At 43.7% G+C, this 72,089-nt stretch overlaps 1 protein-coding gene across 1 annotated transcript; it reads right to left on the reverse strand.

Moving 5' to 3' along the window:
* Nucleotides 1–22,354: 22,354 nt before the first annotated feature.
* On the reverse strand, nt 22,355–53,362 carry LOC144674196 (tissue factor pathway inhibitor 2-like). The gene is made up of 7 exons (XM_078535666.1): nt 53,093–53,362; nt 42,887–43,066; nt 40,818–40,997; nt 40,535–40,708; nt 39,162–39,341; nt 38,874–39,047; nt 22,355–22,502 (listed from the first exon to the last, which is right to left on the reverse strand). Exons 1-7 carry the CDS (start codon nt 53,163–53,165, stop codon nt 22,393–22,395), a joined length of 1,071 nt encoding a protein of 356 aa, XP_078391792.1. The 5' UTR covers nt 53,166–53,362; the 3' UTR covers nt 22,355–22,392.
* Between the last annotated feature and the right edge of the window lie 18,727 nt (nt 53,363–72,089).

Here is a 72,089-nt window from a genome sequence, read left to right on the forward strand (position 1 = left end):
ACTTCCCTTGTCAGCCATGGTTGCCTCGTCCTCCCTTTAGTATGCTTCTTCTTCCTAGGGATGAATTTTTGCTGTGTCTCCCAAATTACTCCCAGAAACTCCTGCCATTGCTGTTCCACTGTCTTTCCTGCTAGGATTTTGGGGATCCAGGCAAATTCATAACCGTACATTTGGCTTCTCTCTCACAACAATGGAATTTACCCAATCTGTAGGTTCTGTGATCAGGCAATCACCTTCTTTTCTCCCAGCTCTTCGAGCTTTCTTCCAAGCTTTCAAGTTCCATTGGCACTTTACATGAAGGATGTATCACTGATTTCTTCTCTGGGTCAATAATGGTGTGATACTCAAAATCTTCAAAGCATCAAGCCTCCCCATTAAAACACTCTTGATACATTTAGACCAGACCTCCCTTGCTTCTGATTGACTTTTTCATGGGCGTACTATCTATCTTCAACTCTTAATAATACCTCCTTCATCTCATGGGGCAGAATTTTACATCCAACCTGAATGGACGTGAAATGGCCTGAGATGACATCGGGTGCGCGTCCCGATGTCATCCCGCATGCAAGCGACATTCAGGTCGGTGGGTGCACGCAGGCATCAGAGCCGCACCCGCCAACGATCAAAAGGCCACCTAAGGCCATTAAAAGGTCAATTGTTCGCGATTTTACATTGCCTGTGCAATTTTGCACTCGTCACACAGGCAGGTGGGCAGCCCACCTTTAACAAAACCTCATCCAAGATGGGATAAAAAGGTCAGCAGCATTGCCATTGTGAGTTGTGAGGAGTTTAGGAGATAGTTTGCTGGTTGCTTATTTGAACTTGGCAGCTTTATCTCTGTTCTGAGCTTCAGTTTTAGCATTTCTAGGCTTCATTTCAGGACTCATTGGTATCTCCAAGGCCCCCAGAGAATTTTGACCGTGTGGAACCTTCCAGGTATCAGACAGCCTTCCATAACCCTGGTAATGGGGATTGTGGTCTCTGCTGGAGGCACTTTCTCTGAGGAGGAAGAGAGGGGTAGAAGGGAGAAGAGGCCAGGTGTCCCAATGCAGCGTCCAGGGGAGTAACCTGTGGGAGGAGAGGTGCAGGCACAGGGTGCACAGGGCCAGCAGGTAGTCCAAGGTGGAAGGGGCCTCAGAAGGGGCCACTATCCTGCTGCCAGGGTTTAAAGTCTGCGATGCAGATACCTCAATATGTCCGAGGTGCAATGCCGAAGGAGGCTCCGCCTCTCCAGGGAGGCCGTGACCTCCATTTGTCAAATGATTGGGCCTGAGATCAGCTCCGACTGTGTGGGTGGACACCCCATGCCAATGGCCCTGAAGGTCACAGTGGCCCTCAACTTCTATGCTTCTGGCTCTTTCCAGGGCTCAGTGGGGGTCTGTGCGAAGTCTCCCAATCAACTATCCACAGTTACATCAAGCTGGTGACTGAAGCTCTGTTCAGACGGGTAATGACATTTATTCGTTTCCGAATGGATGAGGCCAGCCAGGTTGAATGAGCCAGAGGCTTTGCAGCGATTGCTGGATTCCCCCATGCCCAGGCTACCATCAACTGCACACATGTGGCCATCAAGGCGCCAGCAGGTCGTCGGGTGCCTTCGTCAACAGGAAGCGATTCCGCTCCATGAACACCCAGATAGTGTGTGACCACAGGATGCAGATTCTGCAGGTTTGTGCAAGGTACCCTGGCAGCTCCCATGATGCTTACATCCTCAGACATGCCCAGGTGCCAAGGCTGTTCACTGCTCCAGCCCGACTGGATGGTTGGCTGCTGGGTGACAAGGGCTATCTGTTGAAAAGGTGGCTTATGATGCACCTCCACCACCCAAGGACAGAAGGAGAGCAGCATTATAATTGGAGTCATGCCTCCACAAGGGTGGTGATAGAGAGGACCATAGGTCTTCTGAAGATGTTTTTCCAGGTGCCATATTTAAAGGGCACTCAGAGAAGCATTCATTTCCTGCAAGCCAGGAGCATCACTCTGGCTGTTATTCTGCAGGCAGTGACACTTTTTCACCCCCTTGGAAAACCACTGCTGCTACATCATCAATCATCTCAGAGTAGACCAAGGGTGGCCCCAAGGTTCAGCGATGCCTCACTGCAGGTTCTCCTCCAGGCCGTCTAGGAATGGCAGAAATTCCTCTTTCCGAAGGATTGCAGCAGGGGACCCTCCGGACTGACCAAGGCAGCCTGGGTGGAGGTCACAGTGGAGGTTAGCAGCCCTGGGATTCACAAGCAAAACTGGGTCCAGTGCAGGAAAAGGATGAACAATCTCCTGTACTCCGCAAGGGCAAGTGGCACCGTGTAGTCACTGCAAAGTGGTACTCATACAGGCATCAAGAAATGCAAATGTGCAAATGGAGATGGATGTCGGACAGGAGTTTGAGTTGCAGGCCTCAGCATCAGATGGAACATGTGAAGTGAATCTGTAGCAGTCACTTCTTGCTCTGAAAGTTGTACCAGCTGTGGGACAGTGTGTGTGTGGAACACTTACTAGGGAGGGCGAAGAAGCTGACACAGGCATGCGTGCTCATAAAGTGGTTATGCAACCATTGGGATGACACTTTATCCTTCTGTCTGCCCACAGGAGAAAAGACCTCACAAATTGAAGGAGTGCTCAAAGACTGGTGGAGGTGTCCCAATATTTAAACTCTGACCCCTGCCGAAGAGGAAGCTTCAGAACTGGCTGCAGTGGAACAGGAAGATCATGCATAGACGGAGAGGCTGGAGTTTCAATGTATCTGTGAGGATACCACCAATCAGGTGTTGACAAATGAACAAATAGAAGTAATGCCTGAAACATAAGTGAGAAAAGTGATTGTACATAACTCTGAGCTAATTCTTTGTGGTCTCCACTGCAGGCCCTTGCAGCAAGAGCAAGAGGAAGAGGCAACCTTTCCCCAACTATATCCCCACCTTCACCTCTGAGGATGATGACTGTCATGTCATTCTTCTGCACTCTCCACCAGTCATCAGTGCAGAGACAGTCACCTCAATGTGTTCACATTCTAGATAAGGCTCAGAGTCACAATTTGGTGAGCACATCACAGACATATCACAGTAGCTGATGGAAGATGTGATAGCTGAGGTCCCTGACAGTCAGAGGACAGCTGGAGACTAAGCACATGCTGATTACCTGCCTCTGGAATCGGTCATAAGAGATGCAGAGACAGGCAGGGGAACATCAAGCAGAGATATCCAAGGCCATGTGCTGACTTGAGCAAGAGATGGAGGAGTCTGTTCAAGCCCTGAATGCTGTCATGGCCCCGGCATACAAACACTTGTCTTCCTCCATGGAAATGTCTGCGACTGCTGTGGAGAACCAGGTCCAGCAGAAGACTCAGTGGCTGCAGGATTTACACTCAGACCTGAATCCCATTGCCCCAGCCAGTAATGGCTGGGCTATAATCAGATAAAGCACCTGGAACTCCCTCCAGGAGCCCTTTCCTCTCATAGAGACAGGAAGGTGCGTTCAAACACTGAGATGGAAGAGGAGCACCTGCCAGTCACCCCGGGGCCTTTGTCTCAGGACATCCCCAGGGTTAGTGGCATCTCCTCAACTGCTCCACCGAGGTATATTCTGCTGCACCTGTGCAGAAGACCCCCAGTGGTCTGGAGCCCTCAAGGCCTTGGGCTTCCAGAGGGCACCCACAATCGTCATTCAAGGCAAGGGGCCATTATAATGAGCAGACTATCTCCACTTTAGTTGCTAATGTTATGGTTGCTCCCAGACATAGTGGAAGAAAAATAGAACTTTAAAAGGTATGAGCACAAAGGTAGCACAGGTGATTCCTCCATCTGTTTTGTACTTCTAAACATATACCACAAGATAATGTAATTTATGTACTCATGTGTACTTATTGATAAATCTGTATCTCATAGTATGAGAGCAAATGGTCATGGCATACCTCATATTTAGCACACTTTGCTGGTTCAAGACAAGATAGGGACATGAGATGTGTTGCGTTATCTTGCAGTCTTTATCGAATGTTCATGTGAATGGTCACTTTAGTAATGATCATTCTGTGGAACATGGCTTAAAATGTAGACACAACACGGCTCCCCTTCTCTACACTTCTAAAGAAGATTGGTCCAGGTTCCTGTCAACTGGTATAACTTAGGTGCAATTGCAATCAATGCACTTTAAATATGGTGATAGATCAGAATAACTGGGCAAGGTAGTCCCTTACATGTATGTGCAAATGTTCCAAAGATATTCTTGGTACCACCACTCACTAGCGAGTGTGTGCAACAAAGCTCAACTGTCTGTTCTATTCAACGTGGTAGAAGACACAGGTTTATAGGTAACCCCGCATTGGAGGATGGCAGAGCTAGGTCTAAACACCAGGAAAGCGATGGAGCTCTGCTGATGGGACATTGGTCATGCAAGATGGTTTATTATTTGGTGAAACTTGTCTGGACCAGATTGCCCCTGGCATCCTTTGCATGCCTCTCCGTGGTCCTGGCATCTGTCAGGAAGAGATATTAATGTATATAATGTTATTGGATTTTTGTTTAAATAGTGGTTTAGTCTGTGTGTTTGTTAATTGGATTAAAGCCAGCTAGTCTGGGTGCTTTGACGTATAATAGTATTGAGATGAAAACAGTAAGGTAGAGTGTACATTTGCATTTTGTTGATTAGAGCATTCAAGAGTGGGAGTGAAATCTTGTACCTAGCTAGGACACACCAAGCAATGTTTATATTACTAATAAAATTGGTACTATGAAAGGGGTTCAAAGGACCTGGTGATACAATGAGAATTTACATTCAAAGGGGAAGTCTGGGTATAACAGAAAGGAGTTGTGTGTGCTGGTCAGAGGCATGTAAGATCTAAGCCTGTGAGCCTACCACTGTCTGCAATGGAAGCAAATTGAAAGGAACTTCATTTTGAATTTGTAAGGTGAAAACTGCTTTGCCTGGTGTCTGTTTAAGCCTATTGGTTATTGTTGCCTTAGTGAAGATTAATTTGGGAAATTGTTAAAAGTTATGATAATAGTAATTTGTAGCCATGTGTATGTGTTTACTTTGTTTGTAAATTAATAAATGTTTCATTTAGTTTGATATAAAAACCTCTCGAGAACTGTTGGTATTATTCCCGAATTTAGAGCTGCAACTGAAAACATACCAATTGAAATTATAGGTTCTAACAGTTGTTTAAAATTTCCCTCTGGGATTTTAAATAATTCAGCCTTTATCAACTGCTGTGTCATAACAGCATCCATTAAAGCCTCACTCGCATTGATGGCTCCTCCTCATGCTGCAATAAATCCTCATCATCTGAGGAGGGCTGATGTTGCTTGTGCTCTTCCCATTGCAACATGTCCTCATTGCAGAGCAGACCACTACTATTCATGACAGCCTCTAGGGTACATATTGTAGAAACCCCACTCCCTCCACTCCGCCCAGACCAGTCAAAGCAGCGGAAGTCCATTTTAAGCAAGCTGATGGTGTGCTCTATGATGGCTATGGTGGGGGCATTAGATTGATTGCAGTGCTCCTCTGCATTGCTCTGGGGATTCCTCACTGGATTCATAAGCCATGTACACTAGGGATAGCCCTTGTCACTGAGCAGCCATGCACCAACCTGGGCTGGGTCTGCAAAAATCCCTGGGAGCTGTGAGTTACACAAGTTATAGGTGTTGTCACATCTCCATGGGAAACGAGAGCAGACCTTCTCCTGTGGTCCCACACCAGTTGAATGTTCAAACAGTGAAAGCCTTTGCAATTCACAAAAGCAGCTGGCTCCTCCCAGGGAGCTCCAATGGCACAAGTGCAGTCAATGACACCTTGCATTCGAGGAAACCAAGCACCGAATGCAGCTAATGTTGGCACCTGGCTGTCTTCTTCGGTGGGCAAGTGGATAAAGTCATTGGCATGGCAGAAGAGGGCATCAGTCACTTCCTATATACAAGGATGTGTGGCAGCCTGTGAGATGCCACATATATCACCCGTTGTGCTTTGGAAACCACCGCTGATGCAGAAATTAAGCTTTGCTGTAACCACTGGCATGAGGTTTCCACCAAGTCCACATGGCTACAGGTCTTGATGAACAATCCAAAATATCTCAGTGGCCATTTCCCCGGCACCCTCAGTCGTCTCTGGCATCTGGAGGTAACTAGTTCTTGCCATGAGGATGTGTTGACATGCCAATATCGATCTTTGGTAATGCCTTCAGGATTGGTTGCATCTTGACCAGTCTCCCCTTCTGCTGTTGGTGTTCTGGCCCCTTTTCTTGGCCAGCTGGAACTAACTCTCCATTGCATTGTCTCCTTGTGTTCCCAAGGTTGCAGGAATATTGGGTGAATGAGACCCGTGGGTATTGTATCTGTCTTAAGAGATTATACACGGAGATGAGAATTTGCTTGTCCATGGTTCCTACCCAATGAACTAATGAGCAGTGAGCACCTTAAATTCTCACATTGTGCACACCCAAAACTCCACCAATCCAAAACAGGCCACCTCCCACCTCAAACTGCGATCATTGCAACCAAACCTGAATTTTCAGTGACTGCGTGCTACATTCAAAACCTGATCCTGGATCTTCCACCCTCCCTCCTGTCACCCTCACACTTGCCCCCATCACCCTTGACCTACCCAACATAATCCTTCATCTTCTCTCTGTTACCCTTGAACATTCCCCCATTACCCTGGACTCTTATCTTTCCCTGGATATTCCATCTCTCTTCCCTGTGCCGACATCCAAGACCATCCAAATACTCACTCTGACCATGAACCCTCCAGTTATTCTCCTCCTTGCTTTTGTTTGCTCCTGTGTCCCACCCCATGAGACCTTCAAATACCCGACTCCAACTCTGAGCTTCCCCCCCAACAAATTCAACTCCCCCCTCTGACTGTGACTGTTCCCTCCACCACTCACTGCCCTCAGTTCAACTCACGGGACCCCAACATTGTCAGCATCAGCCCCACCCTTTAGGTCCATCATTCACCCACCACCCCTGCCTGGAAATGTCTTTCCAACCCTGCCCCCCCACCAACAGGTGCACCACACCCAGGGCGCCAGGCCCTCCCCTCCTCCGTACCTTCCTGCACCCTCCCTCTATCATCCTTGATTCTCTGTCTATTACCCTCGACTCTTTGAACTTCACCATTGACCTTCCTGTATAACACCATTGATCTCCCCACAATGATACTTTACCTGCCAACTTTCAACATTGATTTTGTCTGCATAGTCCAGCTTGCTCCCTCTGTCACCCAAAACACTTTGTGGGGCTGCCACCTCCCTCCCTTCCTCGGTCAGCCATGCCCCATTCCTTTTTGACTGCCACCACCCGATCTCAATGCCTCATCTCCAGTCATTGAACAAAGCCCCCCTTGCAAGAAAAAGCAGCTGAATGCTAGTGCTTTGGGTAGTCAGCGTCTTCATCTGCCTACTTGTAGCTTCATCTATCCACTTGTAGCTCTGGCATGTCAACAGTCTGTGATAGTGTGAGCTTGTTCTTTCCAATCTCACCTTTCCGCATATCAATGATGAACAGAGCCCAAAATGAGGTGATCTATCAGCATTTTATCTGTTTCTCTGAATTTATACTTGTGGACTCGATTACTGAGTCTCATTAAGAAATTAACAATATGCCCACCTAATTCCCAGGCTTTGAAATTCATATTATTTTTAATGGGATGTGGGTGTCGCTGACTAGGCCAACATTTATTGCCCACTGGGGCCAGGCTGGCAGAGATCTGCCTCAGGGAGCTGAAGACTTGAAAACAATTAAATAAAGTTTGTAAAATCAGGAAAGAAAATGCCCAAGCATGACAATCAGTCACCTGAACATATACGTGATAAAAATGCTATCCATAGATTTTTTTTTAAATTTAATAACGGAAACCTCATCCCACCCTTGGATGAGGTTTCATGAAAAATACAAAGTCCGCCTGGCCAATTTGCCTGTCTGCCAACCATAAAGTTGGGCAGACCACAAAAAATCGGAGACAATTGCAACTTTAATTGCGCTGATTGGTCTCTGAATAGTCAGCAGGTGCACTTCCAACTTTTGTGCGACCCTGCCGACCGAAATATCACGCGAGTGCAGGATGACTTTGGACGCTTGCCCGACGTCATCTTGCACAATTTTGCATCCGATCAGGTCGGGCGCGCACTCGCACACCGACTTAAACGTTCTGCCCCATGTCTCTGGAACATTGGGCACGATTTTTCCGTCGGCGTGTGGGGGCAGGCCCGACACGCTGATGTGTAAAATGGTAATTAGGGATGAGCAATCCTAGCCAGCAACGCCCACATCCCGTGATTGAATTTAAAAGAATGTATTTTGTCAGCTCTCGTTCAGTGGTAACATTCTCACCACTGAGTCAGATGCTTGTGGGTTCAGAATGTCCTTCCACGTACTTGAGCACATAATCCAAACTGACACTCCAAGACAGTACTGAGGGAATGCTGCACTGTTGGAGATACTGTCTTTTGAACGATAAGTCAGATCAAGGCCCCCTCTGTTCTTAGAGTGCATGTAAAAGATCCTGTGGGACTACTTCAAAATATCAGTATATCAGAATATTTGGTTATTTATCACATTGCTGTTTGTCAGTCTTCACAGTGCTCAAACCTGGGTTGTCACATCTCTTATGTTAAAACAGTGACTAGACTTCTAAAGTACTTTACTAGGGGAAATTTTAAGCAGAGAAGGAAGCCTCTTCCTGTGACTTAAAAGTTGGGGACAAGCCCGCCTTCACTTGTTTGGGTTGCCTCACAGCAAATTAACGTCTGTAGGCCTGTTAATTGGCTCGAGGCAGAACATCAGCCCCCATTGATGAGAAAGTCCCACATCTGAGAGTTGCTGGCCAGTCAAATGGCAGCACAACCAAGAGCAATGGCCACAGCTGGATCTACAGGCAGTCTCCAGCACAGAGAAACCATGGAATTAGATATGGAGGCAAATACAGGATTTCACCAGGGCCAGGCTGGCAGGATCCTGCGAGATGGTGTTCTGCATGTGGGGAACGCTGGCAGCCTCATCTCTTGGCCTGGGCACCCACCAGAAAAACACCGGATTTAGTGGGAAGAGACCATTAAATGGCCTTTGATTGGCCATTTAAAGACCTCAATTGGCCCAGGGGTGAACAGGCCACCCAACCTTTCCGCTGCCACTGATAAAACACCAGCAGCAGCAATTAGGTGTCAGACCTGGTGCTCTAACTCTGGCAGCAGGTTTTATGCCCTCCCACCTACCAGCCTGCTCCTGGGGTGGCATAAAATCCTACCCATTATGTGCTGTGGGACATCCTGAGGTAGTGAAAGATGCTATAGAAATGCAATCTTTCTCCCTCCTCTTAAAGGGCTGCAGTTTGGCCTTTAATTGCCTCTCTCCCATTATTACTTTGAAACTTCCAGACATGCAATCTTTATTTGCCTGAAGCACAGAAACACCTTGCAAATTTATTGAAATCCGTTGAACATTTTCAGAAGTATGAAGTGTTACATTTTCAGGAGATTCAGTTTACAATTTTAAAAGGACACAGGAACAGAGAGGCCTGGAGAAGTATACACAAATCTTTGGAGATGGCAGGACAAGTTGAGGACATGAAACTATTAAAACATCATAAGTGATCTTTGGCTTTATTAACAAAGGATTAACAAGTACAGAAGCAAGGAAATTATGCTAAACCTTTATAAAATGTTGGCTAGGCCACATTGTATTCAATTCTGGACATCAGACTTTAGAAAGGTGTCAAGACATTGGAGGGGGTGCACAAGAGATTTGCAAAAGTGGTACCAGGAATGAAGTGCTTCAATTCTGTGGAATGACTGGGGAAGCTGGGGATTGTTGTCCTTAGAGGAGATTAAGAGGAGATTTGATAGAGACTTTCAAGGTAGTGAATGGGTTTGATGAATAAATAATAAGAAACTGTTTCCAGCGGCAGATACCAATGTCCAGATGACAGAGATTTATGGTGATTTTAAGTCCTTGATCGAGTTGTCATTTCCCAAATATGTACACATCTTTCCTGGAATTCCATGTTTGAATCCATCCAATCAGTTTTCTTCCCTGCCACATTACCAAAATGGATCATCTCGAAGTCACAAATGAAATCCTATGTGATTATGACAAATGTAAGCTATCCCTCCTCATCCTCTTGACCTGACTGCAGCTTTTGACATGGTTGACCATGTCATCCTCCTCCAAAGTCTCTCCACTGCCATTCAGTTGGTTAGAACTGCTCTCACTTTGTTCCATTTTTATCTATCAAGTCATAGCCAGGGTTTCATTTCAAAGGCTTCTCTTCCTGTTCCTGCACTGTTACCTATGGTGTTCCCCAAGGATCTATCCTTGCCCTCTTCTATTTCTCACATACCTGCTGCTCCTTGGTGACATTATCCAAAAGCACAGCAATACAATTCAAATGTATGCCGACGACACCCAGCTCTATGTCATCACCACCTCTCTCATCTCCTCCACTGTTGATTAGTTGTCAGATTGCTTATTCAACATCCTGTATTGATTGAGTAAAACCTTTCTCCTATTGAACAAGACTAAAGCCATTGTTTTCAGTCCCCATTCCTAAATCCGTTCCCTGGTTACCCGCTTGTTATGGACTTGATTTTCCAGACAGGTTTCCCATAAGAAATAGTGACCTTTATTTACAGGGCTTCAACAGCAGTTACATGCTTCCATCAAGAACCACAACTAGACACAAACTCCACCCCTAAGGTTCCCCACACTTGGGGCCGATACATTCACACTCTCACATGATACTACACATTCTGAAAGTTACAGTTACTACATTCCTTAAAGCTACAGTCACTACATTCCTTAAAGCTACAGCTATTACATTCCTTAAAGCTACAGTCACTACATTCCTTAAAGCTACAGCTACTACATTCCTTAAAGCTACAGTTACTAAATTCGTTAAAGCTACAGCTACTACATTCCTTAAAGCTACTGTTACTAAATTCCTTAAAGCTACAGCTACTACATTCCTTAAAGCTACAGTTACTACATTCCTTAAAGCTGCAGTTACTACATTCCTTAAAGCTACAGTTACTACATTCATTAAAGCTACAGCTACGACATTCCACCCCCTTTAATTTTTTCTTTTACAATTTGCATTTAAAAGAACAACTACATTCATGACATTACAAATATATACACGGTTATGAAATTATAAGTACAGTTTCCTGATCCGGGTGGAACATCGTAGCTCCACGACTTTGGAATCTCTTAGTGAATCTTCATTTTCTGGAACTGCAGCAACATCATGTACCTCCTTAGGCACAGGCAGTTCAGTGTTATCTACTCTGACAGATACATCTGGTATGTCTATCCTTAGTTGATCAATCACAACCTGGACCACAGGTTCTACAATGGTTACAGATGGAACCTTGGTTTGTTGGGGTATCTCCCTTCTCAAAGATCCACATGTTTTCAGATGATCTGGCCCTCCAGTTCTATGTGGTATGACAACCCTCACAGAAACTATTACACCAGGTAACTAACTCAATCCATCACCAAAGCTTCGTACAAATATTCTTTCACCGAAGTGAATTCTCGCTCTTGACTATGCAAATCATGAGTCACTTTTTGATTCCCTTGACTGTTCTCTACCTTTCCCTCCAAACTGGGAAGTACCAGGCTTAATCTCATATGACGGTGCTGCTTCAGAAGTAACTCTGAAGGTGTTGAACCTGTAGTAGTGTTGGGGGTCGTTCCATAGTGAAACAGGAAACGTGAAAGTTTAGTCTCCAATGATTCTCCTGGTAATTTTTTATCCCAACTTGAAAAGTTTGTGCTGCTCTCTCGGCCAATCCGTTAGACGATGGATGGTACAGTGCTGTCTTTACTTGTTTGATACCATTTAGGCTCATGAATCTTTGAAATCATTGCCTGCGACAATGCCTTCTGGCAATCCATTTATAGAAAAACTTTGGGCTAACCTTTCTATCATCTCACCTGACGTCAGCAACCTAACTTTGGACGGGTCTAACCATGTGGAATATGCATTAATTATTAGTAGAAACATGGTGCCTAGAAATGGATCTACATAATCTATATGCAGTCTCGCCAAGGGTCGACGAGGCCATTCCCACAGGTGCAGTGGGGCTGCAACAGGCAACTTCCGTAGTTGCTGGCACTGGTGATAGTGTTTAACCATTTTTTTTATATCACTATCTACACCTAGCCACCCGATATAGCTCCTTGCAAGCATTTTCATTTTGGAAATTCCAGGATGCACACTATGCAACTCAGTTAGGAGCGGTTCCCTTCCTTGTGAAGGAATGACGGCTCATGCACCCCATAATATGATGCCATCCTGACTACTGAATTCATTCCTTTGAGTGAAGGATGGCTTCAATCCTTCGGAGACTGCTTCCTGGGACCATCCTTTCAATACTCGGTCTCGTACTCTTGACACTCTAGATCATGGTTCATCCAGTTTCTTATTAGTCTTGTGCAGACTGGTGAATAATCCAGGAAATTCATCACTAATACGATCGCTTGGGGAGTTGGAGCATGTTCAATGCTCTCCCGCAAGGGAAGGTGACTTAGGGCATCTGCATTGGCTATATGCATCCTTGGTCTGTGCACAAAAATATATTCATATGCTGATAAAATCAAAGCCCATCTTTGAATTCTTGTAGAAGCTTTGAGAGGGATAGCTTTTTCTTTGCTAAACAGACCCAAGAGCAGTTTGTGATCAGATATAGTAAAGTGTTGGCCACTGATGGGATTTTTTAACACCAAAATTAATTGCTAATTCTTCATTCTCGATTTGTGGATAACCCTTCTCGGGCTTAGGGAGTGTTCCGGATGCAGAGCCTATTGGCCTTTCTGAACCATTGTCCATCTTGTGAGAAGGTACCGCTCCCACGCCATGGGGGATACGGCGCAGGTTAGCACCAATTCTTTTTTCGGGTTGTAGCTTAATAACAAGTTCGAAGAGTGCAAGAGCTCTTTAACTTTCATGAATGCTTCTTCTTGAGGTGACTTCCAAGACCAATTTTGGTTTTTCTTTAAATATGAGTGTAGAGGGCTAGTGCCACTGATAAGTTGGGTCTGAATTAACCATATTAATTTACCATACCACAAATGACTTGAGTTCTGAGAAATTTGTAGGCAAATGTGCTCCTTAATAGCTTTAGCTTTTTCTTCTATCGGGTGTAACCCTTGGGCATCCACCCGGTGGCCCAAGTAAAAGGCTTCAATTACCTGAAAGGTGCGCTTTTCCTTTTCAAGCACGCCCCTGTTTCCAAAAATTGTTTTAAGACTTCTTCCAAGTTAGCCAAGTGTTCCAATTCTGTTAACTCTGTTATCAGGATGTCATCCAGGTAGACCATGATGTGAGGTAGTCCTTGCAGCAAGCCCTCCATCGTCTTCTGGAAAATTATGCAGGCCGAAGAAACACCAAAAGGCAGGCTTGTGTATTGATACAACTCTTTGTGTGTGTTTATGGTTGCAAATCCTCTGGATGTATCATCCAATTCCAGTTGCTGATATGCATGATTTATATCTAATCTAGTGTAAGTCCTTCCTCCTGCTAATTTGCCATACAGACCCTCGATCCTGGGGATAGGATACTTGTCCAACTTGACAGCCTTGTTTACTGTTAACTTATAATCCCCACAGATATGAATGGCCTGATCTGGTTTCAAGACAGGAGCTATGGGTGTTGCCCACTCCGAAAATTGAACCGGCTGAATAATACCCAGCTTCTCTAAATGGTTTAATTTGGTGTCAACCTTCTCTCTCAGGGCATAAGGCACAGGCCTGGCTTTAAAAAAAATGAGGAGTTGTTTCACAGTCAACATAGATCTTAGCCTGCAGGCCCTTAACTTTCCCCAGTTCCTCTCGAAAGACCTTGTCATATTTCTTTAGCAGCTCCAGCAGTCCTCCAGCTCTCAGCTGGAATATTTCAGGCCAATTTAGTTTAATTTTTTTTAACCAATCATGACCTAGAAGGCTTGATCCTTCACCTTCCACTGCAATTACAGGGAGCTGTGCTGTCTGGGACTTGTAATAAACAGCTACAGTGGTAATACCTTTCACTTGTATGGCTTCACCAGTATACGTCTTCAATTTGGCTAAAGTCTGCTCCATATTCAATTGCTGAGTACCCTTATTTAAATAGTTAAATGTGTGCAACAGTATCCACTTCCACAAATAAAGGTTTTCCATTGACCTGCTGAGTAACAGTGATTTGCTCTGTTTTCAATACTTTCACATTAAATAGAGAATAAACATCAGAATTAGTGGTTTCTAGTTCTTCCACATTATGTGCTTTGATCAGTTTTGTTTGCTGCCTGGGAGTTTGTCTCAATCTTGCTTAACATTGCTTCAGTATGTGCCCTCTTTTATGACAATAATGGAAACTCATGCAGGCCGAAGAAACACCAAAAGGCAGGCTTGCGTATTGATACAACCCTTTGTGTGTGTTTATGGTTGCAAATACTCAGGATGTATCATCCAATTCCAGTTGCTGATATGCATGACTTATATCTAATCTAGTGTAACTTCTTCCTCCTGCTAATTTGCCATACAGACCCTCGATCCTGGGGATAGGGTACTTGTCCAACTTGGCAACCTTTTTTACTGTTAATTTATAATCCCCACAGATATGAATGGTCTGTTCTGGTTTCAAGACAGGAACATGGATGCATAGATACTATACAAAGTTAAGTCACTGTATTCACAAAACAGATTATGAACATTTTTCTTTTCATTTCATTTGGCGCACTCACTTTCATTGTGTGGATATGGGAGCCTAGGCTCTGGTTTCAGGTTATAATGGATATGGTGACAAATTGTCTTAGAGGAATGTTCTCTATTGATTATTGGGCTGCATTATATATACTTTGTTATTCATATTTATTTACAGGGCTGAGAAAAATAATTTATTATTAATAGAAACATGTGAATCTGAATTGCACTTTAGTATGATAAGACATGTTTTTATTCAGCTTGACAAACTATGTGCTCTGTTCCTGTGGTTTAGATTTTCTGGATGTTCTGAATATTATTCTCTTAATAGCTGCTAGTTAACAACAGTCAGTGTTTAAGGAGCTTTCTGTTGCTACTTACTATCTTTGCTTTCACAATATGCATCAGCCTGTTAGGTCTAGCAGCTCGTAATTATTATATTTTTCAGTTAGTTAGTATAATACTAGTCTAGTACCTTTGAGTCATTGCCAATGACACACTCCAGTTTTAAATGTGGGTAAGGCTTATTGATGTCTCACAATGTTCTCCGTTCTCACTTATGCCTCCAGGTAGCTGGTAATGCACACCAGCAGACATACCCTGGTACCTCACCTCAGCTGTCAAACTAAACTAAGTGAGGGGATCACCAGCTTTGTCTGGTGTAGATAAGAGACATCATCCCTTTAAGTGCATAAAGTCTGGAATGATGGAAAAGGCAGATGATCCTAGCAAGAGGACAATGGCTCTGAAGCTGGACACCATCATGTTGTGTGACACATCCAGGGCACCCCCTTGATGAAGCGGATATGTGGTCAGTCACCTCGGAAAAGATCGGGACCTTACCGTGTATCATCCCATAGTTTGCAATGAAATCTGGTCACAAAAATGCTATTGCTTATAGCAGAAGCGACTGGCAGAAGCCCCTTGGCAAGAGGAGGAAACATGAAGAAAAAGAATAACATGATGGAAACATGGATTAAGACTTAGGTTTCCAACCAGGAGTTACTGCAATGTATGGTCTGGCTTTACAGTCTTAAACCACATTTAATTAAAAACAGTTTGATCAACAGCATAAGCAAATGCAGCACAGCTAAAATTGTTAGTTAACCCTCAGCTCACCTCAGATAGCAAAGTCTGCAGAGCAATAACAATTTGCACTTAAATAACGCCTTTAATGTAACAGAATGCCTCAAAGTGCTCCACAAGGTGGGAGTTGGTCCTGAGTAGGAGATAAAAGAAAAAGAGATTAATTGAAGGTTATGTCAAGGAAGTAGATTTGAGAGAGGATGGGGAGAGATGTAACAAGATGGAGAAGATTAAGAAGAGTATTCCTGAGTCTGTGAATGAGATAGCTCAAATCGATATGGGGTTGGGGGAAAGCAAGTGCACTGAAAACCAGAGTGGCAAAAATGAAGGGTGCAAGAGGACTTGGAGCTGGAGAAGATTCAGGAGTAAGCCAAAATAAAGCCATGGAAGGATTTGTAATTGAAAACAAAGCTTTTCAAATTAAAGTTTTGAGGGTTTGTTTATATATGAGGTGGGATCCAAGGAGTGGAATTCTGTCAGAAATGCAGTTTATGTAAGGTGAAGACTTAGAAGCCTACAAGAGAAGAGTTAACATTATCAAGGAATTATTATAACAGAGTTTCTGTTCACTTCATGAACATGGTGAAATTGCAATTTCCAAAGTAATTAAAAGGATGCCATTCATTATTTTTATTCTTACATTTTGGTATTCAGCATTTATTATAGTTTGTTCTAATTCTGTGAAAGCTAAATTCTTAGACTCCTAAGGAGTGTTTTCGTTTTGAGGAACAAAATATACTTTCTTATTCTGTAATTCTTAAGTCTAAAGGTGATATAAAATCTTTCAAAAATTTAAAATAATGGTAACAAAATCAGACAAATGTCAAAACACAAAGTTAGCCAACGTTGGCTGTAACAATCTCAGCTGCTCTAGGCCTCATCGGATGAAATAACTCGTTAATTGGTTAGAATTCTCTAGGATCCGATCACACAGGGAAATATTGAAAGCAGTGAGGATAATTGCCAGGATATCTGTCATATGAACTGTCACATAACTCTTAAATAAGACACAACTCTACAGGGGAGTAATAATTGTACCAATTTATGAAATAATTCCTTACTGAGTAAAATTGGTGAGGCGACCACATCTTATATTATTATATTCCGCAATCCCTATATATGCAGCTTCAAGAGAAACATATATCAATGTGAAGCCAAAATCATTCTGAACTATTAGAATAAAAGAGAATTATTCTCATCTCAAGTTGAAAGAAGATCATTTCAATTATGGACTGAGTGTGATGGGAAATTGTTGCAAGTATCTGAAGCTTTTCAGATGCAAAGATGATATCCTGCTGATTGTACAATGTGAATCCTGTTGTGTTCCCTTACATGAGTGACTTTCAATTTTTTTATATAAATAGCAATATGTTCATGGCAAGATAAAACCAAAATCAGGAAGCTGCTTTGCACGGACAGAATTCAGGTGGTTTCTCTGATGGCGGGAGTTCCCATTGTGGAATTTTACGTCCCGCGGGCGGGTGTGTGTCCGACCTGATTGGGCATCACAAGCGATGACGTCACGGGCGGCGGACCGTTTCGTGGGCCTGTCCCTCGCGCCCACCCAACTACTGGAAATTCTTGGGACACCAGTTTGAAGCCATGCAGCTTAAATAAATGCATTTATTCATATACAAAAGCAAAATACTGCAGATGCTGGAAATCTGAAATAAAAACAGAAAATCCTGCAAATAACAGTTTTGGCAGTAGTGGAGAGAAGGAAAAAGAGTTAACATTTCAGGTCAATGAAGTCCTGACAAATGTGATATAAAACTTTTACTCTGTTTTTCTCTCTACAGTTACTGCTTGACCTTCTGAGTGCTTCATTTATTTATATTTTTGTGTTTGTTACAGTTATGAGTTTAAGAATAATTAAGGTCTGATTCAGCAACTGGGAAGTCCCAGTGAGGGGCAATGCTGAGAGGGAGCAGAGGTCAATGTTTCATGGTCCATCAGCTTGAAGAACAATGATTGCCTGATTAGGTCTCCCAATGAACACAACTCCTCATTGGAAGCACCCGATTGTGGATTAAGTCCCTCAATTTGGCTAAAGTATGATTTCAAAGGATTCCACAGTTTTTAATTCCATAGTTTGTGTAATTTCAAGTGAGGTCAGCTGGAAACTGGAAGCTGCAAGAATTCCCTGCAAGAATGACATGCTGATGTGATATGGGATTGCAATAGCGGAAGACCAATTTTCTTTCTCATATTTCTTCTGAAGCCTTCATCAAAGGAAAGATACCTATTTCTTAAATAAGATACCTTCTTAAATATTACATTTTGTTTATTTGTTCATGGGATGTGGGCATCTCTGGCTTGTTCAGAGGGCACTTAAGAGTCAACCACATGGTTGACCAATGCACTGAAAACCAGAGTGGCAAAAATGAAGGGTGCAAGAGGACTTAGAGCTGGAGAAGATTCAGCAGTAAACCAAAATAAAGCCATGGAAAGATTTGTAAATGAAAACAAATATTTTAAATTAAAGTTTTGAGGGTTTTTTTACATATGAGGTGGATCTAAGGAATGGAGTTCACATTGCTGTGGGTCTGGAGTCACAGGTAGGCCAGGTGAGGACAGCAGATTTCCTTCCCTAAAGGACATTAGTGAACCAGATGGGTTTTTAACAACAATTGACAATGGTTTCATGGTCATCATTAGATTTTTTTTAATTCCAGATTTTTATCAAACTCAAATATCACCTCCTGCCATGGTGGGATTCAAGCCCGGGTCCCCAGAGAATTATCCGGGGTATCTGGAATGCTAGTCCAGTGACAATACCACTATGTCATTGCCTCCCCTGATTACTATTACTATTCTTAAATTTATTCTTTCATGGGATGTGGGTGCCGTTGGCATGGCCAGCATTTGTTGCCCATCCCTAATTGTCTGTGAAATGAACGGCTTGCCACACCACTTCAGAGGGCAGTTAAGAATTAACCACATTTCTGAACCATTGGCCAGAATATTGCCGTTGGTGTGCAGGGGCAGGCCCATCACGTCAACGCGTAAACTGACACGAGATGACATCAGGCATGCGTCCCGAGGTCATCATGCGTCATTTCGATATTGTGTTCGGCGGGCACGTGCCGGATGTGGTTGTGCGACCGCTGAACTGTCAAAGGCTTAATAAGGCAATTAGGAAAGTAATTTAGCTCATTAACAGCGCTGCCTGTCCAACCCTAAGTTTGGCGGGCAGGCGAAGGGCCCAAGCGGCCTTCGTGTTTTTCAGGAAGCCTCATCCACAGGTTTGAGATGAGGTTTCCTGAAGGTTTAATTAAATAATTAAATAAAATTTGTGAAATGCGCATACATGTCCCAGCTCATGTGACAATGTCACATAAGGGGACATGTTCAAATAATTTTTTACATCAGTTATTCAAAATTTTCATTACCAACTTAATCTCCCTGAGGCAGCTCCATGCCTCATGGAGATTTCTGTGCTCTTTTCCACGCATACGCGAAAGAGCGCAGACCCTGACCCTCACTCCTCCCTCCGCCCGCACAGGTAATGCAAAGTGCTACTGGCCATGTATTTTGCTGGGCGGGCCTTAATAGTCCCGCCCACGTAAAATGGCAGGGCACAGCCAATCGCGGGCGGCGATTGGCTCCACGCCCGCCCCCACCCACTCCCGCCAAGCCCGCCTGACATAGGTAAGATGCAGCCCATTATTAGCTATCAATAAACATATTCGTTGTTTTAGCCAACAAGATTGGAACCATGGTTAAGGTAATCTATCTTGATTTCAATATTGTACTATTCATTATTCAGAGAGTAGCTTACACCTAGTAACTTTTCACCCTCTGGTCATTTTTTTTTAATTGTTCATGGGAGGTGGGTGTTACTGGCTAGGCCAGCATTTATTGCCCATCCCTCATTGCCCTTGTTCAGAGGGCAGTTAAGAGTCAACCACATTGCTGTGGATCTAGAGTCATATGTACACCAGATCAGATAAGAATGGCAGATTTCCTCCCCTAAAGGGATTTTGTGAACCAGAGGGGTTTTTGCAACAATTGACAATTGACCTCATGGTCATCATTAGACTTTTAATTCCAGACTTTTATTGAATTCAAATTTCACATCTGCCGTGGTGGGATTCTATCTCAGGGCCCATGAGAATTACCCTGGGTCACTAGTCCAGTGACAATACCACTATGCCACCACCTCCCCATGCAACTCTTTGTAGGATAGATTATGAATGAATATGCTGCTTCCAGATTATAGGAAACAAGGGACTGAATTTTCACTCCTATCTCAGCTCCGCAAACCTGGCTCCTGAAAAAACTACCCTGGAAATTCCAATTTTCATTCTGGAAGGATGAGATGTAATGGGATTCGCGTCTGCCTCTAGCCCTCATCCCTCACAACCTCTCAACTCCCAGACAATCGCCATGTCCCATCCATGCCATCCCATGTAATACCATGCCCCTCTACCAATCACCCATGGCCCCTCATTCCTTCCATGCCAACTTAGTGCCAACTCATGCCAACCCATGTCCCCCACCCACAAACCTTTGCCCTTATACCCTCCATACCAACTCACCCAGTATCCACCATGGGCTGAAAGCAGGACCCATGCTGAGAAAAAATAAAATTCTAGGCGTCTATTGATAAATACACTATTTAAATAAAACCTTATTGTTAAACCCCATGCGCTGCAGTTAAATTATTGCAACAACCTTACCTCTCATAACAACAGATATGTAAATTCATAGTCCCACTTCCAAGACTTTATAAGCACTTGCAGCTATTAATCAAACTGTGAACTGACAGGTACACCACTGTGATAATGATAGGTTGTGAAATCAGTCATGCAGAACTAATCCTATACTGATAGACCTCAGGTTTATATCAACAGACAGAGTGAAATAGCAAACAATGTTTTTTTTTAATAACAGACAGCTTTTTAAAAATATTTAAAGGGTAGGAGATTTAAATGCCTGCTCAGCTCCCTTGACGGTTCCAATGAGTTTATCCACTTTGTATGTACATTCATGTCTACTTTTAATGCTACCAAAGGGCACTTGACCAGTCCCAAAGGGCAACATGCCTCTGCCAAAGTGCACAGTACCTCTCCCAAAGGGCACCATATATCTCCCATAGGTGTCCCAGGACTATATCAAAAAGATTACCCTCCCTCTCAAAAAGGTTATCCTACCTCTCCAAAGAACTCTGCTAACTTTAGACCTTCTCCTGATAAGTGTAAAGTGCCCAAGTGGTGTTTTAAACATCCCACTAATTAAAACTGGATCTGACTAAAGGCAGCTAAAGTTTAAAACTTGCAGCTGCCTCTGTGAGCCATGGATGTGCACTGTACAACCTGCCCTTGTTCCCTCACCTCCCTCCCTGCCCCCCATCACCCCGCACCCCAACAAAAGTGGTGGCAGATGGGTTCAGGTGAGGGACTTCCAGATTTGGGCCTCCTGTGCCACTTTGGATAAGCTGGAGACCATCTGAATCTGCACAAAAATTCAGGCAAATGTTAACATTGGGGTGAAAGTGAAATCATTAAGGACACTTCTCCAAAAGCATAAATTGTAATATAGGGTTATGAATGTTGTGCATAAGACATTTAGAACTGTTATCATATAACCTGTAGAAATAAATACATTCACACATTACATCATTTGCTATTCATTCAATTTTATTATTTTAAGGTTTCAGTACATATAATGTTCCCTGCTTTATAGTTAAAGTTCACAACAGGGAGTTGCAATACAGAATTTATTCCACCAGGGCAATATCTTTGAAAGTTACCAGATTTCCCTTATTCTAATATATCTTTAATGTATTCAATATATATTTTATTACTAAAAATAGCCTTTTAAAATAATTCAGTAACCATTAAACAATTATAGGATTCAAAGTGAGTCAATCCATTTAAAGCAAAAATGTAAGCTTATCCACCAAAAACATCAATGGCTTTGCAAAGATTTTCCTTTTAGAGCAGAGCTCAAGTTTCCCTTGTATAACTCTGCTCACAAATGGCACTGATCTCTATGTCGTAGCTCTGACAGTGTCAGTCACAAATAGCCTAAAGTAGAGGTTAGAACCATTCAAATCTAGTAACAGAGTTAAATTGCTGGTGTTTCTGAATTGAAGAGATAATATGAGAGGAATAAATAAATCAGAAGCTTTATGTTTACATGAATTTAAATGAGTCACCAAAGACAAGACAAGAAATGGACTACGATAATATCTTTTCCAATTAAATGATTAATTAAGGAGAAAAAGGTGCACACATCTTGCAGCAAGATATTAACTAATATGATCCACATCTTAAATTCCTCCATTCTAAATGTATAGGATCAGCCATCTAACAGCTTCTATTAGAATTATATAAAAAAGCATGGAATGAAAAATGTTCAGTTGGTGCATCAAATCATTCCTTTAATTTCCTTTCCTTTTTATGTTATTTTCTTAAACAAAATTAGTGACACCCAAATAAATGTAACAGAAGCATAATCTGAAGAGATCTCTACACTGAGAATACTTTGGGAGGATTTGATGTCAATTGTATCGCCTCTTGTCATGTTTAAAATATATGGAGCAAAAGTTGACTTCAGTCTAGACTTTTAATCAAGGTTTTAAAAAACTGTAAGAACTCTAGACCTGGAGCTTTTTGCTAAGAAAGTTAAGCATTTAATTATTCCTCTTCGGATTTCTTAAAAACTGCTTTCTTCGATTTGGTTTAATTTTCTTAAGTGCTGCTGCTGCAGGAGCATTCTTGATGTTCACTGTTTTTCTGTCAGCTGCCAAAAAGGAAACAAAATGTCAAGGAAAATGAACATATTTTGATGTCCTATACAGCTATTATATCCAACAATCCCATGACACAAATTAAATGTATTTTGTTTAACACGGAACTGACTTTTTTACAATTCTGTTTTGATATAGAAGGAATGTTGTTTCTTTAAATAAATGCTTCGCTCGCAAAGAAAACACGTCCTAGCAAGCATGGAAGTACATGTATATAAATAGGTAGTGTAAATAGATAGCAAATAGGTAATGCTGTGAAGAGGACATAAGAAGGCTAGAAAGGGATATAGATAGTTTAAGCGAGTGGGCAAAGATCTGGCAAATAGATTATAAGGTGGGAAAATGTGAAATTGTCCATTTAGACCGACTGGATTCAGGGATGATGGCCAGAATTTTTCCCTCATCGGGCAGGCCCGGTTGGAGCGGTCAGGAAGCCGGCTGCAACCCGCAATCGGTTCTGCTCCGCTACTTCATGCGGGCAGGCCAATTAAGGCCCACCCTGCGTGGATCGTGAGCGACAGCACCGAGCATTCCCTGTGCAGGCAGGGGGAAGAGGCAGAGCCGGGCCTAGCACGCAGTTTGCGCATGTGCGAGAAAGAGCGCTTCAATCTCCCTGAGGCACGGAGCTGCCTCAGGGAGGTTGAAGCGCTTTTTAAAAAGATTAATAAAGACAAAAATTTAATAAAACATGTCCCATCTCATGTGACTGTGTCACATGAGTTGGGACATGTTTTTAATTTAAAAATAAAGTTTTTATTAAGTGTGTATAAGCTTTAGGAAACTTCATCCCGCTCGTGGATGAAGTTTCCTAAAAAATGTAAACGCTGCTTGGCCTTTTCGCCTGCCCGCCAACTGTTAGGTTGGACGGGCAGCATAAATTTCAAGTTAATTACCTTGTTAATGGCCTTAATAGGCTTTTCAATTATTGGCAGGCACGCAGCTGACTCCAGTGCACACCCGCCGAACATAATATCACGTGAGTGCGCGGTAACGTCGGAATGCACGACTGACGTCATTGCGCGTTATATCACACTCAGGTGTGTCAGGAGCGCACCAGCAAGCTGAATGTAAAATTCTGGCCGATGTTTCTCTGGCTGGGGGAGCAAGGGGGTCACAGTCTCAGGGTACAGGGTGGACCACTTAGGACTGAGATGAGGAGACATTTCTTCATTCAGAGAGTGGTGAATCTGTAGAATTCTCTACCACAGAAGACTATGGAGGCCAAGTCACTGAATATATTTAAGAAGGAAATAGATCAACTTCTAGATTCTAAAGGCAGCAAGGGGTATGTGGAGAGAGCGGGAGTATGGTGCTGAGATGGAGGAGCAATGATCATATTGAATGTCAGAACAGGCTCCTAGGGTCGAATGAACTACTCTTGCTCCTGTTTTCTATGCTTTTCTTCGATGTTTTTTGGCAAGAAGAATAGAAAAGAAGCAAATTATCTAAATTGTGAGATATTGCAGAGCTCTGAGATGCAGAGGGATCGGGCGTCCTAGTGCATGAATCACAAAAGACTAATATGCAGGTACAGTAAGTAATTAGGAAAGCTAATAGAATGTTACAATTTATTGTGACGAGAATTGAATACAAAAGTAAGGAGGTTATGCTTCAGTTATACAGGGCTTTGGCAAGACCACATATGAAGTACTGTGTACAGTTTGGTCTCCTTATTTAACGAAAGATGTAAGTATGTTGGAAGCAGTTCAGAGAAGATTTACTAAACTAATACCTGGAATGGGCAGTTTGTCCTATGAGGAAAAGTTGGACAGACTAGGCTTATAAGTACTGGAGTTTAGAAGAGTAAGAGGAGACTTGATTGAAACATATAAGGCCTGAGGGGTCTTGACAGGGTAGATGTGGAGAGGATGTTTCCTCTTGTGGGAGAGCCCAGAACTAGGGAGGTCACTGTTCAAAAATAAGGGGTCACTCATTTAAGACAGAGGTGAGGAGAATTTTTTCTCGCAGAAGGTCGTGAGTCTTTGGAACTCTCTTCCTCAAAAAAGTGGCAGAAGCAGAGTCTTTGAACATTTTTAAGGAAGAATTAGATAGATTCTTGATAAGCAAGGGGGTGAAAGGTTATCGGGGGTAGGTGGGAATGTGGAGTTGAGGTTACAATCAGATCAGCCATGATTTTATTGAATGGTGGAGCAGGCTTAACGGGCTGAGTGGCCTAATCCTGCTCCTAATTCATATGTTCATATGTTACAGATTTCAGTTATTTTATTTCATTAGGTATTCAAAGAATGGTCCAAGCTATTCAATTCAAATCCAAATATTTTTCGGGATTTGTTTAAATAGGTGTTTGACTGGCAGATGGATAATCAGGCAAAGTGACTTGTTATGATCCTGTTTAGGGGCTTTTAGCGTTAAAAGAACACCCATCAATTAATTGACAGATATACGCCACAAGGTTTCACGATTTTTAACAAAAAACAACTTTATGGTTTGTATAAAGAGAAATTAAACAAAGCAAGCACCACTAACTTAACATTATAACTTATAAAGACATATTCTATGAACTCAATTCTACTTTTTGCTTCCCCCAAAAGTTTCCTCACCTTACTAAATCTTGAAGGTTCATTCACTTTTCCTGGGGCCAACCCAAAAGGTATGCCACAGGCCTCTGGAATTTACATTGATGCTCCTTAGTATTCCAGTTATTCCTCTGAGGTAAGATTCTACGGGTGTCCTTCCATTAGCTGTTGGCTACGTGACACTCAACCTTCTCCTTTACTAACCTCATGATTGTGGATGCCTCAGCTGCTTGTTCGCGTTGCTGGCAGATATCCAACTGCATTGCCACAGCTTTCCAAACCAATCTACTGACTGCCATGAAGCTCTGTGGGGACCACTGTAGATTTCTTCTACTAGCTTCAAGCTAGAGCAAATCCTGCAGCTGCATTTCCACCACAAAACCAAAATTGAACTATTTACTTCTGTCAGCAAACACATACAGATGAATTAAACAAAAGAAATGTCTAATCCCACATCCCATTTCCATGATGATGTGGCATGCTTTGGGATGATTCAAACAGAAGTGCAAACAAATTATTTTACCTTCAACATAATTCTTTTATTCTGTAACTCAAATGTATAATTTCTACCTCTAATGGAGTTTTATGACCCTCTTTCCCAGAATTTCTGGCTTTTATCTTCATTTTATGGAGATAATTTTAGGCACCCCAGCTCTACCAAAAGGCCCAGAAATGGTCATCTATTGCTCAAGGTTTTTTGACTGTCAATTCTGACCTTGTAAGATTCATAAGTTAGCTTTAAAGTGTAACTAACTCCAAGCTTGTTTAAATCGCATTTACTTCAGTGTTGCTTATCAGGTTCTCAATCAGATTCCCCTATTTTTCTAAGTTATAACTTCAATTCCCTAACCAATTGTTATATTCCAAAACATTTGAACCACAAACTAGATAGTCACAACAGGTTTTAGTTGGCAGTGCTGAAGAAAAGATTGCCATGCAAGTCTACTTAGTTTATCACAAGAGACACAGTGATCAGTTATTTCCTACTTGACTTAAGTTGTTGACATAGTGATAGCTAACCAGACCTGACCTGATCAGTTTGCAAAATCAAAACAAAGATTGGGTCAACTGAGGTGTGTTGTGAAAAGTGGGGATGATGAAAGAAGAGTGGCATTGTACATGAGTGACGTACACAGGGTGGATTTCTGCCACAGCATAACCATGTTCAAGTTATGCTGAATTTAGGATGTTCCAACCAACATAAAATAATTGGGTTTTGGCAATTACTTCTTGCATTTCATAAAGGAGTGTAATGGCCCATGTGCTTATTTGGAGGTTGGGGGGAACCCTATGGCCAGGGTATTCAGCTCGGCATGCAGGCGCATGCCTGACATGCCCAAACATGGAATAGTGCGTGATGACGTTGGGCGAGCAACCCAATGTCATCACGCACTCGCGTGATATTTTAGTCGGCAGGGCCGGACAAGAGTCGGCAGCACTCCCGCTGACAATTAAGAGGCCTATAAAGGCCCTTAAGCTGGTGATTAAGTTGAATTTTTCACTGCCTGTCCAACCTTATGGTTGGCGGGCGGGCGAATAGGCCAGGCGGCCTTTGCATTTTTTGTGAAACCGCATCCATGGGCAGGATGAGGTTTCCAACAGTGAATAAAAAAGCAATAACATTTTTTTAAATTCATTTTCAACATGTCCCTCCTCATGTGGGGACATGTTTATATTATTTATTATTATTATAATATTATTTGTTGATTCTTCATTTTTCATTTTAAAAAGCTTCAGCTCCCTGAGGTAGCTCTGTGCCTTTAGGGAGCTTCCAGAGAGCGCAACCCCACGAATGCGCAATTGTCAGCGCTCCTCCTGCCCCCAGTGCTGAGGCTCTCAGTGCCAGCCAGTGTGAAATCACGGTGGGAGCCTGATCGCAGGCGGCAGACCATTTCGCGGCGACTCCTGGGCCCACCCGCCACACCTGCCTGACGGGGGGACAATCCTGCCCAGTGTTTTATGTTGTGGTCTTGGTCCCTTTAATAACTAGGTTTCTCAGAATTTCTTGTAAAAGCAGCTGCTTTCCAGTAATTAATCATGTGACCAAGTTGCCTGGGAGATAAACTATAGAAAAAGGGACCAAAAATAAGTTAATTTTGGAGTAAGTAGATTGTGTGTATGGTTCTGTTTCTCACAGGTTTTTGGAGTTTTACACAATCTGGCTGCAGAACAGGGAACATCTCTTTCTCGCAGAATTCAGTTGAAATTTTGTCTGCTGGCTTAAAGAGTTTAAAACTCTGGTGAAGTGACGGACTCCTAACAGTCAGTTGAACTTCCAAACATAGGCACACTAAGAAAAGACAGGGAGGGAGAGAGAGAGAGTGGGCGGCAAGGGGTGAGGAGAGAAAGAGAGGAAGAGAGAGTTTTTGTTGTAAGACTCTGAAGTGAAAGAATAATAGAACCAGGAGAGTTCTCACCTGAGGGGGCTATGCTTAATTCTCCAGCGACGCCTGTGTTTATTGGACAGTCTAAAACTACGGCATGATTGGAGGAGATTTGAAGGGACAACTTGCCAAAGTAAACGGGAGGCCCAAGAAATCTCAGCTCTTCATAGGAATCTTTGAAACGCAGCAAGTGGTTAATCTTCCAATTTTGCATAATTATCTGAATTGAGTTTTGGGTGTGTAAGTCAAACAGGTGTAGAGGAAAGTTAAGTCAGGAAGTTTAGTTCAAAATATAAGCAATGTGTTCATTGCAGTTTTAATACATTTAGTGTAACTGACTATTTAAGGGAGTGTAGTTATTAGTATTCACGTTCTTTGATTTTTCTGTAGTAAAATTCTTCTGATTTAAACCAAGAACCTTGTGGCTTCATTCTTTTAGTAAAAACTTGCGATTTTGGATTCTAAAAAAGACAAGTTACTGGTCAAGATCCTAACAGCTGGAACTACGAAATTCTTCAATAGGCTTCTAAAATAAGAAAAATGTAAATGCTGGAGACAGGTCAGACAGCATCAATTAAGAGGAAAGCAAAACACTGCGGCTGCTGGAAGTCTGAAACAAAAACAGAAAATGCTAGAAAAACTCAGCAGGTCCAACAGCATCAGTGGAGAGAAAAAAAAACAGAGTTAACATTTCGAGTCCATATGACTCTTCTTCAGAGTTAAAGCTTTAGCTCTGAAGAAGAGTCATACGGACTCGAAATGTTAATTCTGTTTTTTGTCTCTCCACAGATGCTGTTAGACCCCCTGAGTTTTTCCAGCACTTTCTGTTTCTGTTACGAGGACACAAGTTAGCTGGTGTTTTGGGTTCTGAGGAAGGATCACATGTCTGAATTATCGACTGACTTGTGCTCTCTCTACAGGCGCTGCCTAACCTGCTGATTATCTCCAACTATGTCAATTTTTGTTTCAGATTTCCAGCATCTGCAGTATTTTTGCTTTATGGTCATAAAGAAAGCAAGTGTAATTTGTAAGTCTGTATAACCTCAGTGTAATTCTAATATTATAAGTTCATTTGTGGCTTCGATAAACACAGTTTTTTTCTTGCACCAAAACTAGTTGTCTGCTGCACTTTGTCACAACCCTCAAATAAGTCCAAGGTCTAGAACCCAGGGAGTGGGAGCAATTCGGACCGCTCAGAAGTCAGAGGTGAAACTGACACACACCACCACCACCTACACTTCTAGATACAGTTTTGTATAAAATAAACATTTTTGGGATGGAATTAGTAATCACACGGGAAAATATGGATTGATCAGGAAGAGCCAGCATGGATTTCTAAAGGGGAAATCATGTTTCTCTAACTTGCTGGAGTTTTTTGAAGAGGGAACAGGAAAGGTCGATGAGGCTAATGCTGTTGATATGGTTTACATGGACTTTCAAAAGGCATTTGATACAGTACCACACCCTCGAGTAGATGGGGAGAAGCTGATCCTGTTTGTAAAAGGATCAAGAATGAGAGGGCACAGATCAAAAGTGATTTGCAAAAGAAGCAAATGTGACGCAAGAAAAAAGTTTTTCACGCAACGAGTGGTTTGAGTCTGGAATGCACTGCCTGGGAGTGTGGTAGTATGGTGGAGGCAGGTTCAATCGAGGTGTTCAAGAGGGCATCAGATGATTATTTGAATTGAAACAATGTGCAGGGGTACGGGGAACAGGCAGAGCAATGGCACTCGATCATAATGCTCATTTGGAGAGCCGGTGCAGACATGATGGGCCGAATGGCCTCCTCCTGAGACATTAAAATTCTGTGATTCTGTGATTTTTTAAGCATAATGGTACATCCTTTGGAAACTGTTCAACAGAAAGGAATTCCTAACCCTCGCAATAGGTGTTTCTCCTTTCCTGAGTACATTGGGAGAAATGTACAGCATAAGTTGTTCATTCATTCATACTAAAATGCAGCTCTCAGGAGCTCACGTTCAATTGACACTCTTTAGCAATTCTTTGTATCATAGCTTTGCATATCTTTTTGCCTCAAGTAGTTAAATTTTTTTGATGTAGTTTTTGAATACATTTCATCCAGGGTGATGCATAGCTGAGGGGAGAACGGGATAGGGGTATTGCAAAGCACGCAGTAGCACATCGAAGGTTCAGGTGGAATCATAAAACTGTGAGAGCATGAATTCTTAATATTTAAACACCATAGGTATGCTACTGCCTTATGGCAGTGTCATGTACTTTTATATTCTTTACATACAATAGAAGCTAGTGTATTCACAATACTCGCCAGGAAAATAATTGGATGTGGCTGAGGTAGCTCAGCTGAGTAACAAAACATGTGCATATTTGCTATTGAAAGTGAAATGGCTTTCTCTTTAACACAGTTGAATACCAAGAATACAAAGAGCTGTGTATCTTAGAAAACAGATAACTTTCTGTTCAACAGAAATGGAACAATTTCCATCTTCCATTTCATGTTCAATATTAAATATTATCTTAATTGGTTTCATTTTCTAATCGTCGTTTGTTTTGAAATGCTTATTAATGTCTGCTAATTCTGTATGAGATATTTTTTAAAAGCTGCGAACAGGGCCCCACTAACTCTAAATCCGATGCTGGCTATCCCTTGGCACACCTGAGCATGCATCTGAATGATGAATTATGCCAATAAGGTTAAACCTCAAAATTCAATGATATTAGTACTTGAGATTCCGCTGAATCTTCTGCAGTACAAACCAACCTGACTTCGACACTGAATTGACTCCAAAGTGTGCTACTTTCAGTTCAGCTGACAACCAAATGTAGATAAAAAGTTCCGACCAATCTGGGCAGGCCCTTAGTTGTTAGTTGTCGCCACTGGTTAATCATTTAGAAATACCTATGACAGGAAAGAAGAAGTGCTACAAGTGGATTCATATTAATCAGTTAAAACCTTTATGAGCCAAAAGTTAGTCAGATGGTAGAAGAAACAAAGCAGATAGGGATATTAATCATGCTGTTGCTGTTATAGATGGATCAACTTGACATGCCAGGGGAAGGCTCATGTCCAACCTACCCAAATTACTGAATGAATCAGCAACTGTGACACCCAGCCCTCCATCTGGACTCCTGCTATAGGAAATGCTGGGTACACTGATCACTGAATCAGTGTCCAAATGAAGCTACATTGTGCTCGACCCGCAAGCCATCATTCACTGATATCAGCTTCCTACCAGAGGTTTTCATTTATCTTACATTTAAATTTCAAACTCCAAACTAAAAATTGTATTCCTAAAACGTATGAAACAAGAAGTTACATTTTTGCAACAATGAGGATTAGGGTTGAGTTACAATGAGTTACAATGGTGGATGGATGAATAGGGAAGTGATGAATTGGATAGAAATTCATATTGAGGGCCTGAAATGTTAGGTCAGCATGCGGGCACGATTGGTGGGCCCGGGAGTGGCCAGGAAATGAGCTGCCAACCGCGATTTCACACTGGTAGGCTAAGTAAGGCCCGCTCAACGTGAAATGTGGCTTCCCAATGGTCGGGAAGGGCTGGGCAGTGGCCTGTCTGCCGCTGGGTCCAATGGCGAATCGGAGGCTGGTTTATAAATGGCACAGGCAGCCCCTGGAAGACTGCCAGCAATAAACACATCTTCAATGTTGTGACCATGAAGCTATGTCATCCAGTGCAGCTGCAGACACCAGGCGGGAGGGCAGGTCGGGTGGTTTTTGGATGAGTGCTTCACGGTCCTCCTGGAGGAGGTGGCTGCCAGGAGGGACACCCTTGTCCCCAGGGATGGGAGAAGGAGGCACCTTACCAAAAGAGCTTAGCCGGAGATGGTAGCGCTGGTCAGCAGCCATGATGTTGTCCAATGCCGCATGAAGTTTAACAACCTGCTGCGCTCAGCAAGGTTGTGTACTGTGTTGGCATGGGTCAGTGTGTTGAAGTGTTATGGACCGACCATCCCCTGCGGAGCTCAGAGTCTGAGTGCCAACTGTCAGTGAGGCCGGAGCTGGCCAAGGGGGTGAGCCCTGTCTGCTTGGTCTGAGTGTCTTGCGGCTCGAAGGCCACAACACCTTTGTGCTCTGCAAGGTGTTCCTCAGGCATGGTTGGCCAGACAGCAATGGTGCTGCAGGTAGAGAGTGGACTAATCCACACTCCTCTGTCCTTTCAGGAGAAGACGACCTATAACAACATTGAGAGGTCGCGGACAGACAGAGTCCCCCAAATCCTCCTAATCCTAACGAGGTACGAGCAGGATACCCTGGAGTTGGAGAGGCGTCAAGCACCTCGGCCAACTGGCTGCGGAGAGGCTGGGGTGTCAGATGAAGGTAAAAATGCAGTGCACAAAGGTGAGAGGTTTGGATGGTGCAAACATTCTTGTGTAGTCTCATCATTGATGGGGGCTTCAAAACTGAAGTCCCCATTGATCATTGAAAGATGTTGGCACCATGATGCAGATCTCCATTGTCTCACCAGGGTGCCTGGCATGCACAGTGACAGCGTGATGACTTTAACTAATGACATTGTTACTCTCCCTTAGATTTGTCACCACGTATCCAACTGCCGGACCCTGAAGAGCCACCCCTGATGCCAGAGGACCACCAGGCTTCACATGCACCTGCATCACATCCGCTCCCTGAACCAGGCACCAACGCAGATACTAACATCTCAGTGGGCGTTAGATTGGTGGCTAGAATGTTGATGGCATAGCAGTGAGGACACTTCACACTCGCTTGAAGTGCAGGTGGAGGTGGAGAGTGCCCAGGGCGCAGGCAGTCAGAGGACTGCTGGAGACCAGGACAATGCTCAGTCGAAGGCTGATGATGAGCCTCTGGAGTTGTCCGTTAGGCGGCAGATGCTGGATTTCCAGTGGGATGTGTGGGAAGATCTGGCAGAGATCCATGAGGGTACGCGTGTCATGGTCCCAGTTATGGAGGAGTCCATGCAGAGCATCAGCACTGCGTTGACCCTCATGGCCGAGTGCACTGCCTCCTCCATTGAGAGTGGCAACTCTTATGGCGAGGCAGCTCCAGGAACAGAATCAGGAATTCCTGGGAATCAGACCTGCATGCCCTCATACAGGCACTGACCTCCGGTGGTCAATGTCAGTGTTGGAGATGGATGAGGCACCCAGTATCCCAGCTGGGTGCCCGTTCATCAGGGGTGAGTAGGGAGGTCCAGAGCGACCTCACGCTGGCGCATGAGCTGCTTGTCGTCTCTGCGAGCTCCTCTCAGGACACTCTGGATTACGGCAGCAGCTCCTCCACCCCTCTGCTAGTGACTGTGACATCTGATGAGGCTGTGGTGACAAGGGAGATGCCAGCCGTGGCACTGGCCACTCCCTCCCAGGCAGGGCCAACACAGGCTCCATTGGTCAGAGGTTGACCACCAAGGTCATCAAGGCCAACAGGACAGCAGAGTGAGCAGGCTGCCTCCAATGCTGCTGCCAGTGAGGGGGGAGCACCTGGATGTAGTATCCGCAAACGTAAGTTTAAGGCACCATAAGCACAAGAGGAACAGGTCACGGATGATCTTCTGTTGTGCAATGCTTTGTTTATGTTTACTGGTCTTGGGTTGAAGACCAGAGAAGGTTCTGTTAATTTGCTTAGATTGTCAAGATGAGATAGTTCTTTTTGTTGTGATGGCCTGAATGCACTTCACCTTTTATTTTTGGTGCAGGGTACAACAGCATATAGCACTGGACGTGCCTAGCTCTAAATTTTATTGCACAGGCACTGAGTGGACTTTGGGTTCAATGAAAGGGTCATTTCAGACTCTCACAATGGAGGTGGCAGCCCTGGGATGAGGTGGGACTGGTTCTTTGGCAGCCTAGCTGAAGGAACGTTGGATCAAGGTGTCCCTGCCTCCCTGGAGGTTACCAAGGTCTGGCTGCATACCCTCAGCATTTTCCTCACCGTGCTCCTCTTCAGACTCACTACTGGATTCATTCTCTGTGGCCTGTGGAGCTGCGTCAAGATCCTTTTCCTCCAGTGGGTTCCCCCTTGCCTGTGCCAGATTGTGGACAGCGCAGCATGCAACTACGATCAGGGACACCTGCGCTGGGAGGTACTATAGTGAACCCCCTGAATGATCCAGGCATTGGAAGCACATCTTCACACTCGCTTGAGATGCAGGTGGAGGTAGAGTCTCCTATTATAATGCTGCTCTGCCTCTGTTCTTGGGTGCCAGAGTGGCATCATAAGCCACCTTTTCAATGGATAGCCCTTGTCACCCAACAGCCATCCATCCAGTCGGGCTGGAGCACTGAAGAGCCTCGGCACCTGGGAGCGTCTCAGAAAGTAAGTGTCGTGGGAGCTGCCAGGGTACCTTGCACAGACTTGCAGAATGAGCATCCTGTGGTCACACTATCTGAACGTTTATGGAGTGGAATTCCTCCCTTTTGATGACCCACTGGCGCCTTAATGGCCACATGTGTGCTATCAATTGCACCCTGAATGCAGGGGAATCCAGCAATGGCCACTAAGCCTCTGGCTCGCTCAGCTTGGCTGGCCTCATCCATGTGGAACTGAATAAATGTCATTACCTGTCTGAACAGAGCTTCTGTCACCAGCTTGACACAACTGTGGACAACTGATTGGGTCACTCCACAAAGATCCCCCACTGACCCTTGGAAAGATCTGGATTCATAGAAGTTCAGGGCCACTGTGACCTTCAAAGCCACTGGCAAGCGGTGTCCACCCACACAGTCGGAGGTGATCTCAGGCCCAATCATCTGACAAATGGATGTCACAGCCTCCCCGGAGAGGCAGCACCTCCTTCGGCATTGCACCTCGGACATATTAAGGTAGCTGTATTGCTGCCTGTAAATCCTGACAGCAGGATAGTGACGTCTCCTGCAGCCCCTTCCACCTTGAACTACCTGCTGGCCCTACGCCCCTTGTGCCTGCACCTCTCCTCCCACAGGTCCCTCCCCTGGAAGCTGAATTGGGACACCTGGCCTCTTCTCCCTCCTGCCCCTCACTTCCTCCTCAGAGGAGGTGCCTCCTGCGGAGACCACAATCCCCATTACCAGGGTAACAGAAGGCTGTCTGATACCTGGAAGGGTTCACACAGTCTGAATCCTCCAGGGGCCTTGGAGGCACCAATGAGACCTGAAATGAAGCCTGGAAATGCTAATAATGAAGACCCGAAGAGATATGAAGCTGCCAGGTAACAATAAGCAACCAGCTGCAAATTATCTCCAAAACTCCTCACTACACACACTGGCATTGCTGCTGACCCTTTTTATTCTGCCCTTGGATAAGGTTTTGCAAATTGCCAGCTGCCCGCTTGCCAGTTTTGCCCGTGCAAAGAGTGCAAAATTGCACGGGCAACGAAAAATTACTATCAATTGCCTTTTTAATGGCTATAACTGACCTCTTAATTGATGGCGGGCACGGCTCTGACACCCGCATGCGCTCTCTGACCAAAGTATTTCACGAGTGGGATGATGGGACGCTCACTTGACATCATCTCACGCGATTTTGTGTCTGGTCAGGTTGGGAGCATGCCCGCACACCAACCTAAAAATTCTGCCCTAGGTGTTGCTGAAATCAAGTGGGTACAAGCAATGTGGCAATGACCAACACTTGGCGAGACAGTGAAAGGAGGGAATATAGAAAGTTCAGCAAATATCCTCACTTTTCCTCACCTAGTTTGGGTATTAAACTGCTTCCTGCACTGCATCCAAAACCAGGGCAAGAAAAACTGCTACTTCTGCTCACAACCTCAGCTCCCTCCAAGGACACCTTGTTGAATGCCATAGGGTTCTTTCAGTCTCTCTGGCTCTTGACTGCAGTCAGTCCAGTGATGCAACATTGAATCTGGGTGCTGCCATTGGTCTACAAGCACCATCCATCCCAAGCATTTCCAATTTCCATTTGTGCGTGGTTCCTTTAAATACAGTTGAGATTGCCTTGTGTGAGTGTGCCTCACGCCCGCTGTACAGCTTGAAGATGACAAATCCAAAAATACAAATTCATTGCTTCAATTCAATTGTGATCACAAATCACGACCCTCTGACATGAGTCCTGGGTTTTGCACACACACAATTTCAATCTTCCCTGCTGTGAAGCCACTTTCATTGGGACCACTGTCTTGTAGGAAGCTTACTACTAATGTCCACTGCATTCGCTGCTCCCAATGCGGTTTCCTCTACATTGGAGAGACCAAACGCAGACTGGGTGACCGCTTTGCGGAACACCTTCGGTCTATCCACAAGCATGACCCAGATCTCCCTGTCGCTTGCCATTTCAACATTCCACCCTGCTCTCATGCCCACATGTCCGTCCTTGACCTGCTGCATTATTCCAGTGAAGCTCAACGCAAACTGGAGAAACAGCACCTCATCTTCCAACTAGGCACTTTACAGCCTTCCGGACTGAATATTGAGTTCAACAATTTTAGATCATGAACTCTTTTCTCCATCCCCACCCCCTTTCCAATCCCCCTTTTTTCTAATAATTTATATAGATTTTTCTTTTCCCACCTATTTCCATTATTTTTAAAAGTATTTCCATCCATTGTTTTATCTCTGCCTTTTAGCTTATTTCGATCCCTTCCCCCCACCCCACCCCCACTAGGGCTATCTGTACCTTGCTTGTCCTGCTTTCTACCCTTAATTAGCACATTCTTTAGATAATATCACCACCTTCAACAACTCTTTGTCCTTTCGTCTATGACATCTTTTGGTTATCTCCACCTATCACTGGCCCTCTATCCAGCTCTACCTGTCCCACCCTCCCTTAAACCAGCTTATATTTCACCTCTTTTCTATTTTCCCTTAGTTCTGTTGAAGAGTCATACGGACTCGAAACGTTAACTGTGTTCCTCTCCGCAGATGCTGTCAGATCTGCTGAGTTTTTCCAGGTATTTTTATTTTTGTCTTGTCGGAAGCCTGTTTAGCAGCTTGAGTGGACTGTCTGCGGCTACCTCCTCTTAACTCACTTGTTTCAGATTATGATAAGTTTAGGTCTCTCTTATCATTGACCAAATGCTCTCAAAGTCTACTTTGTAATTTTTGGATCAGATTGCTGTAAAAAAAAGTTTCTGTAGCATCCTTTTTTAGCCACATACCTTTGAACCCTCTGGATCCTTCTAATTAGCCTGTTTTGATCTTTTTAGCTGTTTGTGCTGATGCTGATTCTAATTTATATGAGCATGTGCTGTTCATATGTTTGAAACTCTCACCCCAAAGTGATTGGCTTAAATGTGAAAAACACCTAATCTAAACATAAGTTTTATACACTAGAAAAATGTCATGTAAAAGTCTTGATAAACGTATGAGGTTGGTACGTTATACCGGGACTGCACTTGGGGTCTATTTATCGGGCTGTTCAGCTGGTGTCTTCTGCTTGCTACAGCACAGGGAATAATGTGGGAAAATAGAATTTGGTTCAAAAGAACAAGGGGCTAAAAATTCGATTGTCCCTGAAAAAAGCCATAGGGATTGTGATGCGGTATTAACTTGCATTCCTCCAAACTTCAAGCTGCCTGCTAAATTAGATGGAGGTGGTGCACAGCCCACTGCTAAACTCACTGTGGATTTCACATCTCAGCAAAGGGCCCAAGTTCCCATGGGCCTAACACCACTTAAAGCTAGCCTACTTAAAGTAATCCTCCAAATCTTAAAAGGGAGGTGCCTTCTGGCTACCGTAAGTGCTGGAAGTCATTATGGAAGAGATAATGAGCAGAAGAAATGGTACAACAGACCAGACAGCTGCTTGAAGGTTGTTCAATTTCAATCCTGGAGGCCTTGTTTCAGTAGGTGGCCAGGAGGAGAGATGTTCTGATCCCTCAGGCAGCCTGGGGGCAATCCAGGCAGACACTGCAAAGATGGCTAGAGCAGATAACCATTATGGTTAATGCCAGCAGTCTAGCTCTGAGGAACTGGATGCAGTCTCAAAAATTTTAATAAGCGCACACGCGTTGCCAAGGTGCATGAATCTATCTTCACATGCCACATCCTTACAAATGAACCAATAGCCTCGCACACTGCTCCATTCACAATCCACTACTTCACTTACCTCCTAATAGTTTCTATCAAACACAATTCAAACCCTAACATTCATTGCCTCACCTCTCCCTCACAGACTCAACAGTGTTACAAACATCACTGTCACATCTAGTAGCTTGCACACACTGCCAGCTATTCAACTGTGGCAGGCACATCACCCAAATATAATGTACCACAGTTGCTGATATAGTTTCCTCTTTCTTGCAAGATAAATGGGGCATAATCAGAGACAAAAGCACCTAACTGGCAGGGGCAGGAACTGATGCATGTGTTATACTGTGCGAGCTCTGAATGATTGTATATTTAAGTGTGCGTATATATATATATATATGGATGCAAGGAGGAAAAGGTGGGAAGGTGGGGGAAGATGCCACAATTCGGCATCAGTCCATACACTGGACATCAGTGTTCTCGATCACAGGAGTGTAATTCTGGACACACTAAAGGAATAACAATGGAATTTGAGGTTGCCTATTTATTGAGAAACAAATCGTAGTATATTACTGCATTTTTAAAAATTCATTTACACGATGTGGGCATCACTGGCTAGGCCAGCATTTATTGCCCATCCCTAATTGCCCTTGAGAAGGTGATGGTGAGCTGCCTTCTTGAACTGCTGCAGTCCATGTGGTGTAGGTACACCCACAGTGCTGTTAGGGAGGGAGTTCCAGGATTTTGACCCAGCGACAGTGAAGGAATGGCGATATATTTCCAAGTCAGGCAGGAGCCATTATAGGGTAGGTTTAGCTTTCAATAATGGGTGGGTTTGAGTTGGGTGTGAAATTAAAAATTTTAAACCAGCCCAACCCACCTCGAGTCCACCTAATTCTAGCTTTAACTGAGGTGTGGAAATGGCGGGTGACCAATCTGCTGTCGGGGGACAGCTCAGTCAGTAACAGCTTTCAAGGAAGGTGTGTGCTTCCATTTGTTTTTAAATCGCCATTCTGATTTTTTACCCTTTTCATTTGGGTGTGTTCGAACCTCAGAAAACCCGGTAGGTAAAAGGGTTTGAGAAGGTTAGTGCATTTACGGCCCTGCCTGTGTGACAGGGGGAGTAGGATTGTTCCCTCTAGACAAACAAGCTTACCTACTTCCATCTCTATTACTCCCTCCAAGATCCCACCATCTCCACATTCCCTCCCCCAGCTGCAATCTTTTTTGCCTCCATCCCTCCTTGCTCTCTGCTGTTCAGCTGCGGCTCTGAGCCACAGACCTTACCACCCAACAAGTAGCTGACATGTCAATCAGATGTGAAACCTACAGGAATAAATGGAAAAGCTGTCCTGTATTTAATAGCTGCAGAACACTGAAAAACCCATACTTCCATGCTTCTTGCCCAGAACTCCTCCCCATGCCCACCCCTGCCCCCTGCTCCAAACACATTTACACATCTTCCCAAATATCAGAGCCCATGTGTATTATTGATTGTGTGACTTACGTGGTTGACATAACTTTTGGCAAAGCTCAAGAAAAATAAAGTTATTGTCATTTCCACCACAGCCAGAGTAACTGAATGTCTCACAAGAGCCTCTCTCTTTGTTGAAGTAAAACCGCAGGATATCAGCTGCACAATGTCCTCTGTCTTTGGGCTTGATACAGAATGAGGATGAATCTGTAAAGCAATCAAGAAATCATAACTTTCAAAATGTCTAATATTCCGCATTGAAAACTATTATTTCATTTAAAATAGCTTAAAATAAAGAAAAATATCTTTGAAGATAAGTACCTGAAATTGGTTTGCACTCCTTCAGGCAATTTGAAATGTCTTTGAAGTTATTAAGGTTTCCATAGCAGCCACCAAACACAAAGTCCTCACAGTGTCCTGTTGTAAAGTTATAGAAATACCTGGAAAAGGAAGCGCGGCATGGTCCTACATCTGCCTCCAACCTGCAAATTTTGGGAACCTCTGCAATTAAAAAAAGAATGTTGTTAAATGCATTATGATTGTATATTTAAGTGTGCGTACATATATATATATATATATATATATATATAAATGCAAGGAGGAAAAGGTGGGAAGGTGGGGGAGGATGCCACAATTCGGCATCAATCCATACACTGGACATCAGTGTTCTCGATCACAGGAGTGTAATTCTGGACACACTAAAGGAATAACAATGGAATTTGAGGTTGCCTATTTATTGAGAAACAAATCGTAGTATATTACTGCATTTTTAAAAATTCATTTACACGATGTGGGCATCACTGGCTAGGCCAGCATTTATTTCCCTTCCCTAACTGCCCTTGAGAAGGTGATGGTGAGCTGCCTTCTTGAACTGCTGCAGTCCATGTGGTGTAGGTACACCCACAGTGCTGTTAGGGAGGGAGTTCCAGGATTTTGACCCAGCGACAGTGAAGGAATGGCGATATATTTCCAAGTCAGGCAGGAGCCATTATGGGGTAGGTTTAGCCTTCAGTAATGAGTGGGTTTGAGTTGGATGTGAAATTAAAAATTTTAAACCAGCCCAACCCACCTCGAGTCCATCTAATTCTAGCTTTAACTGAGGTGTGGAAATGGCGGGTGACCAATCTGCTGTCAGGGGACAGCTCAGTAACTAACAGCTTTCAAGGAAGGTGTGTACTTTAATTTGTTTTTAAATCGCCATTCTGATTTTTTACCCTTTTCATTTGGGTGTTCAAACCTCAGAAAACCCAGTAGGTAAAAGGATTTGAGAAGGTTAGTGCATTTACGGCCCTGCCTGTGTGACAGGGAGAGTAGGATTGTTCCCTCTAGACAAACAAGCTTACCTACTTCCATCTCTATTACTCCCTCCAAGATCCCATCATCTCCACATTCCCTCCCCCAGCTGCAATCTTTTTTGCCTCCATCCCTCCTTGCTCTCTGCTGTACAGCTGCGGCTCTGAGCCACAGGCCTTACCACCCAACAAGTAGCTGACATGTCAATCAGATGTGAAACCTACAGGAATAAACGGAAAAGCTGTCCTGTATTTAATAGCTGCAGAACACTGAAAAACCCGTACTTCCATGCTTCTTGCCCAGAACTCCTCCCCATGCCCACCCCTGCCCCCTGCTCCAAACACATTTACACATCTTCCCAAATATCAGAGCCCATGTGTATTATTGATTGTGTGACTTACGTGGTTGACATAACTTTTGGCAAAGCTCAAGAAAAATAAAGTTATTGTCATTTCCACCACAGCCAGAGTAACTGAATGTCTCACAAGAGCCTTTCTCTTTGTTGTAGTAAAACCGCAGGATATCAGCTGCACAATATCCTCTGTCTTTGGGCTTGATACAGAATGAGGGTGAATCTGTAAAGCAATCAAGAAATCATAACTTTCAAAATGTCTAACATTCTATATTGAAAACTAATATTTCATTTAAAATAGCTTAAAGAAAAATATATTTGAAGATAAGTACCTGAAATTGGTTTGCACTCCTTCAGGCAAGTTGAAACGTCTTTGAAGTTATTAAGGTTTCCATGGCAGCCACCAAACACAAAGTCCTCACAGTGTCCTGTTGTAAAGTTATAGAAATACCTGGTAAAGGAAGCGTGGCATGGTCCTACATCTGCCTTCAACGTGCAAATTTTGAGAACCTCTGCAATTAAAAAAAGAATGTTGTTAAATGCATTATAGAATGTATCTCTTCATATTGTTTCCCATTTATAAAAAAATCATAGTTCAACATTACTGTCAGCTACACATTTAAAATGCAACCGAAAGAAATGTTACCCATTTGTGATTGCTGTGAACTTCAAGTAACTAGTGAAGGATATCAAGGGATCTAAGAATTTACAATATCAACATACATTTATATAGTGCCTTTAGTGCAATTTAATTTCCCCAAAGCTCTTTGGAGGAGAGTTACAAAACAAAATTAATCACTGAGCCACATAAGAAGACATTGGCTGGGTTTTTCCGGTCCCATCCACCAGCGGGACTGGGAATTTCCACCAAAAGTCAATGGATTTTGGCTGCCTCTCCAAATTTTCCATCCCGCCTGCACTGTTTCCCACCACAGGCGGGACCGGAGAATCCTGGCTATTAGGACAGGTGGCCAAAATCTTATATATTTAAGTGAATACAGCATGTTGGTTTCATTCTAATGAGATCCAAGATAGAAAGAATTATTACAGGACAAGTTTCCTTTTCTTTTGATTTATCACTTGAATAATTTGAGGAATAGTATGAAATGAGGCTGAATTGTACAATACCTACCTTGATGGTTGACCATTAAAGCTCTGGTTTGACTTACCTTGTTTACCCATTATTGAAATAGATTGTTCACACCATTAGTAGACAAGCTAGCAGAGGTGTTCATCCACAAAGCAACGGGCTAAATCTTAATGATCACTGTGTTGGAATTTTGAACAAGTGTTCCTTGCAATTTTCATAAATTTCTCTAAATTACATGTGATTTTTGAACTGTTCAATTTCTAATTAACAGGTCATACATCTTTATAACAGAGTATGACTTTCCCTCTTAACGAGGTTAACCAAGGTCTGTGCCTTCTTAATTTTCCTCTCTGATGAGAACTAAATAAAATATCTTTCACACAGCATTTTATTAAAGGATTGACTTGAACTTCTTGGTAGCTCTATTGGCAGATTAACAAACCTGTGTGAAACCAAGTCGCATGTGATTACATTTTCCACTTTTACTTTGAGTATTAAAATTAACATGACCCCGGATTCCATCTTTGGTCAGTGCTGAATTAATTTGGTTTAGCTGAGGTGGAGATAGGGGTGCTATAACCTACGTTAGTGTCAGGTAACAAGCATCAGAAAGAAAGAATGCCAGGGTTCCCACCCCTGATCGTTATTCAGTGACTAATGTACTATTGCAAAGTGCTTATTTGGGAACATAAAGTAAGAACAAGATCAAGCTCATTGTGAAGAGAATGGTTATTTGGATAAGGTCCCAGAGGGCATCTTGAACCTACATCAACATCAAACAATGTCTTCAGACAACAAAATAATTGAAATTCTGCAAACAAAGAAAGCAATCTTTTCTTATAACTGGTCTTGTGAAAACACTTCAAGCAAAAATACTATCTTGGCAGCATCAAGATAGGTGGAGTTGGAACAAGGGGAGAATAAATTCTAACGGAAGAATGGGATTTTTCAAAGTTTTGAGTCATTCTTGGAAATATGTGTTCTGGAAGAAAACAATCAAAAATTAGGGGCAGAATTTTTAGCTTGGTGGGCGGGTGCGCGCCTGACCTGATCTGATGTGAAATCGTGCAAGATGGTGTCGGGCAAGCCTCCCAGTGTCACCCTGCAGTCGCACGATATTTTGGTCAGCGGGCACGCGCAAAATCCAGTTGCACAGTTCAGATTTTCAGCTATTCAAACTCTACTTTAAACGGTTTGGGTAAGCAGGAACTCTCACCCTCCCTGTCACGGTTTATTTTTCCTAAATGAGCATGTCCTGTTGGCAAAGCTTCACATTACTTAACAGGAAAAAATGTTTGAACAGAAACTTACTTTTAATTCTTCGGCAATGCGATATGCACTCACTTACAGATTCAAAGTTATTTTCATTACCGCTGCAGCCACCATAGATAAATTTCTCACACCGCTGAGTGTATCTGTTGTAATAATAGCGAAGGGACCAGGTATTACAGGGTCCTGGGTCTGGGAACATTAAGCAGTCTTCTCGGTTTTCTAGAAAATTACAGATTGCTACATGTAACTTCTGTAAAATTGCATGATAACTTGAGTTATTAAACAAATGGCTTGGTGCCAAGAAGCATGAAACAATGGAAATCCAAACCATTACTGGCTGGGGAAGTACCTCCAGAATGTGGAATTCAGAAAGGTGGTAACAGACCCTTGCCAGTGCAACATCAAGTGTACTAATACTGCCTCAGCACTCTGAGCTGGGAAGAAGTCCCCATTTCTGATCATCACCAGTGACTCCACATAGACCATGCGCATGTATTTGCACCATCAATAGATTGAACTTCTTGTGATGCTGTTCTCCCCTATGGTTGAATAATCCATTAACTCTCAGTGGCACAGGTTGTGGAGGGGGAGGCAGGTAATCCTGAGGGTGAATGATGTAGGGTTCGAACTAGTAGCTAGGAGAAGGATGGGGCCTGTAACAAAAGTTGTAAAAGCTGAATAGGATTACTTTGGTCTTTAAAATCTTCAATTGAAGAAAGTTCTGCCTTCCATGTGAATCTCACAACACAAATGTGGTCATTGTGTTATGGCTGGCTGGAGAAAGATTACTGGGCAAAATAAACAATTTGAAAACCTCTTGTGACAGAATAACCGAAACATGATTTAAAAATGGCTTTTGACACCGAAGTGTGAAGGGGAGTGTGTATTAAAAATCTTAAAAGTTGTTAGGACACAACAAAGACAAATGCTGTGTGACGGTTTACCACAATCACAAAATATTGATAGCTGAATAGAATCATTTCTCTATTCATAAAGCTTTAAGAAACTAGTCACATTCCCAGTTCTTGTGTTTGATACATAAAATAATGCTGCATTATTTAAACACCTAACTTGGAGTAAGTACAACAAACATCAGCGTAAGTCTCAAACTACGGTACACAGAGCAGCAAATCGAAGCAAATGTGGACTCTTCAGTAATTGGAGATCCATGCAAACAAGAGTTTTCTAGTGGTCATGGCAGGGTCTACTAGGATTTTTGCTGTAATTGGATAAGTGTTAAACAAAATTAGAGAAAAATTAAGCACAATGAAGGTTAGTTCCGATGTGATTTTGTTAAAAAATAGGATGTATTATTGGTAAATAACTTAATACATTTGCTGAGATATGAAATGAATCCAGCAGGCCTGGCTATAAACCTCAGGGAGGCTTCATTAGAATGTGATCTCTGTAAGTCACAGTGGTCTTCTTAATCAAAATGTTCCATTTCATTTATTCTGTTAGGGTTGAAAGTAGAAAAATACAGCTGAATCTTCAGCTATTACAAATTTGCCCTCGCATTTTAAGCTCCAGGCTCTATTGCTCCAATGTTTTCCTCACCACCCTTCCACATCCCACTCTATATAATTATCAACTCACCCAAATCTCTTGCCATGCACAACCTGCTCACTGATTTCTGCTCACCCGTGTCTTTATTGCTCTCCTCTGGTTACCCGTTCCACAATGAACTGAATTCAAATCCTCATCCTCCTGTTGAAATGCCTTAACTCCTCCAGAAAATGGGAGAAGATTACACCTGGCAACTTTATATCCAAACAAAAATCTGCTTTCTTATCCTATTCAACATTAAAGTTGAGCAGTTGGATGTTTTAAGTCTGAGTGACGATAAGAAACTAGCTGCGTACTAAGAACATTAGGCTATTTGGGATGCAAAAACAAAATAATCATGAACTTTCGATCTGGTGTAAACGTGTGTCAGCTGCAGCTCAGTGATTGCACTCTAATCAGCCAGAAGGCTGTGGGCTCAAGTTCCACTTCAGAAGCTTGAGCACAAAATCTAGCTGATATTTCAATGAGGTCCACATGGACATGACTCCAACAAGGGTTTCACAACAGCCTGTCAATATGCCTTTAACAAATGGCTAAGTGTCTAGAAAAGTTCTCTGGCAGGGATGAGCTGATCCAGTATGTGGGTGATCTGTTACTATTTATACAGACGCCTGAGAAACATATGATGTCGCTGAAGGAGTTGCAGCTCCTAATGTGGTATGGGTTGAAGGTAAACACTTAAGATGCTCAGATAAACCAATAGCAGGTACAATTTTTGGGGTTTACACTGAGACTGTGTGAAAGGGTCACAGATGAGGCAAAAAGGTACAAGAGCTACCGATACTAGAGAATGTTTTAGCTTTAAGGTCATTTTTAGGGCTGACAGGATATTGCTGAGAGCTTCCAATAAATTGCACAGGTATAGCTAGACCATTGTATACATTAGCACAGAAGTTAGTTGAATGGGAGTGGACAGAGAAATGAGAGAGAGCATTTCACACATTTAAGGAGGAGCTGCAACCAGCTCTAGCTTTGGGGAAAATAACCCTTCACAGGGTGCGCGGCCAGAGAAGTTAGTTTAAGTACTGTAATGTTACAATCAGCCCATGGGAGACTTAGGCCTGAATCTTCTGGTCGGTGTATGAGGGCAGGCCCCACTGGCCGATGCATAAAATGACGCGCAGTGGCATTAGGTGTGCGTCCTGAAGTCACTGCGCGTCATTCCAATCAGTGGGCGCACACCGGAGTTGGCTGTGCGTCCGTTGAACTGTCAAAGGCCTGTTAAGACCATTCAAAAACCAATTGAAATCATTAAGAGGACTGTGCCCATCCAACCTTAAGGTTGGCGGACAGGCGATGAGCTCAGGCGGCCTTCACATTTCTCATGAAACCTCATCCACAGGCGGGATGAGGTTTCATGAAGGCTTTATAAAATAAATAAACATTTTTATTGAAATACATAAACATGTCCAGCTCATGTGACACTGTCATATGAGAGGACATGTCTGAGTAATTTTTTTAATTCTTTTTTTCCATTTTTCATCATGAAATTAATCTCCCTGAGGCAGCTCCATGCCTCAGGGAAATTTCTGCGCTCTTTTGCATGCATGTGCGAAAGAGCGCAGGCCCTGACTCTCCCTCCTCCCCCCGCCCACACAGGTAGCACTGAGCACTTCTGGGTGTACATCAAGCTGAGCACGCTTTAATTGGCCCGCTCACTTAAAATGACTGCTCCCGCCCACCCCACACAACGGGGAGAAAATTCTTCCCTTAGACTGGTAGGGTACACTTCTTGGACATTAACTCAAGTAGAAATAGCATACTCATCCTGTGAGAGACATCTTTTAGCTTCCTACTGGGCAGTAACACTTCACTGTCTTCACAGGAACTGCCTTGGTAACTCTTGGAATGGGACATTCTCTAACAAGATTATTTGTAGATGGGAGAATTAAAGAAGGAACAGTGCCGAGCCCCATATGTAGTAAATGGACTGTGTTAATGAGGTCATGTGATATGAAGATGGAACCATTGAACCACCTGACGCTTGCAGTAAATATGGGTTATGTGGGAAAACTGCACTGCACCACTGTACAGTAGAGGGGATGTGGGAAATAGGAGGAGGATTTAAGAAAACGATTCACCCAGAATGCAGAGACGTCTTTGTAGATGGATCCAGTTGTGTGGAAAGGTAAGTGGTGTGTAATTTGGGATCCAAAGAATAGCCCAGATCTTCCGGTTTCCGAATGGTCAGAGACCGAACATACCCCAGAGAATATGTTACGGGACACCCTCAGTAGTCCCAATGCAAGGATGCCATGGGATTTTCCCATGGGAAACTCTCCTGCATCCAGGTAAGTAAGTCGGAATACTCCAAAAAAGTCTCCAACTCTGAGTTAGCATCGTCTTTGGACGGTTCTGACTGAATTACCTGAATTATCTTAGATAGTTATCTAAGAAATGTTAGACAGAAAAAAAACATGTCTAACTCCTGGTAACTATACAACTGACCACCTCCCCCCAACCCCACTGACTGGCCTGACCAGCCCCCCACCCTGCAACCCTCAAAACCCCATCACACTCCTAACCCCAGACCCTCCGAATCGCCCCTCCGACCCTTTGACTCTCCCACCAACCCTCCAACTCACTCCTGTCCCTCCGAATCATCCCTGACCGTCTGACTTGGCCCTGACCCTTCGACTCCACCTGTCCTCAACACCCTACCCACCCTGCTACCATCTGCCACTCTACCCAAGTTGCCACCCAGCCACCTCACTCACACTGCCACCCTACCCACTTAGCAACGTGCCTCACACACTCATTCACTAAAACACTGAAAATCTACTTAATAGCCCCAAAGCTTCTCAATTTGTTGGTGAATGAAGACTTGGCAAAATACAGCAGCTAGTGCAGTAGAAAAGGGGTGCGGCTTGCTCCCCCACTGATCTGCCCTACAAGGAACGACTGCAAGAACAGTTACGCTCCGCACTTCTGAAAGAGGCCTGTTTGGAAGTCCGGGTCAGAAATTTCGGAACTCCATTTTAGTGCAGAACAAAAGGAGCAGAGTGGCAATCTGACGATGATTACCACTCCTTAGGAGATTTGGCTTGGGCCAGTGGTCCTGCCACTGCTGGGAAAATTTGGAGAGCCATTAACTTGTAACGGCTCTCCAAATTTTCACATCCTGTCAGTGGCGAGGGCCGCTGGTGTTGAGGCCGGAAAATCCTATGCAGAATTTCAATTAATCTGGGAAAAGTGAAGATTTAGATCAGTGAAAGGGAAACCACTCTTAAGTGGCCCTATCCTGAAAATGGTGTTTGTAACTATTGGCATTGTAACTATTTTAAACACAATGTTAATGCTTTTTGCTTATTCATTCACAGGATGTGGGCATCATTGGCTAGACTAGCATTTATTGTCCATCTGTAATTGTCCTTGGGAAAGTAGTGGTGAGCTGCCTTCTTGAACCGCTGCAATCCATGTGGTGTAGGTACGCCTGCAGGGCTGTTAGGAATTTTGACCCAGGGACAGTGAAGAAACCACAACCATCTTCCTTTGTGCTAGGTATGACTCCAACCAGCGGAGAGTTCTCCCCCTTATTCCTGTTGACTCCAGTTTTGCTAGGGCTCCTTGATACAATGCTCGGTCAAATGTGGCCTTGATGTCAAGAGCACTCATTCTCACCTCACCTCTTGAGTTTAGCTCTTTTGTCCATTTTTGAACCAAGGCTGTAATGAGTTTAGGAGCTGATGGCCCTGGCTAAACCCAAACTGAGCGTCAGTGAGCAGGTTATTGCTAAATAAGTGCTGTTTGATAGCACTGTTAAAGACCCCTTCCATCACTTTGGTGATGATGGAGAGTAGACTGATTGGCCGGGTTGGATTTGTCCTGCTTTTTGCAGACACATTGCCGGGTAAATGCCAGTGTTGTAGCTGTCCCTGAACAGCTTGGCTAGGGGCACAGCTCATTCTGGAGCACAAGTCTTCAGTACTATTGCCGGAATGTTGTCCAGGCCCATAACCTTTCATGAATCTAGTGCCTTCAGCCATTTCTTGATATAAAGTGGAGTGAATCAAATTGGCTGAAGGCAACCTGTGACGCTGGAGACCTCAGGGGGGGTGGCTGCAATGGATCATTACCCAGCATTCCTGGCTGAAGATGATTGCAAATGTTTCAGCCTTGTCTGAAATGCTGGGCTCCCCCATCATTGAGAATGGGGATATTTGTGCAACCTCTACTATTCCTGAGGGCTGCAGATTATGACTTACATGCCCAGCAGTTTCAAAGTCGCTTACATTAGTTGTCCAGTAAAGTGGCTTCCTTAATCTGATTCCACGTTCTGTGGTAGCCCCCATCTGGAAAATACCTCCTTCACTAGGGTTTACGTTGTAGTTAGGGTGGTAACTAGCTTGCATGGAAACTCCTGTTAGATCTTTAATTGTCCACCACCAATCACGATTGAATGTGGCAGGACTGCAGAGCTTAGATCTGGTCCATTGGTTGTGGAATCGCTTAGATCTGTCCATTGCATGCTGCTTTCGTTGTTTGGCATGCAAGCAGAGCTGTGTTGCAGCTTCACTCAAAGAAAGAGCTGAGATGGGAAGGAAATGAGAAAGCAGACATGCTAGCAAAGAAAGGTATTACAGGAGGAGTGCCTTGGGATCCCATGGAAGGAGTGAGAGAAATAGCAAAGACGGCAGCAGCTGAACAATTGTGAGTGATTGACCTCATGGAAGTGCTGAAGGCGGAACCACAACTCAGGGAGGTGTTAAGTAAACTAGGAAAGGGGGACATTATTGAGGGACTCGATGGAAGACCTGAAATGGGAATTGGGGAAGGGATGTTATTTGAGGATGACAAATGGGTGGTGCCTACAAACCAGAGGGAAGATTTACTCCAGTTAGTACACAGGGGACCAAGGGCAGGACATCCTAGTGCAGAAGAAATACAGAAAGGAGTAAATGCAGTGGGGTGGGTGACCTCATCAGAGAGAGGCTGTGAAGTACTTTTGTCACAATTGTCTGATTCGTGCCAATAATCCAGACCCACAGAGGAGAAAGGCACCTTCAGGGCACACCAAAAGGTCAGAAAGGCCCTAGTGATGTGAACAGAAAGATTTTATAGGATCTCTCCCAACTTCAAGCAGAGAGAATAAGCACTGTCAAGCTCTGGTAAATAACTTCACCAAATGGATTGAGGAATTTCCATGAGAAGTAGCCACTGCCCTAACTACAATGAAAAGTCCAGTGAAGGAAGTATTTTCTAGTTGGGGACTGCCGCAGACCATGGAACCAGATGAGGGAAGCCACTTTACTCAACATGTAATACAAGTGACTTTGAAACTGCTGGGCATGTAAGTCTTAATCTGCACTCTTCAGGAATTGTAGACGACATGATTAGAACCCTAAAAGAAAGACATAGGAACGAACTGGATGAACAAAAGAAGAAATGGAATGAAGTGTTACCACTTGATGAATATTAAGGGAAATACTCCTTATACAACAGTCTATTCACTTCATGAGTTAATAACAGGGCGATCTATGAGAATGCCGGTTCACTTATTGATACCTGTTCTAACTGAAAGACAGGATCAAGCAGTTACTCGAGATAGGTTTGTGAGAGACCTGAAGAAACAGAGGAGCTCTATAGGCAAGCTGCAGGGAATATTAGCAGAAAACACAGTGCTAACACAATGAATCTAGGACCACACAAACCACAGGAATGGGACATAATCAGGTGTTGGTTACAAATTATGCTCCGCCTGGAACCACCGTATATGGGACCATATAATATAGTGGAAAAGGCGAGCCTGATGGAATAGTAAGTGTAGCTATGCAGAAAGGTCAAATGGTTCCACATCAATCAAATAAAACTGTACAAACCCCAAAAGAAGCAACATAACCAGGTGGGGAAGTTATGAGTATGGTTAAATGGTGGGCCATGGAATATGAGGTTGTACCTATGATGATACAGCCGCAGGGTCAGCCACAAAGGTCACCGCTGTCAGTCTCAGCCACTTGAAAAACGATGACAAGAGGTGGCATCCGGAAGGGAGAGAGCCCAGAGGGTGTTAGCTCTACAGGCCCAAAATATAACTTGAGAAGTCATAAGTGCCAAGAGCATGACTGTATTTTTTGTAATTGAATGAGTTGCTTTTTAACCAATTGGATCTGTGCAGCCCAGATAGTATAGAAGGGGACAATGCAGAGTGAACCTTTACTTTTTTTCAGGAAGAGAAAGGAGAAGGAGGAGGTGATGAAGCATGTGTCAATGCTTCCCTTGATAATCCTTTGGTGACCGTCACCCACCTGCAGAAAATGGCTGAAGCTGAAGGATTTGTTAGTAAAGTTGGCTAAGACCTAGATCTACTTGGGCCTGAAGATCACACTGAAATAACTAAATTATTGAATGATCTTGATGTAACTCAGCGTATACTGTGGGAATTAAAACTCAGGCAATGTGAGGTGAGGAAAGATATACAAAACACTAAACTTATCCCATGGTGGGAACAATTATGGAGTTGGGAATGAACTGTATGTCTCAGGTGTTGGTCATAACCCAATTGATCATTGTGATCTATTTGCTATCTCTGGCAATGACGGAGAGCAGAGGGTGAAAGAAGAGACAACTAAAAGTTAATCGGTAAGGCCTTGGCTCAGCAAGGGCAGGAGAAGTTGGTTTAAAAGTGTCAGAACATCAATTGCTTGGGAGTCGACTCCTGTAGCTGGTCCTTAGCAAGAATGCATTCAACTTAAAATAAGTCAATGTTTAAAAGTCCAAAGATGGTATTGCAAAAAGGGAATTTGTGATGGACATTTTCAGAAATTGGCCCAACTTTGCCTCACAGCATTCCATGGAACCTTGGAATTGGATCCCCCCCCAAAAAATGAAAACCTAGCATCGACACAATGGCCCAGATCTTCCAATCTTCAGGTGGGTTGGAGATAAGATGTACCCCAGTAGATGTGCTACAGGACACCTCGGAAGTCCCAACGCAATGGCACTGTGGGAATTTCCCAGGACGTTTGAACTTCCAATGGGCAATTCTCCTGCTCCACAGGACCCTCTGAAAAAATATCCAACTCTAAGTTGGAGTTGAAAACTTTGGACAGTTTTGACTTACTTACCTGGGGATAGTTACTCAGGAAGTGTTAGACAGAATAGCCCTAGGGCTAAATCATCCCGGATTTACACTAAGTGCAGTAGCAGGCGTAAAAAAATACATTTTACCCACCAGCCACAATAGAGGATTTTTGCACTGTATCACCCCTTTCCCACCTCTTTAATTATGTAGCCACGGGAAACACGCTATCGCGCTGGAGGGTGGCCTCTGAATCACCCGCCACGCCACTACCTCACTGTTTCCACACTCTGGGTGCCATATCTAAGTTGCAGCCACGTGTACAGTTCTCAATGCTTGCAGCCCAGAACTGCTCCAGTGAAGACGAGCCCCTGAAAGCCAAGAAGAGTTCAGTGACCCATCACTGGAATGCCTTTAAGAGGCCGGCCGTGATTTATTTCACCCCTGCTCTGGCCACAGGAAGTCCAGCGATCTCACCATTCCAACTTCGGAGGTGGTGGTCAGTACCAACGCTGCACAGAAGAGGTCGACCATCCAGTGCAGAAAGAGGATGAACGATCTCATCTGTGCTGCCAGGTAAGGCAACCATCTCATCACTCTAAACTCACACACTCACAAGCCCATCACACATTCACTGGCAACTCACTCACTGCCAGCTCAAGGGATGTCACCATTCACTCTCTCACGCACACTTTCACATCTCCATCTGGCCTCATCTCCTCTGGAGACTGCCTGCTCAGCCCTCACCACCTTGAGGCCACTAGCACAGATCAACCTGAACCCCCACACACACCCTGGGATACCCTGCTTCCCCAGTACTGCCCTTGCCCTGCAGCCTCTTCCCTTGCCTGAGGTCTCTCCTTCCCCCTTCCCCAAACAAGCCTAGGCCTGCAACGGTTGAAAAGCTACACCCACCTTATAGCTGGTCTGGTAGGTATAGACCTGCCTGTGAGCCTCCCTAAAAGTGATGTGGGGCTGCCTGCGAAGCTTGGCGCTGATGACCAGCAGTGCTGCCGGAAGCAAGGTAAACAAACCTCAAAGGTGCGATTGGAGTGCAGCTCGCCAAGTGCTCGTCGCTCATGTAGAGTTGTGAAACACATCCGATCGAATTATTGAACGCCTCCGATTGATTCGGGATTTTTTGAAGTATAGTTAAGATGAATTTCACCACGAATTCAAGTAAAAACTTTCTTCTGCCTTTAACAATCTCCCAATATCCTGCGTAAACCTACCGGGTGGAAAATGCAGAATTCTGCTGATCTGGGAATTCACAGTGGACTCTACCAGTCCTCTGAGTGTCTCATCACTGATACCCTCATTCTATGAAACAGGAATGGAGTCTCGCCAGCTATGTAAGTTATAAATAAGCACGGATCACCACTCCACATGTTTGTCCATTTTTCATTTATGTTGCTTTACCATCAAAGCTGACAGTAATTCTAGCCCTCGAGCAGCAGACCTGGGCTGTTCCCACAGGAGGTTGTAAACCCGTCTGCCCAGTTAAAGTTCCGACATTTGTTACTTGAGTGCCCGCTTTATTCTTCAAAGGCAAATCTCAATTATTTTTCAGTACCGTCGTTCCTAACATGGCTATTTTAAAACAAAGCATTGAAGAAAATAAACTCAGCTTCTACACATTAGACTATGTTGAAACTCCTTACCTGCAGATGCAATGTCAAACTGTGGAGCCAGCAGCAAGATGCTGCAGATCACAGTGAAAAGCTGCAACTCCATGATTTTGACAGAGTGAGTGAGTTGCGTTGATTTCACTGTCGATTTCTCGCTGTGCCTCGTGACCTCAGTCTCCACCAGGTCAGCGGAATCAAGTGGACTCCTCACTCCCTGATTGAAGCTCGAAGCTGGTACATTTATAGAGCGAGGGTTCCGGCCACTGCACTCAGCTTGGCTCAGAGATACGCCAGTGTGACGCCAACTGAAAAACCAAAGACGTCAAAAACAAAAACAGAATTACCTGGAAAAACTCAGCAGGTCTGGCAGCATCGGCGGAGAAGAAATCAGTTAACGTTTCGAGCCTTCATGGCCCTTTGGCAGAACTGAAGCATAGTTAGGAGAAAGGAGAAATATAAACTGGTTTAAGGTGGGGGGGCGGGGAAGAGAGAAGTTGAGGGTGTGGTGATTGTGGAGATAAGCAGTGATAGGAACAGATAATCAAAAGATGTCACAGACAAAAGGATCAAAGAGGTGTTGAAGGTGGTGATATTATCTAAGAAAAGTGCTATATAAGAATGGACGGCAGGACACTCAAGGTACAGCTCTAGTGGGGGTGGGGTGGACAGACTAACAAGGTTTTAGTTTTAGATTTAAAAATAATGGAAATAGGTGGGGAAAGAAGAATCTATATAAATTGTTGAAAAAAAAGGGGGGGGGGAGAAACGGGGTGGGGATGGGGGGAGGGGGAGTTTAAGATCTAAAGTAGTTGAATTCAATATTCAGCCCGGAAGGCTGTAAAGTGCCTAGTCGGAAGATGAGGTGCTGTTCCTCCAGTTTGCGTTGGGCTTCACTGGAACAATGCAGCAAGCCAAGGACAGACGTGGTCAAGAGAACAGGGTGGAGTGTTAAAATGGCAAGCGACAGGGAGGTTTGGGTCTTTCTTGCGGACAGACCGCAGGTGTTCCGCAAAACGGTCGCCCAGTTTGCGTTTGGTCTCTCCAATGTAGAGGCGACCGCATTGGGAGCAACGAATGCAGTAGACTAAGTTAGGGGAAATGCAAGTGAAATGCTGCTTCACTTGAAAGGAGTGTTTGGTCCCTTGGACGGTGAGGAGTGAGGAAGTGAAGGGGCAGGTGTTGCATCTTCTGCGTGGGCATGGGGAGGTGCCATAAATGGGGGTTGAGGAGTAGGGGGTGATGGAGGAGTGGACCAGGGTGTCCCGGAGGGAACGATCCCTACGGAATGCCGTCAGGGGGGGTGAAGGGAAGATGTGTTTGGTGGTGGCATCATGCTGGAGTTGGCGGAAATGGCGGAGGATGATCCTTTGAATGCGGAGTCTGGTGGGGTGATAAGTGAGGACAAGGGGGACCCTATCATGTTTCTGGGAAGGAGGAGAAGGCGTGAGGGAGGATGCGCGGGATATGGGCCGGACACGGTTGAGGGCCCTGTCAACGACCGTGGATGGAAAACCTCGGTTAAGGAAGAAGGAGGACATGTCAGAGGAGCTGTTTTTGAAGGTAGCGTCATCAGAACAGATGCGACGGAGGCGAAGGAACTGAGAGAATGGGATGGAGTCTTTACAGGAAGCGGGGTGTGAGGAGCTGTAGTCGAGGTAGCTCTGGGAGTAGGTAGGCTTGTAATGGATATTGGTGGACAGTCTATCATCAGAAATTGAGACAGAGAGGTCAAGGAAGGGAAGAGAAGTGTCAGAGATGGACCATGTGAAAATGATGGAGGGGTGGAGATTGGAAGCAAAATTAATAAATTTTTCCAGGTCCCGACGAGAGCATGAAGCAGCACCGAAGTAATCATCGATGTACCGGAGAAAGAGTTGTGGGAGGGGGCCGGAGTAGGACTGGAACAAGGAATGTTCCACATACCCCATAAAGAGACAGGCATAGCTGGGGCCCATGTGGGTACCCATAGCCACACCTTTTATTTGGAGGAAGTGAGAGGAGTTAAAGGAGAAATTGTTCAGTGTGAGAACAAGTTCAGCCAGACGGAGGAGAGTAGTGGTGGATGGGGATTGTTGGGGCCTCTGTTCAAGGAAGAAGCTAAGGGCCCTCAGACCATCCTGGTGGGGGATGGAGGTGTAGAGGGATTGGACATCCATGGTGAAGAGGAAGCGGTTGGGGCCAGGGAACTGGAAATTGTTGATGTGACGTAAGGTGTTAGAGGAATCACGGATGTAGGTGGGAAGGGACTGGACAAGGGGAGAGAGAAGGGAGTCAAGATAACGAGAAATGAGTTCCATGGGGCAGGAACAGGCTGACACGATCAGTCTGCCAGGACAGTTCTGTTTGTGGATTTTGGGTAGAAGGTAGAAGCAGGCCGTCCGAGGTTGGGCGACTATCAAGTTGGAAGCTGTGGGAGGAAGATCTCCAGAGGAGATGAGGTCAGTGACAGTCCTGGAAACAATGGCTTGATGTTCTGTGGTGGGGTCATGGTCCAGGGAGAGGTAGGAGGAAATGTCTGCGAGTTGACGCTCAGCCTCCGCGAGGTAGAGGTCAATGCGCCAGACAACAACAGTACCACCCTTGTCAGTGGGTTTGATGACAATGTTGGGGTTGGACCTGAGAGAACGGAGTGCAGTGAGTTCAGAGAGAGACAGATTAGAATGGGTGAGAGGAGCAGAGAAATTGAGACGGCTAATGTCACGCCGACAGTTCTCAATGAAAAGATCAAGAGAAGGTAAGAATCCAGAGGGAGGGGTCCAAGTGGAGGGAGAATATTGGAGGTGGGTAAAAGGATCCGTTGAACGGGGTGAGGACTCCTGCCCAAAGAAGTGAGCACGGAGACGAAGACGGCGGAAGAAGAGTTCAGCATCATGCCGAGCCCGAAATTCATTGAGATGAGGGCATAAGGGTATGAAACTAAGTCCTTTGCTGAGCACTGAACGTTCAGCATCGGAGAGGGGAAGGTCAGGGGGTATAGTGAATACGCGGCTGGGGCTGGGATTGGAAGATGGGGTGAAGACAGAGGGACAAGCAGGGGTGGAGGGTCCCAGATGGGTGTTGGTGTCGATGAGTTGAAGGGCCATGAAGGGCCATGAAGGCTCGAAACGTTAACTGATTTCTTCTCCGCCGATGCTGCCAGACCTGCTGAGTTTTTCCAGGTAATTCTGTTTTTGTTTTGGATTTCCAGCATCCGCAGTAGCTTTTAGCTTTTTGTTTTAACCAAGGACGTCAACTTCAACTATGTTATCATTTTTTCTAACCAAAATAAAGTGCAGTCAATCATGCATATAACTTCCACAATGTTTACACTCTCCTGTGCACATCTTATATCACTCCATAATAATAGTTTCTATTATTTTAACCAAAATAGTATTTTTGCTCTTTACCGTATGCTAAGAGTGGCTGTACTTTTCAGTCTAGAGTCCAGGTATTTATTGAAAACCCTGTCATACAGCTTAAGCAGCAGTACAACCTCAAAAACTGCTGACATGCGGAAGCAGGGGTTGCATATGTGAATTAAGCTGTAGGAATACCATTCCTGTGTTTGTACTGGAGGAAACTATATAAACATAACATAGGGAAGATCTCCATTGGTGGTGGTAATTTAAGAATGGATTTTGGATGTATTATTTAAATATGAGAAATCACGCTTGATAGTTTTAAACATGAGGGGGTAATCCTAATGAATCACAAAGATTGAAGTTCTTATGAGTTTATCCATGATCTTTGGCCAAGTTTCATGAACTCTCAGCTCATCATTCAGAAAGATCACCTTATAGCAGCAAAGAATCCATCTTGGGAGAAAAAAAACCACAATCCCTGAAAAACTACTTCACCAGTCAGATGAAAGTGGAATAGCAATGATGTTGATGAAGTTATAAAGCCAAGCCTGACTCCTAAACTCCTAATTGAAGGATAAGATATGAATGTGATAGGTGGTGGTGTTGGGGGTACTAAGAAAAATCATGAAGGAAATTCCTGAAAATTTAACAGGATTCAAGTAATAACTATTTGGTTAGTCTTGCAAAAAAAAGGAAAGGTAATAAAATCTTGACTCAAAGGTGGAATAGGAAAACCTAGAAATTGAAAATGTAAAAGACAGTAATACAAAAGCAAAATACTCGAATACTCGATGTTCGAAATCTGAAATAAAAACAAAAAAATGGTCAACAGGTCAGACAGCTTCTGTGGAGAGAAACTGATTTGATGTTTCAGGTTGAGATGACCTTTCATCTATTAATGGGTGGGTCACTGAATATTTGTAAGGCCAAGTTAGATAGATTCTCGACTGACAAGGGAGTCAAAGGGTATAGGGGGTAGACAAGAAAGTAGAGGCCTCAAACAGATCAACCAGGATCTTATCAAATGGCAGACCAAGCTCAACGGGCTGAATAGCCTACTCCTACTCATAATATGTATGTTCATACGTTTGTAATGCAATAGACAAGATGGATTTCAAAAGGAAAGGTGATGCTTGACCAACTTTATTGAATTTTTTGAAGAGAAACAGAACTGGTACACAAGGATACTGCAGTCGACAAAGATGTTATGCGAATGTAAGTGTGGTGGCTGTTCACTGGTTAAACTGTGAGTGGAGATAATCAGATCAAACTCTATGACAGGAAAGTAGCAAACCATCAATTCTAAATATGGAGGTAGAATTTCTGAGGTTCCATTCAGTATAAATTTTGTTATACATTTTGGGAGCTGTGCAGTGAATGGAGAACGGGCTCTGAATTTTTTGGTGCCCAAGGCACCAAATTTTGGGCTGGTTTTGAAAAATCCAACATGTATTTATACAGCTTATTTCATGACTTCAAGACATCCTTAAATACTTCATAGCCAAATATGTATGTTGAAGTCACTGTGTCAATTAGGCAGAGGGAAATATCCGATGCTTCAAAATATCCACTGCAGATAAATGGGCTGATTCACGTTAACTGATTAACAGAAAATGTAAGCCAATGTATCAGAGAACATGTGATTAAGTAATTCTATTTTTTAACTATGTAATTACTTCTACATTAATGTATGTAGACTGGTTCTGGTGTGGGGGCTGTGGATTTTGTCAGATGGTGGAAGATGGAATATTGAGATGAAAGAAGAACCCAGACTGAGATATCTAAGAACAGTGCAGTGTGGGCATTGAGGACGGCATGATGATTAATTTAGCCAACACAAAGCCTTGGTAGAATTAGCAAGCTTTGCAAAATGAATTAAACTGCAGAAGTGCTTGCATCAGGGAAAAGATACAGACTTTGCCTATTTAAGACTAATAAAAATGTCTCCTTCTCTCAGCTTGGAGATTGAAAACAATGTGAGAGTTAAAACACATTCAAGCTGGCTTTCTTACTACAATTGTGGCCTTTGGATTCTGGCAAGGGTCCCAGGCAGGAGACGCCTGGAGAAGGTACTCTGAACCCACTGACTTGTTTTGGGAAGAGCAGTGAGGTAATTACAGATCAATTGAATTGGTTATAAACAAGTTTTACCTTTTATGGCACAAGGCTAGATCCAAAAACAGAATAAAGAAAGAACATACAAAGACATTGTTGCTTCACTGGTTAGGGTGACCTGGTCAGTCACTCAGAAGTCACACATGGAGTGCTCTTTGGTGGATTGACCATAGAGATGGACTCCAGCTCACAAGGAACTAAGCAACCGGTATTATCATGAGTATATACTATTGCTTGATGGTTCACTAAAGGTGGACCATGTTTAGTGGAATAATATCCAAGCTGTTGTGTGCCATTGATACCCAGAATAAAGGCTAGAACTTTTAGGCCAGGTAGAGTATCTTATAAAAATAATACAATAATGGTTTCTGGCAACACCAACAAGATCATAATTACCTGGAAAAAGTCAGCAGGTCTGGCAGCATCGGCGGAGAAGAAAAGAGTTGACGTTTCGAGTCCTCATGACCCTTCAGCAGAACTGAGTAAAGTTAGGAGAGGGGTAAAATGTAAGCTGGTTTAAGGGGTGGTGGGGTGGGGGGTGGGGTGGGGGGGGGGGTTGGGGGGGTGCGTGGGAAGAGTTGTAGGGACAAGCAAGCATTGATAGGAGCAGATCAAATTTATTAATTTTGCTTCCAATCTCCACCCCTCCATCATTTTCACATGGTCCATCTCTGACACTTCTCTTCCCTTCCTTGACCTCTCTGTCTCAATTTCTGGTGATAGACTGTCCACCAATATCCATTACAAGCCTACCGACTCCCACAGCTACCTCGACTACAGCTCCTCACATCCCGCTTCCTGTAAGGACTCCATCCCATTCTCTCAGTTCCTTCGCCTCCGTCGCATCTGTTCTGATGATGCTACCTTCAAAAACAGTTCCTCTGACATGCGCTCCTTCTTCCTTAACCGAGGTTTTCCACCCACGGTCGTTGACAGGGCCCTCAACCATGTCCGGCCCATCTCCCGCGCATCCGCCCTCACGCCTTCTGCTCCCCCCTAGAAACATGATAGGGTCCCCCTTGTCCTCACTTATCACCCCACCAGACTCCGCATTCAAAGGATCATCCTCCGCCATTTCCGCCAACTCCAGCATGATGCTACCACCAAACACATCTTCCCTTCACCCCCCCTGACGGCATTCCGTAGGGATCATTCCCTCCGGGACACCCTGGTCCTCTCCTCCATCACCCCCTACTCCTCAACCCCCACCTATGGCACCTCCCCATGCCCACGCAGAAGATGCAACACCTGCCCCTTCACTTCCTCTCCCCTCACCGTCCAAGGGCCCAAACACTCCTTTCAAGTGAAGCAACATTTCACTTGCATTTCCCCTAACTTAGTCTAATGCATTCATTGCTCCCAATGTGGTCTCCTCTACATTGGAGAGACCAAACGCAAACTGGGCGACCGTTTTGCATAACACCTGCGGTCTGTCCGCAAGAAAGACCCAAACCTCCCTGTCGCTTGCCATTTTAACACTCCACCCTGCTCTCTTGCCCACATGTCTGTCCTTGGCTTGCTGCATTGTTCCAGTGAAGCCCAACGCAAACTGGAGGAACAGCACCTCATCTTCCGACTAGGCACTTTACAGCCTTCCGGACTGAATATTGAATTCAACAACTTTAGATCTTAAACTCCCTCCCCCCATCCCCACCCCCTTTCCGTTTCTTCCCCCTCCCTTTAGTTTTTTCCAATAATTTATATAGATTTTTCTTTTCCCACCTATTTCCATTATTTTTAAATCTATAACTGTAATACCCTGTCAGTCTTTCCACCCCACCCCCACTGGAGCTGTACCTTGAGTGTCCTGCCATCCATTCTTAATTAGCACATTTTCTTAGATAATATCACCACCTTCAACACCTCTTTCTCCTTTTCTCTGTGACATATTTTGATTATCTGCTCCTATCACTGCTTGCTTGTCCCTACAACCACCCACCCCCCGCGCCCCCCCCCCACCCCATCCCCACCTTAAACCAGCTTATATTTCGCCCCTCTCCTAACTTTACTCAGTTCTGCTGAAGGGTCATGAGGACTCGAAACGTCAACTCTTTTCTTCTCCACCGATGCTGCCAGACCTGCTGACTTTTTCCAGGTAATTCTGTTTTTGTTTTGGATTTCCAGCATCCGCAGTAGTTTTTTGTTTTTACCAATAAGATCATCTTGTATTTATTAAAAAAAAGAAAAACTTGCATAATAGCATTTACTGTGACCATTGGATGTGTCAAATCACTTTACAGCCAATTAAAGTACTTTATTTTGAAGTGCAGTCACTGTTGTAATATAGGAAACACGGCAGGCAATTTGCACACAGAAAGTTCCCACATACAACAATGTGATAATGACCAGTTAGTCTTCTTTGTGAGATTGATTGAAGGATAAATATTGGCCAGGACACAAGGGATAAGTCCCCTGCTCTTCTTTGAAACTGTTCCATGGGACCTTTTACATCCAACAGAGCAGGTAGATGGGGGTCTTTGTTTAACATCTCACCTGAAAGGTAACACTTCTGACAAGTCAGCGCTCCCTCAGGACTGCAAAGCAGTGTCAGCTTGATATTTGTGCTCAAGCCCTAGAGTGGAGCTTGATCCCAGAATCTTGTGACTCAGAAGAAAGTGTTCCACCAACTGAGCTACAGCTGAGTCCAAAGCACAGGAGCTTTATAAAATAAAATATGACATTGATGATTCCACACCACCACTACCGACCCCCGCCAGCCCCCCCACCCCCCCCCACCAGTCCCCACCCCACTGCCTCCCCCACCCCCCCCGTCTCCCCCACCCCCTGCAAAGCACCTCACTTGGGCCTGCCTGACTGGCTCCAATGGGCCCACCCAATTTGCCTCTTTTTCTGGGGCCTCCTTGTTGCCGCTGCTCCAGGGCTGCCTGCAGGACAAGCAGTAGCCACTGGTCCTGATCACGTTGCTGGGACCGATTGCGCTGCTGGGACAGAAGAACTGTCAGCCATCTGATTGTCTGGCAGTTCTGGAGGTAGGCTCCTTACCTTCTAAGGTGCAGGAATCCTGACGGCAGGTAGATAACTGACTGATAGGCATTTAATTCTGTTGGGGCTCCCAGAAATGGCTGCAGCAGGATTGCCGCCATCATTTTGGCCAGTGGATGGGCCCATTACATTCAGCTCCAAGCCTCTCTGTTCCTGCACCCCCTTTAAAACTACTATTTGAATTTAGTTGTCTCTCCTCATTCTTTCTACAAATTGTGTCACTTCACATTTTTCTACATTAAATTTCACTGGCCATTTGTCTGCCCAATTCACCTTTTGCCTATGTCCTCCTGAAGTCTGTTACTACCCTCATCATTGTTTACTATATGTGTGAGTTTTGTGTAAACTCAACCTTTGACCTTATGCCCTGTATACTCAAGTCATTCAGATTATTTATATATATATTATATATATGTATGTGTGTGTATGTATATATTATATATATATAAACACACACACATATATATATACATATGCATATGCACACACACACACACACGTATTCACATATATCATATATTTACTCAAAAATATAACCAGTTAGCCTAATAATTGTCAAAGATAAAATGCTTGAATCCATTATTGAGGAGGTAATAATAGGACATTTAGAAAATCATAATACGATCAGGTAGAGTCAACATGGTTTTGTGGATTACAGCAAGAGTAAGGGTAGAGCCTCAAGAGGCACGAGCAGGAAGAAGGACTCACTATTATCCTGAGCACAGGGTGCATTGTGTTAGGTGCAGCTATCTGGACATGCCAGAGCACCAGTGTAGGAGAAAGCTGAGCCTGTCCAGCCAGATGGCCACAGACATCTGTGCTACTGTGAAAGATGAACAAGTGCCTCAAACCAACAGACGACTAGCATTGCTCTTAGCAATCAAGGTTACAATGGCCCTAAATTTTTTGGTGACCAGCTCATTCCAAGGGTCTGCTGCAGGCCTGTGTGCATTTCACAAGTGGCAGCCCACCATATTACAGATGCCCTTTTTTGTGTGGGTGGCATGCACTCCAGGTGCTGCTGCATGTGGCTCTCCATGAGGTTGACCATTCTCTCCTGCAAAGAACTCATGTACTGTGCCATGAACTCTTACACTCGCAGAGCATGAACCTGCATTACCTCCAGGAACTCCACCAGATGTTCCAAACACTGAGCCCCAAACAGCAAGCCATTCACTAGTGCCTTTCCATTATCCAAGTGGCCCCATGGATTATGACATACGAGGCGAGCACGCATAATGACCCATGTGTTTGTTTGTTGCCATTCCAGAATGTCCTAGAGGATATCATCAATGGGCAGCCTGGCATCGAGTGCATCTCAATTCAGTGACCAGGACCTGGAGCTCCTGATGTAGTCAGTGAGCGGCATGAGGGACATCCTGCACCTGATGGGTAGAAAGCTCTCCCCAACCATCACAGGGCAGACTCAAAACTGCTTCTGATGACAATTGCAGCAGAGTGCAGACACGTGCTAGAGCAGCAGGTACAAATGCTAGTAGTGAGTCATCGCTGTGTGCGGCAGTCACATGAGAAATGGAGGCAGCCAGACTTACAGCTTATAGGGTAGGCAAGCTGGGCCAACTTTATCACAGTTAAAACAAACTGTTGGCTGTCACATACAGTCAGAGAGACATTCACTACGCACATGACAAGAGTTAGAGATTACTTCCGAATGCTGGGTCAGCAATCTCATCTTGAGTCTCAATTCCCAGCAATGCCATTGGAGGCGGGCATTTATACTGGGCCACGACACGATTTGCCCACCTCCGCATCCAAGCCCCTTTCCGCCTCCGCAGAGCCTTCAGAGTTGGCAGGCCTGTTACCGTCACAAACTCTCCTCACCAGGGTGAAAATAGAGCGGGTGGGCACCTCCGCAACAGAGACAGGATCACAAGTCACGACAATTTCAGACTCCGATACCCATCTTGAAGTTGAAAATCCAGGCTAAAGAGTCCGCAAAGGGATTTGGATAGGTTAAATGAGTGGGCAAAAATTTGGCAGATGGAGTATAATTTGAGTTTGTCCACTTTGGCAGGAAGAATGAAAAAGCAGAATATTATTTAAATGGAGAGAGAGTGCAGAGTGCTGCGGTACAGAGGGATCTGCATGTCCTGGTGCTTGAATCACAAAAAATGCTAGCATCCAGGTACAGCAAGTGATTGGGAAGGTAAATGAAATATTGGAATTTATTGCAAGGGAAATTAAGGTCTGCATCTTCCGATCGGCGAGTGGGGGGAGGGGCCCACATGCCGATGCATAAAATGACCCGCGGTGACATTGGGTGGGCGTCCCAACGTCACTCCACATTATTTACATTTTCAGGTTGGCGGGTGCAGAGCTGAGTCGGCTGCGCACCCACCGACCTGTCAAAGGCCACTTAAGGCCATTAATAAAGTAACTGAAGTTATCAATGGACCTGCCTGTCCAACCTTAAGGCTGGCGGGCAGGCCGGGAGCCCTGGCGAGCTTCGGAAAAAACATGAAACCTCATCCACGGGCGGGAGGAGGTTTCATGAGGCGATTAAAATTTGTATGAAATGTCTAAATAAAAGAAATTGACGTGTCCCAGACAGTGGCACAAGAGGGGACATGTCAATAATTTTTTTCTCATCTTTATTCAATGTTTGAAACCTGAGCCGATCTCCCTGAGGCAGCACTTTGCCTCAGGGAGATCTTTGCGCTCTTCCGCACGCATGCGCGAAAGAGCCCACTCCAGGCTCAGGGAATTCCCCCCCCCAGCCCCGTCCACACAGGGAGTGCACATCACACTGGGTGGGCCTTAATTGGAACCCTCCTGCTCGCGCCCGCTCCTGCACAGCCCCTCTGACAGGGGGAAGATCCTGCCCTATGGAAGCATTGCTGCAGCTGTACAGGGCCTTTGTGAGGCATCATTTGGAGTACCGTGACAGTTTTGAGCTCCTTACTTAAGGAGGATGGAATTGCATTGGAAGTAGTTGTGAGAGAGTGTTATTATCCCAGCTGATGTTACCACTGGACAAGACTGAACCCAGGGTGGAACCCAGCTTGATACATCCTAACTTTTATTTTTTGTTTAGAAACTTGGAGAGTGGCTACTGAGCAGAGTCACTGGATTCAGCTGATGAACTTTTAACAAAAGAATAAAACATTTATTAAACAAGAAAATATGAACTATATTACAATACTCCTCACCCACAGCCATACCTTGACAGTTATATACAGATTTGTAAGGATAACACAAGTTACAAACGCTATCTCATACTCTAATGTTCACAGTAAGTACATGGTCCATGTAAACCAATTGGCGACCTCTCACAGACACAACACACTCTGAAACCAGGTGACAGATGCCACTCCAAACAGATGCTACGGATCTCTCCTCAAATTCCCGCAGACGCTTGTCACACCGTGACCCAACCGGTCTTACTGAACTCCATATTACACATGAGAGCTTCCAATTTCCACTCTCCAAGAACTTGCTTTGGAATCTTGTCCCAAACCAATGTTTTCTCTCAGATACCTTTCACAAGGGTTCAACTCCAGTGTTTTGAACTCTCCTTGCAATGTTCCTCTCCTCAGGTCACCACATGCATTCAAGCTTTCTTTCACGCACTCTCTCTCTCTCTCACCGACTCAGCCATCATCAGTACCCCACTGCTTCACATGACCATCGCAAAGAGTTCCAGACCTTCAGCTATCTCTTTGGACCTTCTGGCCTCTTGCTTTAAATCTGCTTCCTGCAGCTTTCTCTCTTTAAGCTTGAAGCTTGGAGCTTTCTTCTGCTCCTCACTCTTAACTTCACTTAACAGGACCTTTTCCAGGTTCCTGTCCTTTGGACTAGAAAGTCGTCCTGGGACTTTCTCCTGGTTTTATCTCACTCCTTGGTCTTGGGACATTTCTTCTACAGCTTGGGACTTTCTAACTGTCCCATTTCATGTCTTGCCTGATCTGGCACATTCTTCCAACTGAACTCAAACTGCTTTCAACCACTCTGCCTGTGTGTATATGTGTATGTGTGTGTGTGTGTGTGTTGGTGGGGCCTACCTCTCTGGACTCCCCTTGCTAGGCAAGAACACAGCTTTTCCTACTCTTGTGTTTGCTTTAAATTCTCTTCAACAGTCATAAAAAACTCATTAGAAATGCAGGCACCTTTTAAAGTGAAACTAAAACTCAACTTGACCTTTTCTTAACACACAGATACAGAAATACAAATCAAACTTAAACTTTAAAGCCAAAACTCGTTCAGAACACCCATAAATACAAATATAACTTACTTTAACTGTCTCTATTTCCTAACAGAGTGTTCATTCTGGCCTTCTACTCAACCTGCCTCGGCAACGACCCATTGACGTTGCTGCCTTGGTCCTGCCTACACCTTCCCTGCCCATGTATCACAGAGTTGAAAATACTATGAAATTGGGAGGATGTGACAGATTCAAAATCACAAAGTCTGGAAATGGCTTGACTCACATTTCCCGAAGGAGAGGGGAAGATCCAGCCCCAGGACTACATTGGAGCAACTGTGAAATCATTGAGAACACTTCTGCAGGAGCTAAAATTGTAATGCAAGGTTATAAATGTTGTATAAACGTAACAGGGTCAGAACTGTCATCATATACATGATAATAAAGATAATATATATGGACATGAATCCATTCACACATTACATTATTTGCAATTCAAACAATTTTAACTTTTTAAAAGTTTTCAGCACATAAAATGCTATGTGCTTTCTAATAAGCATTCATAACAGAGAGTTGCAATGCAGAATTTATTACAACATGGCAACATCTTTGAAATGGATGCATTATTTATCAGATTTCCATTACTCTAAGAATAAACTCTTGTAATTCATACATTTTTATATTCATATTCTATACGCATTCTATATGTATTTAATTACTAAAAAATGGTCTATTAAAATAATTCAGTAGCCATTAAAAAATCATAGAATTTAAAGGGAGTCTAACCATTTAAAGCAACAATATAATTTTATCGACCAACAGCATCAATGGTTTTGCAAAGATTTTCCTTTGAAAGCAGAGTTCAATTCCCCTTATGTAACTCTGCTCACAAATGGTGCTGAACCTCTATGTCCTCGTTGTGGCACTGGCAGTCACAAATAGCCCAAAGCAGGGGCTAGCACCATTCAAATACAGTAAAGGGATTAAATTACTGGTGTTTATGAATTTAAGAAATAATTATGAGGACAAAATGAATACAGAGTTTTACATTTATATGAAATCAAATAAGTCACTGTAGAGAAGACAAGAAATGGGCTATGAGGGAATGTCTTTTCCAATTAAATGATCACTTAAGAAGAAAATGGTGCACACATCTTGCAGCAAGATCTTAATAAGTTCCACTTAGTAAGTCCTCCATTTAAATATATTCTCATTTTACACTTATCAAACAGGTTCCACTAGAATAATATAAAATCAAAACTGGAAAGAGAAATGGTCAGTTGGTCCATCAAATCTATCCACAAACCATATAATTCAAGGCCTCCCTGTCCTTTTTACAACATTTCCTTAAGCAAAATTAATGTCATTGGTATAAATGTAACAGAAGCATAATCTGAAAAGATCTCTATTCTAAGTATACTTTGGGAGGCTTCGATGTCGATTGCATCGCCTCTTGTCATGTTCAAAAAATATGGAGAAAAAAATCATCCGTCTAGATTTGTAATCAGGATTTTAAAAATGTAGGAACTCGAGACCTGGACCTTCTTGCTAAGAATCTTAAACATTTAATTTTTCATCTTTGGGATTTTTAAAAACTGCTTTCTTTGAAAGTATTTTAATTATCATATGCTGTGGGGCAGCAAGAACTTCCTTGATTTTCCCTGTTTTCCTGTCACCTGCCAAAAAGCAAACAAAATGTCAAGGGAAGGAATTATATCACAGTGCTCTGTACAGCCATTATATCCAACAACCTGGGACATAAATGGTGTGCATTTTTTTAACATGAAATTGACTTTGAAAAATTCTGTCATGCCGTATGTGGATTTTTTCTTAAAAAGGAAGCTTCACTCACAATAAACCCAAGGAGCCAAACAAATGAACACAAACATTAGCAGCAGGAATAGGTCATTCTGCCCCTTGAGCCTAATCTGCCATCCGCTAAAATTGTTAAACTCCCATTGGAGTTTAGAAGAATGAGAGGTAATCTTATTGAAACATTAAGATCCTGAGGGGACTTGATAGTTGAATGCCGAGAGGATATTTCCCCTTTTGGCAGAGTCTAGAACGAGGAGACACAATTTAAAATAAGGAGTTTCCGATTTAAGACAGATCAGGAGATTTTTTTCTCTCTCAGAGGGTCGTTAGTCTGTGGAATTCTCTCCAGAGAGGAGTGGAGGCTGGGTCATTGAATACATTCAAGGCTGAGTTAGATAGATTTTTCATCGACATGCGAGTCAAGTGTTATGGGAGGCAGACAGGAAAGTAAGAGGTGACTATCAGATCAGCCACAATCTTATTAGGTGACAGATTAGGCTCGAGGGGTCTAGTACGTCAAATCAATACATTTGGTGACGAGGGTAAAATAGCTCCAACACTGCACCCAGCCTTGTAAATGTGAGTACATCAGTTCTTAAGAAAAAAAGAAAAGTCTATGTTATGTTCCTTCTGTCGGGTTGCTTTGCTCATGAACACAGTTGCATGCCTATCTACTGGTGGGTTAGTTGGCAAACAATATACAGCAGATGCAGAAACCAATATAAGATGAAACACATGCTGTTTATTTACACAATTAAGAGAGCATGAACACAATGTGTTCTTCTCCGACCAGACCCTATTCTAAGCTACTAATTAACATTGTAGCCCGTGCTACACAGAAATTGGGTAATACAGTCACCTGGTAAATCTGCTCACATTCTCTTAAAGGTAAATTGCACCTCAGATTACCACATTCCTCCCCCTTTACTCCAAAGTACAATTTACAATCTTTACCATATATCAAATACTTAAATAAATAAACTATTTACAAATTCAGTCTCTCTGGAGGCTTCTTCAAACATGTCGAATGTCATAGTTCTATGACTCTGGCTGGTTTATCGGAGGCCTCCCTCTCGGGAGTTATCTGTCCACTAGACTTTCCAGTAGGAACCTGTAAGTTTGACTCTTCGACTCTCCCAGCCTCCATGGGTCCTACAGGTACTTCCAAACCAAGTGGAGTTCCTTCTACCTGTGGTGTAGACTCCAACGGGAAAGCTTGCACCCTCTTTTGGGCCCAATCGCATGCACTCCTGCTGCCTCCCCCCTCTTAGTTCAACAATATGAAGGTCAACTGTCAGGAAGGTTCTCAAAATCAGTATGTTGGCAAGGCTAAATTCAAATTGGTATAATCAGCTTCTTGTGTAAAAATAAAAATTAAAATTAAAATTTTCGGGGCCTTGTTAGTAATTCTGTTTTTTCTTCCTACATTTCTTCTTTTGATGGGTTTTCTTCTTGGCAGCACTGACTTTAATCTCAGCTTCCTCTTCAACTTCCCTATTGGCCAGACTAGGCTCAGGTATGGACTCAACCTGATGAACTCAGTGATTGAGTCTTCCATCATTTCTTCATCTGTCAGCTCCTTTGAAAATTCAGGGGTCTCTTCTTGGCTTTCATGTAGCTGATCCTTCAGCTCTTCAATTTCTTTTTTATATTTGTTAGTTGTTTCCTGGAGAATTAAGTATTGCTGTATTTTCTCGGCTAATTTATTCCCCATCTTGGCCAGAGATATGATGAATTATTTCTGTTCTTCCTCATATCTTTTTACAAATTGGGATTTGAGGGAATCCTGCGATATGCAAAAGTCCTTGAGCAGGTTTTCTTTTTTTTTGGAGATTACTGACTTCAACTCGAACTCTGCGCTGAAGCATCACCCCTACAAGTTCCTTTTGTTGAGTCTTTACGTGCTCCTTTTTCCACACAGTAACTTTTCCTGCTTCTGATTAAGATCTCAGTAGTCTCTCAAGATTAATCTCTTTTAACCAGTTTGGGTTAAATTAATGCTGTTGGGTGCCATTAGACTATGAATTAGGCCGTATGTTTTACTGTTACACGTCAATAAGAGGATCTGTATCTGTAGGGGGTGGTGGTGTGAGTCAGTTCCACCTCTGACTTTTGAGCGGTTCGAATCACTCCCACTCCCTGGGTGCCAGATCTTGGACTTATTTGCGGGTTGTGACAAAGTGCAGCAGGTTTTGGTGCAAGAAAAGCTGAGTTTATTGAAGTCACAAATGAACTTATAACTTTAGGATTAAACTGATATTATACAGACTTACAAAGTACACTTAGTTAAGAATGGGGAACACATGGCATAACAAGGGAAAATCACGCTACTAATCCCCTTACCCTTGTCCCACCCCCAAAACCTAACTAAATTGAACTAGGAGAGATCAGGGATCATGCTCAGCAACCCAGGGTTCCTTGATAGTTCGAAATCTAGCCAGGTAAGCCGGTTGCTGTTTTGGGGTACACTCTTTGTGTCCTCTGGGGCCTGCCGTCCCCACATGGTCCTGATCTGTGGAATCTGCGAACGTTCTTCAGTTGGGTGGAGGGCACGGTTGTGGGTGGTCAATCTTCGTGGAGGGCTGCGGTTATGGCCTTGTTGTCTTCGGTTGAGCCTGCCACTCCATGCCCCTCACTGTGATGTTGCCTGCAGGTCTGCAAACCTCCAGATCTTCTTGCTTAAACTTTGTTTCAACTGCTCCCAACTGCTCACTGCCCTGTGTCAGCTTTCCAAACTGCTCAACCTTCTGCTAGCTGGTTTCTCTCTCTCTCTCTTTCATAACTGACTGCCCAGTTATACTGTCTTTTGAATTTCTTATCTCAATCCAAATCAAGGTAAGTTCTTTGTTTGATTTTGGTGGGCTTCCCCTGGTGATTGATGTCTCGTTGTTTTTAACATTGTCTTCCTGCCTAGTAACTAGTTTTGAACTGAAAGCCATTGTATGTGTGGAGTATTGATGGGTTTGCATAATTTGAATTGATTGTGCCTTCCTGCCTTGGTAGTTAGTAGCGATTATTTATGCAAGATTTTGATGGGCTTCAGATTCGTGTGAGGCAAAGTCTTTCTCTGGGTTGATTGTATTAAAGGGAAGAATGCGTATTCTGTCTTCTCTCATTGTCTGGTTTCAGGCAAAACAACCCACACTGTACTCAATAAGCCCGGCATGTGCAGCCCCAGGCCTTCATGGGCCCAGCCTCCTGTCTGCAGGGTTTTACACTTAACTCAGCAGTTTAAAAGTCCAAAAGTCATATCCTTGTTGATGATATGAAAAATGTGGGAATTTTGAGAACCCTCCAGCCCCCCCTGTGATACTTAAACCTTGCTTCAAGTATCAGACTGGAAAAAAAAAACAAAATTCCCGACCCTCCATAGTCAATCTTACCCTGTAATTACCTATCTAAAATCTCACGACACATACATTCCCTATTCTTTAAAATGTAGTGTGCGTAAACATGCATAGGCAAAATACAATTATTTACATACATCCAAACATTTAGGGGGTCCAACACCCCACTTGTTGCACATACATCTTTATTAAAAGAAAACAACACGTAAAAATCTTTCTTAAAAATAACCGAACACAAAAAAAAACAATCTTTATTCAGGAACACACAACAAAAAATATATGAAAGGCTCAAACAGGTGTATCTCTCTCCACCTTAGCATAATGCTTCTTCCAGGTCCTTTCATTTTGGAACTCTAGGATTTTGCCTTTTCCCTTGCACTGAGAGCACAACAGGTACAACATTATAAGAAAACCAGAAACAGAAATACCTGGAAAAACTCAGCAGGTCTGGCAGCATCGGCGGAGAAGAGCACAGTTGATGTTTCGAGTCCTCATGACACTTCAACAGAACTAAGTAAAAATAGGAAAGGAGTGAAATATAAGCTGGTTTAAGGGGGGGCGGATTTTGTTGGGACAAGCAGCCAGTGATAGGTGGAGATAACCAAAAGCTGTCACAGACAAAAAGACAAAGAGGTGTTGAAGGTGGTGATATTATCTAAAGGAATGTGCTAATTAAGAGTAGAAGACAGGACAGATAAGGTACAGATAGCTCTAGTGGGGGTGGGGGAATGCCGAAAGGTAGAAATAAACAATGGGTGGAAATACATTTAAAAATAATGGAAATAAGGTGGAAAAGAAAAATCTATATAAATTATTGGAAATACAAAAAGGAGTGGGAAGAAACGGGAAGGGGGTGGGGATGGAGGAGAGAGTTCAAGATCTAAAATTGTTGAATGCAATATTCAGTCCGGAAGGCTGTAAAGTGCCTAGTCGGAAGATGAGGTGCTGTTCCTCTAGTTTGCGTTGGGCTTCACTGGAACAATGCAGCAAGCCAAGGACAGACATGTGAGCAAGAGAGCAGGGTGGAGTGTTGAAATGGCAAGCAACAGGGAAGTCTGGGTAATGCTTGTGGACAGACCGAAGGTGTTCTGCAAAGCGGTCACCCAGTCTGCGTTTGGTCTCTCCAATGTAGAGGAAACCGCATTGGGAGCAATGAATGCAGTAGACTAAGTTGAGGGAAGTGCAAGTGAAATGCTGCTTCACTTGAAAGGAGTGTTTGGGCCCTTGGACGGTGAGGAGAGAGGAAG

Source organism: Cetorhinus maximus, chromosome 3, assembly GCF_964194155.1.
Source record: "Cetorhinus maximus chromosome 3, sCetMax3.hap1.1, whole genome shotgun sequence".
In the NCBI taxonomy this organism is placed as follows: Eukaryota; Metazoa; Chordata; class Chondrichthyes; order Lamniformes; family Cetorhinidae; genus Cetorhinus; species Cetorhinus maximus.

Excerpts from the sequence above, each read along its gene's own strand:
- LOC144674196 (XM_078535666.1), bottom strand. The coding sequence starts at position 53,165 with ATGGAGTTGCAGCTTTTCACTGTGATCTGCAGCATCTTGCTGCTGGCT. Across the intron at positions 40,998-42,886 it reads GCATTGCCGAAGAATTAAAA|AGGTTCTCAAAATTTGCACG; the intron begins GTAAGTTTCTGT and ends TTTTAATTGCAG. Across the intron at positions 39,048-39,161 it reads GGAGTGCAAACCAATTTCAG|ATTCATCCTCATTCTGTATC; the intron begins GTACTTATCTTC and ends ATTGCTTTACAG.